General features: G+C 39.6%; 1 protein-coding gene across 1 annotated transcript; it reads right to left on the reverse strand.

Moving 5' to 3' along the window:
• Positions 1-3193: 3193 nt before the first annotated feature.
• UGT8 (UDP glycosyltransferase 8) lies at positions 3194-30982 on the reverse strand. Its single transcript, XM_074155064.1, has 6 exons — positions 30943-30982; positions 26033-26856; positions 8770-8912; positions 6932-7008; positions 5246-5465; positions 3194-3557 (listed from the first exon to the last, which is right to left on the reverse strand). The coding sequence occupies exons 1-6, from the start codon at positions 30965-30967 to the stop codon at positions 3194-3196; spliced, it is 1653 nt and encodes a 550-aa protein (XP_074011165.1). The 5' UTR covers positions 30968-30982.
• Between the last annotated feature and the right edge of the window lie 41107 nt (positions 30983-72089).

Here is a 72089-nt window from a genome sequence, read left to right on the forward strand (position 1 = left end):
AAGTCAGCTTCAGAAGGAATCAAACAGCCACCTTCTGTTTCTTACTAATACAGATGCACATATTAGGTTTCACATACAGATAAACCGACTTATAGGTACCTACACAAATTAAGGGGGGAAACGTAGCACCCTGGAAATAACAGGGATAAAATTTTGCTTAAATGTATGCATTAAAATACATACACAGCATTTTAATTGTGTCTTTTCACTACTGGTGTACGGATCAGACTAACTACAGCAAATACCACATATTTACCATGCCATAGAATAAAATCAGAACACACTTCATGAAAAGTGGTATCTTTCAAGAACATCAAAAATACACTAACACCGAATAGTATTAAAAAAATAATTTTCCAAGTGATCTGGGGAGTAAGAAAAAACTGTTAGCACATTTATTGATTTCCTTAAAATGTGAATACTTGATAACCATCTCCAGAAGCTATTTCTGCAGATGATAACTAAACTGTCTTGTTCTTATGGCTGCTTTCTTCTTGAATCATTGAGCTATTCAAAGGAAATCAGAAAGCAAAATACCAAAACCTATGGCAAGAGTTAACTTTGCACCAATTTTACTCCCCTCCTGTCAGGCATGTTTTGTGGAAACATTCCCTTCACACCGTGCTATCCACCCACTTTGTCTAATACAGGTTCCTCTATCACTGCAGGGGGATGAAGTTAATAAAAAAAAAAAAAAAGCAACCACCCCAATATCAGATCATATTCAAACTTACAAGAAAGTAAGTTTGAACACAAGAGGTATTTCTATAGATTAGGTGGATCAGCCCCATCCAGAAGTTTGATAATACAATTAATAATCCAGCAGCTTTCTCTTTTTACAACTGAATTGCAGCTTGTTTGTATCTACAGAGACTATTCAGAAATCAACTGTCTAATATCACTGTGAAAAAACTTTTAGTTTTGCTTTCTAAGAAATGGGTGTAACTTAACACATACAGAAAAAACACACTTTACCAGGAATGTTCACATGAACTTCAAAAAAATTTAAACTGCCTTAAAAAAGAAATCTGGTTAAGCATTCGTTTTTTCAATTGATTCAACGCTCCTACAGCAAATAGATCTACATTCACAAAATGTAGTAATTTTTCATTTCAAAGACATATCATGCATCGCTGTACATACCAAGAAGAAAGAATTTCTGTATCCTAATAAACATCCACACTGGGTACTTTAAAATAAACAGCATTCATTTGAACAAAAATATACTTCCAACAACAGAATTTCTCTATTAAATCCATGTTTATTGCTTAAGTTTTATCACAGTGGAGATTAAATTATGCTTAATCATCCGGTCAGTGCTTTTGTACCTTCTTCAATGCCAAAAAAAACCCCATTTAAACCAAGTCATTCATACACTCGAAGTCTTATTACCATCCCACCATTCATCGCCTCTGTGTGCTCCTTTAGTCGCCACAAACTGCAAGATTGTAAAAAGGTATAGCTAATAGGCTTATTTATAATACCATTTTCTTCAAGTATTCAGAAAGCAGTACAAGTAGCTGTACTGTATATTAGAAACATATCTGTACTGTTATTTATTGCTATAGGATAGAGGCTCCTGATGGAATGATAGTGAAATATTGCATCACTGTGTATGAAGATGATCTCAGCATCCTGTAATCATCGCAACTCTTCCCATGTTAGTGAACAACACTACGTAACTGGGTTTCTTTCCTTTCTCTTTCAGGCATGGGATTTCAAACTACAAATAAATAAAGCATACACTCACAACATGTGTAGTGCAAATTCCAAGTAAACAGAATGACATGGAAATAAACTCATAGTTGCCAACTCTGGTTCTGCAGGGCGGTTGTGATTTTTACGCCCAACGCCCTGCATCCCCGCCCTCGGTGCACAAACCACCGCCAGCGTCCCATGTCGGCGACAATGATTGAAAGAGATTGTTGCAGGGAGGGACAATAGCAGGGGAAGGAGGAGACGACCACCTCTCCAAAACTCCCACTCGGGTGGCCAGGCTTCACCCCACACCTCCCATCGGACCTGGGAAGGAAGGCTTGTCCCCCATCCGGAGAACAGCCTCCCGTCCCGCATCCGAGAATTCGTATTGGCAACTATGTGAAACATGGATTGCGTGGCCCAGACTAAGAGAAGGTAATATTTTTTTTCCAGATACAACCATTGAAAGAGAACATCTACAACACTGCGATTTAGAAAGAACTTAATAAGAATTAATAGGAAAGACATTCAACCTTGGGGTGGTGGTGGGGTGTTTGTTGTTTGTTTTTTAAGCAAACCCCAAATAGTGGTTTGATTCTGCACAGCTCTGGGCCATTACAAAACCTTCTGCATTAAGCACAGGGCTAGATTTTCTTTTTTGTTGTTGTTGTTTCATTTATTTTTCTTAGTTATGCAAATCTACTTCCCACACAGCCATATTTTAAACTGAAATAGAAGTCCCTAATATTTTCACGGTATAAATTATATATGCAGAGAAAGGCAACAAATGAAATTTTGTATAAATTAAAAATTAAGACATATTGTAGACTTGCTCAAGACCCTTTTCTCCAAAGTACTGGTAGTGAGCAGAAGAGTCATGCAGCTTATCAGTAAAACGAGTATATATTTTTGCCATTTTTCTTCAGTGCTTAAGATATTTTTTTTTTTAGTATCTGTGTTCTCAGTCCACAACTTGCTATTTCTTGCATAAAGACTGGGAAAAATTATATTCTTTTTAAACAGCATTTCTTACAAAACACATTGAACCTTCAACAAAGGAAACACAGAACTAGCACTAAAGTTCTCTCAGCTAAAAGATGGATATATTAAAATAATAAAAAAATAAAAGGAAAAAACCTCTGCAAATAAAAAGAAACCTCTCCTCGTTTGGGACACACACATTTAGCTTTTAAAAAACTGAAAATTCATAAATATGGTCATTGAATAACTTTAGAGAATTAAGGCTTCTAAAAACTTCAGTGCCAAAATAACCTCTCTGCATCAGTATTAAGAATAAAATATTTTCCATTTTAGGTTGTGCTTGCTTTTTTTTAAGACTTTTCTTAGTTCTGTAGAATTTTGTCACATAATATTACATACTGCAGGGGAGTGTTAGAACTGCTTATTGAGGTTTTAAGTAGTTGTTAGACTAAGTTACAGAGATAAAATTCGATTACTGATCTGATTCATTACTACTTTACATGGGGTGGTTGGCTCATTTCACCTTTTTTTCATGCTTAATGTGGCCATTTCTTCTATACTTGCCATTCGGTATCCCATTCTGGTAATGTCCATTAACAGCGCTATGTTCATCACTTGCCCAAAGATGTTTGCTTTGTTTGCGGATAAATTTTGTTATCCTGGCCAAAATATAATAAAGTAAGGCAGCACCTACTAGTACAACAAAGGCAATATCCAGTAAGAAATACTGATAAAAAGAGATGCTGTAAACAGCGGCACGTAGATGTTGGGCTCCGTTGTGACGGAGGATGTAATTAATCCAGTATACAGTCCGATTAACAGGATGACCAGGTTGGTCTTTGTGAATCTCAGACAGCCTCTGGGCACGCTGCCGGTAGCTGCAGGGAAGAAAAAGAAAGAAAAAAGAAGAAGGGGAAAAAATCACCATCAGTACTCTGAGCAATGCCAAGCCTGCAAACATAAATATACTTAAGCCTCTTCAGATCAAACAGCATATTACTGCAGGACTCTTGCAAGCACCGGCATACAGAGGGCTAGGCAGGGCAGACAATCTGTCTTTACATCAGCCCTTACAGCTCATTGATAAAGAGTGACTAGAAAAGCAGACCCAAGTGTGACTAAAGGCAGAAATCCACCCTCCAGCAAAGCGATGAGGAGCCAAGCTGACCTGCTGCCAGAGGCGAAACTTACCTAATCCAAAACGAACCCTATTGAGAGAGACGGATTTGCCCTTCCTGCTGTAAAGCAGTGACATACCCTAACACACCACTCATTTATGTTATTGTGCAACTGAATTACTAGAGAAACACAGAACAAAGTGAGAAACTCGTTTTTGACTGTGCAATAGACTATTTCCGCTTAGGTCCAGAGCTCAGCCTAAAACTTCTCATTTTTCTCAAAGGGCTGTCCCCCCAGCAGCTGATCATGTCAAATTCCTTCTCTCCCCCTCACCACAGCTGCAGGGTCAACGGGTTATTTATGCAGGACTTGCCTTTCTACTAAGGGTAATTGCACAAGGGAAAGGTGATGCAACTGATGTTATCGATATCTCTTTAGCGACATTCCTCTTCGCTGCGGTTCTGCTGCTCGCTCCTTACAGGTTTCTCCTTTCCCAAGGCAAGCACCGCTGAAAGATTTTGTTCCCATGAACGCACGAAGCATTCTCGGCACCCTTCTCCAAAACTACAGTTAGACCAATATAATAAACCACCAGCTAATGTGTCATTATTTTTAAATCTGGAGATGGTCTGAACATCATAGATGTTTGAAACATTCAGAATAAACTTGTAAATTGACTCTCCTCACACTTTAATATCCCTGAGCAATTTGTTTGCTGAAGCTAAAAGGTTATGAAACCCAGTTCATGGGCTTTTTTACTTATTCCACCTGAGTAACAACAACAAAAAAAAATTTCCAAAGAACAGACTGGAGTCCTCACACTCCAGTTTAGTAACTCCAGTTACTAAAAAATAGTAATTTTTTAGAATACTGTCATTGCAACAAAAACAAATGACTTTCCTGACCCTAAGGGAGGTATTATTGGTCAGAACAGGAAAATAATTATTTTTTATTTTTAGTTTTTACATCAAATCATGAGACTTTAGAAAAGAACCACTCTTTTTGAATACATCCATACTTCTAGCAATCCAGATATGACAATTGTATAGATGTACAATTGTATATATGTACTCTGCTCCAGGCCCCTTAAGCAGCACAACAGGCAGACTGCTAAATATGGAGTAATCAAGACACACAAAAAGAGATATTGGTCTGCAACAAGGAATAAGTCAGGACAGGTTTGTTCCTATGACCTTTCTGCCCTTCATGTGGCAACTGTCACAAAAAGCAAATGAGACAGCTGAGTTTTGGTACACTGAGCAACAATCCTAGCACCTACACAGAAACCTGATCGATTGAGTAACTTTGTGAAATGGGATAACCATCCAAAGACTTGCCCCAACTGCACATACAAATAAATCCCAACATGCGCTTTCTTCCCTTGCACGAACGTTCTCTTACCTCATAAAAATAAAATAAAAGCAAGAAGTAATCACTTATTCCATACCTGGGATCATTAATAACTTTTACTAGGGCTTCATACAATTCGCTCTCGGTGACAGTCTTCCAGTTCAACAATATTCCCATGCCTTTGGCCTGCACACGAGTCATAGTATCATAATGGTCTCCAAAAAGGGGAATCCCCACCACCGGGACTCCATGGTACATGGTTTCAAAAATGCTGTTCAAACCTCCGTGACTAAGAAAAGCTTTAATGTTAGAGTGACCTGAAAAGCAGAAGAGGCATGAAGATTGAAAAAAAATAAATTCACATTTCTTTAATGTAAAGTTATTGAAGCAACTGGGTACAACACATTTGTGTCCATGTTTCTACGGCTGCAACTCAGGAAGACAAAAGTGAATACAATTTGTTCTGAAGTTCTCCTCCTTACACCCACTCTGCTGAAATTTTGCATGCATTAGGTTGTTTCCTTAGATGCTGAGAGGGAACAGCCAATGCAAAGAAAATTCTCATGCATCTGAGTTGTGTAAAATTATTAATAGAGTAATTAATATACATTGTTTACTCCTGAGTAGCTGCAGGTGGTGACTCCAACCAGTTTAGCAGTACAAATGAGCCAGGGAGAGATGATTTTTCCTCATTATTCATGTGAAATACAAGCTATTTAATGACAGGACAACTGAGGTTACATTCTCTCTAAAGCTTCACGTGCCTTACTTCAGGGCTAGCAAGATCTGACAATAATGATAACTACCTTATGTAATGGAAAAATGAGACTGCCTCAGAGCAATTTAGTAACCAAAACAAATCTACCTGCTTTAAGAGTCATTTGCCTAATCACTACATTATGTGGTGCCGACATGCGCACACAAGACGCACACGCACGCTTAGCGCATTCACCAGCGCCTGTCGTAGCACTGGAGCTGTTTTGCCAGCACAACCACCCAGGTAGTCCAGAGACAGCCAGAAATATTCTGTGGCCCCCTCAGACCTGCAATGCATTCAGCTACCCTTCGACAAGGAAGGAAGGGGAACAAAGTAAAATATGTAGACTCTAACACAGTCTTTACCAAAAGATGGAAGACTAACAAGTTTCATCTCTGCACCCGAGAACCCTGAATATCTCAGGTTAGTTAAACAAAGTTTATTATCAGCTTGTAACACATGCCCAAGCTCTGTTAGAACTTTCTTTGGAGAACAATAAACATGTATCTATACAGCAGTATGTACAGTAGTTTTGATACAACGTGAACAAATTTTGTATGCTCAGTTTCATGACTCTTCCATGAAGAGAACAGTGAACACCATACCATGCTTTTTCATAACAAAGAAATTAACAGTTACAGTCATCAGTTCATCAGTAGATTCAAGAAAATTCTGGCTTATTTGTCTAACTATTACTTTTTCCTCAAACTTTATAGCTCCTGTGGTATACAAGACACTTGTCAAAAAAATTTCCCATTTATTGATAGCCTTTGGAACAATTATGTCCTTCTCCACACAACTGATTTAGGGAAAAAACAGTTAGTACCAGAGTAAGACAATTAACATCAGAAAGGTGTTGGATTTCATCATCTTGAAATTCTGATGAATTTTATATTCTTGTTCTATGACTTCTACTACAGAAGTTATCCTAGATTTATAATGACTGCTAATTCAGTAGAATATTGTTGGAAGAGCAACCTGAATTCAAGTTAGAATAAGCGATGTATGATCAAAATAGATACTCACCGAGGAGGTCATTTTGTGGTAACCATTCTATAAGCTTTGTATTATTGCCTAAATTCCTTGGTTTGTTTCCTGAAAACCTAAAACAGTAAAATCAAATTGAAGCTTAGTTATCAAGACCTCCAAAATGGATAAACTCAAACCAGAAAATCAAAGCAAACGATCCATGAGCCCTAAAGAAATCTGCAGTTGCACGGGGATCCTGTTTACTCACTATTACAAGAAAACAAAATAGGCTCAACCAAAACACTGTCAATATCTAATAACTTCCAACTTTGTGGTTTTATCATTCAGTTTCCTTGCAATGTGGCTTGAAATGCAATGTTTTCTATCAACGTTAAGGCAACATAGTCCCTTCTCAAAGCATGAATAACTCTTCCCACTGTGACTGGCAGGAGGTTTTATAACCTCTCTATGGCTCTCAGTTCATTGCTTTACTGAAACCTCTGGCTGGTTCTAGATAAATAACTCCACCGAGAACATCCCATCAACACACAAATAATAATGCCTACCATCAACCCTTTCAGTTGGCCAGTTTCCTGTAGCTCTTGACAATTGACACTGTCTTAATTTAAAGAGAGTTACTAATACCAGGAAGGGAAAGGCTGACAGCTCAGCTTATGAGGCAAGAAGCTATTGATGAAAAGTTTGGGATCAGACTGTGAGACAACAGGTGTTTTTATTTCTTACTTGCTCAACTGCCTGAAACCAAACAGCAATGTCTTGCTCACCTGGGGTTGCTGGAAATGTTTAGCCCATAAAGTACGGGCTCAAAGTACAAATTGATTTACACATTAGCTTTATATGCAGTTAATATAGAAAGTTAAATATATTCTAAACTGAAAAGAAAGAGGGAAAAAGTTAGCAGTGACTACTAGAGGATAGAACTGTTTTGTGACCAAGCAACTTAAATTTTCTGGTTATTAAAGAGAATTAGAACTATAACTCCATAAAGAATCGCTTACATATTCCCAATTAAGTGAGCCATACATCTTTACAACTACCAAAGGTTCTGTGCCATGGCTGGAAGAATCTGCATTTTCCTGTTTATTAGTGGGGTTCACTATTCCAACTACACACAGCAATGAAAACACTCCCTAAGAGATGGCAGGGAATGGGATGCTAAACAACCTGTTGACACAACTCCGAAAGTGCAGAAAGGGCAGCAGTCATAAATTGTTAAGGCACTGATTAGTTGGAAACCAATGGTTCACATGAACTCCTCTGAATTATATTCAAGAGCGACTCTCCACGTGAAGCAGAGTTGACTAAACAGCTCTTGGATTTTTACAGTAAGTTGCAAGCGCCACTCAAGATGGTTTTAGAGCTGAGAAAGCTTATTACTAATTTTTAGTCCTGCAGATTTTTCTTCCTCCAATTTCTCACAGAAAAAGACAAGAAGAGCAATTACGAAAGTCTATGTTTACAGATAAAAAAGGAGAAGCAGACTAAAAAGAGGAAAAAGAAGAAAGAAAAAGAAAGAAAACCTAGAATTAAATCAGCAGAATGTCATTCTTGCTCCCCAAGGTGGCTTCTTTATCAGAAACGATGACAGTATGTCACAAGTGTTATAACCTCAGACTCTTTTCACTGTCCCCAATCCTTCTAGGATATAAACTCAGCACAGGAGTATAACCTATGCCTTATTCTGCCACAAAATCATTGCTCCTCCTTATTGCCAGGGGACTGTGACATTTCCACAGAGAGCATCTTTCAAGAGTCAGGTCCTCCCTGCCACCCAGACTGTCTCAATTTCAGCTTCTGCAACTCCAGACAAAGATGGCACAACAGGAAATGAGCATGCTTCAAATCACCCCGAGTACATTTATCATTGCACTTACCTCCAAATAACTCTCTGAGGCAGCCTCGCCAGAGCATGTGCTAACTTATTTGCTATGTCTTCTGAAAGGTATTTCACTCCAGCTCCAAACGAGACAAGGACAAAGCCATTTTCGTTAGCACCATTCACCCATGTTTGGAGATCCTGTTAAAGTGAAAATTTACACTGAGCACTGTAGAAGTGTAGGCAAACCACAGAAACAGATTAAATAAATGCTGCTTAGAAAGAACAGTTGTTGGTCCCTCTGTTACTTCACAAGCCAAGTTTCCAAAGTCATAAGCATTTTAGAAATCACTGAATACAATGACTTGATGAATCAAAATCCACGGTACAGGATGTGAACAGCAAAATTCTTCTGGGTTTGGTTTAGCTTCCATATTAACAACCAGTTTCATAAGACAATTTGTCCTTTCTTAATTAATCAGTTGACACTCATTCATGAGTTAACACATTACATTTAACTCAGCAAAATATAAATAGATCTACCTCATAGTATCAGCCTGGAAGTACAGCACAGGAAATACATAAATGAAGTCTGGGACTTAACTGTGTGATTTCTAGCCTTAAAAAAAGTGAGAGTACTTCAAAAGGGTTGGTTTTCTTTCATTTTAATGAAAATAATAAACACAACTTGAAAGGACAGAGCTTCAGAAAACACCTTCATTTTCCACTGCTCAAATATTTTAAGGAGCAAGGAACAATATTGCATCCATATGGCAAGTACAGGGTGGATCTTACTCTCTTGGACGTATATATACTTTATCTTAGACCTAACTGTGTACCTTTTCTGTGGCAAGTTACTAGTATTACATTAAATATACGGAAGCATAACAAAGGCCAAAGCCCTTTACATCCTTAAGCTCATCCTCCTCCTGTAATTATTCTGATATTACTCTAATTATTTCTAATGCAGTTGGCCGTGGAAACTAAAAAATTATCTTACTGACATACAGATATGCCAGTCTGCCAAAGAATAACTTTATTTCCCGGCATATGGTTTGATTCTGGTCTCACCAAATTTAAGCATGAGCTTGTTCAACACCAGCACAGCAATAGGAAATGAGTAAAAGGAAAATTAAGAGCCCTGTCCACAATGTGCGTCTTGTCCTGGTGATAAGTAACAGGCCAGACAATAATAGAGTAATGCTGTGCTATCCTACCTGAGCACAAAACCACAAAGGCTACCACAAAAACCAGAAGGCATAACGAAAACCTGCACATTACACTGAGGCTTGTACACTCGCTTCTGCTATGCAGTGAACAAGGGATCTCCATCTTCTCTAGACAGAATCCACTTTTGCATTTTTCTTCATCCTTTTTCAGTGCACTTTCTTTTCCTTTTTTCCCCCACATCTGTAGAGGAAGGGGGGCAGGGGGGAAGGGAAAGGACGAGAAGTGTCTGCGACCTGCCTTGAAGCTGAGTCATTTATTATGGGCTGAACTTTTGACACAGAAGTTTCCAAGTGGTTTTGTGATTTATTTAAAGTTTGTCCTTGAATTTTACTTAAGGACCTAAGGCATGCTGCAAATGTAATTATATTATAGTCACTTTTACTTAGTGGTTCAACTAGTTACATCTTGAACCATTTACTATCTGTTCTTTAAAGCAAAATAGAAAATAACCTTTTGTGGGCTCTAGGACAAACCATTCTGAAAAGCAATCAAGTACCATGCGGTAAAAGACAGCTCTCTACCCATTTGTGACATTCGATCAAGTTATATTCTGAGAGCTGAAGTCACCTGTTACAAGGTGGTTTTCTTCTGACAGCTGGGAGAAGCCCAGCATTCACAGGCTCTGGTCTTCATAGTGCACTCACCCACCCTGGTATCTGCTGGAGGAGCACATACCCAGAGCTTTCTGGAATGCCTTCTTAATGACAACTCCATGACACAGGTGCTCAAGAAGCCAACAAGGGGAGACACTCTGCTGGACCTCATACATACAAACAAGAAAGACGTTGTCTGGGATGCAAAGCTCAGGGGCGGCCTTGGCTGCAGTGACCATGAGATGGAGGAGTTCAGGATACTGAGAGGACAAGGAAGACAACAGCGGCATCTCCTGAACTTTATGAGAACTGAATCTGTCCTCTTCAGAGGCCTGCTTGGAAGAATCCCAGGGGATACAACCCTGGAGAGAAGAGGGGTTCAGAAGAGCTGACTGATATTCAAGTATCATCTCCTCCAAACTCAAGCATGGTCCAAGCTGATGAGCAGGAAGTTAAGCAAAGGTGGCAGGAAGATGAACAAAGGACTCCTGGCAAGACTCAGATGCAAAAAGGAAGCATAATTGAGTCTGAAACAGGGAAAGGTGGCCTGGGGGGAATACACAGGCACTACCTGAGTTTGCAGGGATGGGGTTTGGAAAGCCAAAGCCCATTTGCAGCTGAACCTGGTAAGGGACATGAAAGGTAGCAAGGTACCAGAGCAGCAAAAGGAAAACCAGGGGAAACATGGGCCCACTGCTGAGTGGGACGGGGGACTTGGTGACAAAAAAACACCAAACAAACCCAACAGTAAAGGCTGACACACTTAATGGTTTCTTCATCTCAGCCTTTTCTGATAAGGCTGGCCTTCAGCAATCCCAGGTCCCTCAGACCAGAGGTAAGGTCTGGAGCAAGGAAGACCTACCCTCAGTGGAAGATCAAGCTAGGCTACTTCTAAATCAACTGGACATACACAAGTATATGGGACCCGATAGGAGGCACTCAGAAGTGCCAGTAAGCCACCAGGAGCTGACCAATGTCACTGCAAGGCCACTCCTGATTATCTTTGAAAGGTCAAGGCAATTGAAGAGATTCTTGTGGACAGGGGAAAAAAAAAGGAAAAAAACAAGTGTCACTTTCATTTTCACGAAGGAAGATCCAGGGAATGGGCTGCTCAGTCTCACCTTGATCCCTGGGGGAAGGTGACAGAGCAAATAATCCTGAAGATCATTTCCAAACATATTAAGGACAACACAAACAGAGCAGTTAGCACTGACTTATGGAGGAAAAATCAGCTTGATCAACCTGATAGCCTTCTACAATGAGAAATCTGGCTCAGTGAATGAGGTGAGGGCAGTAGTTACCTTCCCCTAAAGCTTTCAGTACTGCCTCCCACCACAGCCTCACAAACAAACTGATGAAGTACTGGCTACACAAATGGACAGTGAGGTGGGGCTGAAAACTGGCTAAAATGCAAGGGGTTAAACTGTTGTTATCAGTGGCACAAAGTCCAGCTGGAGGCATGTTTGCTTTTTAATAGGGACAAAAACAGGATAGCTGGCACTACTGCTCAAATATTTCTCATTCAGCATCAGGAAGTCCTACCTGTGATTACTTATGCTTGGTCAGACACATGGTTTCTGCTGCTAGAGATAAGTCTGTTCCAGCTGAAGAATGTCTCCCAAGGCTACTGCTCCTCTGTGCTTAATTAGAAATTCTGTGAGACTTCACAACTCTGATGTATTCACACAAAAGAATTAACTATCACTATGTGTACATAGAGCAGGTATAAAATATTTCCTTAGAATGGAATTTCTAACATAGTATTCAAAAATCCCCATGTATAATATCAAAGAGCTATTAAGTACTTTGAATTTTACATAGGGGAAAAAAAGAAAGAAAACTGACTATGTACCATGGAATTAGTCACCCTACAAACAGGCTTTTGCATTTCACTGTTGTGCAATAGCAAAGCAACCTGCTTCGCGTTATTATGGCTGATTTCATAGCCAAACCTTTGTAACCCTTCCCTTTTAAGGTAGTTCCACTGCTTCAGTGGAACATGACATGTACAAAGGGGAACTTAAAATCTCGACAGGCAAGACAAGATGCTGCCATCAGGATCAAAAGATAGAATTTGTTTGCCACATTAAATTGGATTACATAAAAATATAACAATCAACAGAATACAAAAGGATTCATTTTGTATAAACTGAAGTGTGTTATCTAAGTGCTCCCCCTCCTGACCCACCTTTTAATTATGGAAACATACAAATATACACTCGCAAGCCCTCATACTGGGATCCAAGCAACAGAAGTTTGCATGGAAAGATTTTAATTAACTTCAGAAATCAGGCATGCTTCCCCTACAGATAGGTTCACACAAGGAAGAGACAAGTGAAATGAGGTTTGCCATGCCCTGAGTTGGTAAAGTGCAAATCAACTCTGATCCAACAGGTACATAACGATTAACACGAGTGCAAGAGGTAGGCACTTGGCTCAGACAGAACAGCTGCCTACATATCTACCGTGGGCTTCCAGACCAGAGCTGGATGATGCCTGATCAACCCAAATAGGAAGGAAAGGAACTTGAAGTTGTCCTTGGGGTTTCTTTCAGGATGCTAAATTAGAAAGAGTATGATTTTGATTCCTCACACAGTCACCTCAACAAATCAAAAAAAGCTTCAACTCAGCTTATCATATTTTGACATCAACTGGAAGGTTCTTACCCCCGCCCCCCTCAAATTAGTCCTATTTTTACTTAAGCTTTGTATCATGCTGGTAGTAAAAGGAATTGCCTGCGTGTCTTCTGATCTGCAGCCCCTTTCCAATCTGCTTCCCTAGAGGGGTGCTAGAGATCAGTACAGCGCATAGGCTGCAGAAAATAAACTATAGACTTGTCAAGACAAGGGTTCTCCTTGCATACATCTGTGTAATTCCTGGCACAACACAGCCTTAATTAAATGGAATCACTAAGCATTGCTAAAAATGCAAGAGTTGGGTAAAAATCAGGATATGAAGAATGTAGGACTTACACTGCCTCCTTGTAGAGCTCCCCGAGTTTGTGACCTGGAAAAGTCCATTATTCTCAGGTTCCTTTAACACCTTATAATTATTTCTCCTTACTTTAGTACAGATTTCCTAAACTGAAGATCTAGTGAAACTCAATCCAAGTGAGTGGTGTTCATAGGTCTTTGGTTGCAAGACAGATCTGAACGTCCTGGTACAATCAGTTGGGCCACAGCACAAAGGCTCAGCATTTTCTTGTACTTTACCTGTTCTTTACATGGCATACAAGGTATAGAAGTAATACAGTAGATAAAAAGCAGGCTATGATCTTGGCACATGACAGAAACTAAATACTTCATCAGCATTATTACTACGGCTATGTACATCACTTAATTTGTGCATATACATTCCTAATGTGTACTTTAGGAAGCGCACGGCAGTGACTGTGATGCAGGACGAGCAGTGCAAAATACAAGCTTTGAGCAATTCTCGCAAAACCTGAATCATGGAAGAGAACACACTGATGCCACAGGACAATTTTGTTTGCCTACAATTTCAGCATATCTAGCCAGTACAGCCTCTAGTCACCTTCCTACCTTTCCATTCATTAAGGTCATATTAGCCCTAACACCCCAAGTACCAGTCTCAATGAAACCACCACTTCAACACTCTACGCTAAAAGAGTTTCACCGTCACCTAGGCTCATCCCCTATAAATTCACCCCTTTCTTTTTCTCAAATCCACTTACACTTTTGACCTCCAGCACATTTTGCTTTCCTGATCTAACTACGCACCCTATGAAAACACATGGAGTCAGGATGAGTCACTAGAGCTGCCTTCATTAAAAGTGGTGTTCCCTGTTCGGGCAGCATTTTACAGCTCCTTACTTGCAGCAGGAAAGCGATCTCCTTTTGCCTGATTTAAACGGTGTTCAGGTTCACTGTAAATTCAGTGTAATTTTTTTTAGTGTAAGGAAAGGATACTTAATATGAAGTTACCACTGTTGAGGTTTAAACCTACAGTAAAATTTGGGGATGGAGGGTTATTACATGATAAGCTGCATTATTGAGCCTTCCTCAAACCCTTCTTCACACTTCAACTGAACACACAAGTCAGAAGTAAACACCTGTGACTTTTGCAGTTAATTCAAACTTTACATATACATCTGAAGACAAGCACTTACTTAAACAGTCACCTCTTTCCATGACTGCAACAGAACAACTGATCACTTTTTTTTCCACAAATGAAAGTATTTTCAGGTTTTGCTGTGTAGAAGAAAAAAAACAAACCCTGCCTCAATTACTTGAAGTCCTAGCATAGCCAGCAGACAACAGTGCTTTGCTGAGGCTACCCCCTGCAAACTTGACACTGACCAGCAGCTTAGAAACAGAGACCTGGCTCACCAAGTCTCAGAGGAGGTACCAATTCATCTTCGACCATATTCTACATCAGATTTGCTTCTAAACCCTTTTAATAAGCGACAATTAAACACACTTAGAGGTCTCACAGAGAGGTACGGCACTTGCACAGAGAGGCAGAGGTGGTCAGACGGCTACTATCCCCTTCCTTCCCTCAGCAGGGAGCTTTCACGTGGAAGGGGACTGGCCTTGTGGCCATTTCACCCCTCCCAGAAGTTGCATGCTTGCTTTTAGAATGCTGCCCTGAGTTTGTCACATCCACTGTTCACAGGCCGCCTAAGCAGGCTTCTCCTTTGTCAACATGGGTAATACTGCAGTCACTTTGCACAGGAGCAGACCCTACAACCTTGCCTTCTTCTCTTTTCCCAGTTTGGTCCTATGAGTGACGATTTCTGTGTGACACTAGGGTACTGAAGAGCGAAGGTTTTTGAGCATCTACTGGTCTTTTACTGAGGTTCGCCCTGGGCTTGCATAGGGAGAAAAAGCACTTATTGATTTATGCTGTACTATAGGCACGGGGGGGGAAGGGGGAGGAATAAAAATAAAATAAATCTTTTTACCATTCTCAGACAGGAATGCTATTGTGCCGACCCTACTATGTGAGCTTTGTTCCGTTTGATTTTCTAATTAGCTATTCTTAGCAGGCTTAGATGCTAAATGCACAGCTGTGACTATAGAGTGAGGACCCAGCTGGCAGTAACCAGTGGTGCCTAATACTGAGCTTTGTTTCAGATAAACAAAGTACACAAATACAAACATAACTGGGTTTAATATCCGAAGCTTTCCCTGTTCAGCTGCTCGATTCAAATGTGTAATAGCACAAATGTCTGTTCTTTGAATATGGTTGCAAACCACCATTCCCCAATGGAGAGCACAGGCATACTATGCAACTTCTACGACAAAATGCTGCTTAGAGTAGACAAAACCAGATCTATTTCAAAATAAATAAATAAGCCACATGAAGTGATCTTTAGAAAGGAGATACTCACTGATAAATAAACAGAAAGGTACAGACCATTTTGATTTGTATCCTAACTTTTCTGGCATCTTCTACATAGCACTTGTCTCATGAAATATTTAAATGATATATTAATACATTTTTAACCTCATTTCAAATTTTACTAAAAACCAATGTTTCTGCACAGGCAGTTAAAGGTCACATAGCTGCCATTATATGACCTTTATTACCACTGAACAAACAAGGTCCCATCACATAATCTGAAAGTTATATAAAAATAACGTTAGTCTACAGCAAACCCAGAGAAACGCCATCGCTTTAGGCAAAGTATGCTGTTTCAATTTACTTGCCTTGAATTTGTAAATCCATTTACATAAATAGAGGGGTTTTTTATTTGCTCTAACAAGCAAAGGACATAGGACATCAGCCGACCGCTCTGAGCGGAGGCTGGCTCTCACCTCCCTGACTCGACACATCCCACTGCCTTCTGCTGGCTCAGCCAAACATCCCTGCATCGGCTACCGCATATGTCACACTCTGAAGGTTATTTTTCCACTAAATTCCTGCCTTTTAAAAGTGAGGGCCACCAGGCAAATGTGCTTGTCCCATTTTATCAGGGTTTGTTCCTTTTCACATCATCAGGCTCAGTCAGTTCAATTAACAGCAGCCAAGTTGCTCCCAAACAGGACAAGATCCTTCCCCACCATTTCCCTCTGGATTAACTGCAAGTTATTTGTTCTCTTTCCTCGGGTACAAGCTGCTGTCAGCCACCAATCCCCTCTGTTGTGCACGTGTAACTCAACGTATTTTTTCTGGTCTCTCTCCTCTTCATTTATTGTCATCTGAAGTCAAACCAAAACTTCCAAAAATTAAACAGAGAAGGTGGGGTATTTGTAAAGTCTCAGTAAGTTTACATCTTGTCTTCCCTAGGTATACTGATGTTGGCTGACCTGCATCATGTACTATTAAGACACTAATAAATCTCATTCTATTAGTGAGATCTATATACGCAAAGTCCATACAGCTAATATTAACATTTTTTTTTCATATTCTGTAGTTCATATTAGCATAGAGTAAGATAATTCCAAAACCAATACTTTGTAGACATTAAAAAAGCGTACTCAGATTATGGCATTAAATTCCTCTAATTTCTTGCTGGTTAAAGCCACGCTAACACTGTCAGAACTGTAAGACCTGAACCGTTTTCTATTGGGACCCCAAGCACTACTAAGTACACTGTTGTCACGTACCAGTCTAACAAAGCTGTTGATAACGTGCTGCTTCAATAATATTAGACATAGACTCGGCCTTGTTGAAATACAGACTTTTTGATCTTATGTTTCTCACTAATTATTTGGTAGATATGCTGCATATTTGGCTTATAAAAATGCATTGGGGAAAAAAAATATGTCTTTAAAGCCTTATAAAAATTCTCGATGTCTAAAATTTTGCATTTTTTGTCCATGACCTCCACTGTCTTTTCCCATTTAACATCCAATACCAACAGAATGTTTAAGTCCATTTAACTTTAAAGAGGAATGAAATACAGACTCAAAAACACAGGCAAGAAATACAGTACCAGAAGCTTTTGTCTTTTCTCCCATGTCCCAGCCCTCTCTAGAGTTACAGGCGTATCCAATGAAGGCTCCGAGAACACAGTCTACCTAAAACTAGAGGTCAACCAGAAAACTGCTGCGCAAGAGCTTCCCTGATGCAACACTCTCTGTCAAAAATCCATTACTCACTGGACCTTTGGCAAGCACCCTGGGAAAGCAACCTTGCCCTTCAAATGAATGGAAGGTAGCCGAGAATAAGAAGCTTGCCCTTCAGGGGAGGTGATTAAAATCACTGCATAGAGTAGCAGGTGCAGCAGAGGTAGCCTCAAATCCAGGATTCAAATTAAAAAACCTTGTTGATGTTATCCTAGAGGCGATATTCTGTTAAAAAACCACAAAAAAAAACCCCAAAATATTCACAAAATACCAAAAAAACAAGCACAAAGCCCCATTGTATAACTTGCAAGCATATACAGAAAAGTTTATGATTATTAAAAGTAAATGCAAACCAAGGTTTTACCACACACACCCCCAGTTTCAGTAGCTGCATATGTAGTTGAAAAGCTGTGCAAGTAACAGTTAAAAAAAAGACAGTTTTAAGTATGGAGACTGTTTTTACTTATTCTACCTATAGAACATGAAGTCACATTAAACTGCAGCAAACACACTAAGAAGAAAATTAATAAGCAGCAGAATTTTAAATCCATACCTCTGCATTACAGATACAGACATATAGCCCCATCCACAAATTCAGATTATAAACTAATTCAGGTGGGAAATTTTGTCTTTTATTGTTCCAGTATGACACCATGCTCTGTGGACAGTATGAGATATAATTCTAACCTGCAGCTCTAATTTAATAACAGCGAGTTCTTCATTTCCTTTTCAGATCAAATAGCTTTTCTTTCTCCCTTCTTTTTTTAATATTTATAAATATATACATATACATACACACATATGTATCTATGTGTCTATATACACACACAGATATACACACATAATATTTACGTATTTTTATATAATATTTATGTATTTTAAACAGGCCATGAGTCATCACCCCTTCTTTAACAAGCTTAGGATCAGCTGGCTTCTGAGCCTGTGTTTAAGCGGTAAGATCTCACATGCTTCAATCAGACCTCCCTAATCTCCTCTTCTGCTCCTCCACTTGTTTGGGGTGACCAGGATTGCACTCAGAAACTCTTAGGAGAGCCCCATCTACATGTGTGTGTGTCCACTCACCTTTTGCAAAAAGCATGAAGAACGAACAAGCACTGCAGCAGCACCCGCTGAGCAATCCCCTATTTTCACCTCTTATGGGTGGCTTCAAAAAAAATTACTGTACACCAAGTTTCGGCCAAAGATGAATTGAGTCCCCAAAAGTGTGATTCCCTTGAAGGCCAGCTTTTAATAAGAACAGCATTATTTGGAAGACAGGATGCTTTTTTAGGCAGAGAAGCTGAAGATATATTACTGATTTTCCCTGCACTCTTCAGGTTAGGTAAGACATGCTTGAAGCCACACCACAGAAGAGGTTATGTTCCACCTGCTCTCAGCCACTAATGCCAGGGCAGGGAGCCAGGCGTGGGACCGTCCCTTGTCCTCCCCCTCTGTCACATTCTGTTCGTCCTCAGAAGCCTCCATCCTCTCCTGGAGAAGCCCGCCACAGGCACCTCACCACCCCAAACAACGGGTGCTGGCCACACTAACCCAGCCACAGCATATATAAATGCCCAAGCATTAGCCAAACACCAGTTATCCACTTCACTTAAATAACCTTTAAGCAACTAGGACATCCGAAAAGAAAAGTTGGCTTGATTACAAAGATTATTTTTTTAAAATCAGTAATATTAATAATTAGGCTTGCTGCTCTTAAGTGTCAGCTTTGACAATGTGCCACTGTCCAAAACTATACAAACATGGTGTTCAAACTCAAGCACGTTCCAAATACTACAGAACAAAAAGTATGCCTTTGGAAGTCAGTTCCCATCTTCTGTTTCTCTACGTGACGTTAGAAATTATCCCACAGTACGCTAGAGAAGCAGAACATGGAAAAACACTAGCTCATTAGTTGTCCTACATGCAGGTCAGTCTTCAAAACTTGCAAGTGACACAGCTAAAGCACTGCACGTTACTGAAGTAAACCTTGGGTTGATCTGTGTTTCAACACAAAAATGATGAATTCGAATACTTAAAATCTGTCTAGAAAGCATGTTTATAACGTCTAAACGTGTCTGCAAAACATGTTTATAATAGCTTAACCTGTTTGATTTTTTGTAAATAAAAAAAACAGAGTAAAATAACTTCTATTGCTTTTAACTTTCATTATTTGACCTATGCAATATCCAAGGTTGGAACCTTGCATTTCCTATTCCCAATACATACAATCATTTGAGCTGGAGGGATAACCACCTCATACTACTATCCCTGAACCAAGTAAACTTGCTTTTTGACAGACAGCACAGGCTTGCTGAAGAGCTTTGGTGTCCATTCATCAGATCACTGGATGCCAGCTTACACATGGCATGCATACTTGGAGGGCCCACCTTCCCAACCAAGTTTTACTGGAGATACTTAACTGACTTCTGAGATCAGCCCTGCATCCTTTGCGCTGTATTACAGTATACAGGTAGACACTGGATCATATGTCTTCCCAAATTTAAAATGCAGCAGTACAGCCAGAATAGACGTGGTTTGCCAACCTTGCCATACTGGAGCACCTGAGAGTGGAGATGACAGCAGTTTTATGACTGCCAACACCTGAAGAGCTCAGGCTCTTGTGTAGCAAAAGATCAATTACTGGAGGGGGGGGAAGAAGCTTTATGTGGAAACATATTTCATAGCCAAAATACATGATCATATGGTTCAGGGCTGAACTTACACAGTGCCCCAAAATCTCCCTCATCCCTAGAAGACTTTTTGCCTCCCCAGCTGACAATCACATGCATTTTAAAATAGCTCTAGAATTGCTTCATATTGCCAGAAATTTACTGTCAAAAGTAGCTCTGCAAAAACTATTCCCCAGACTTCAAAAAAAAAAAATAAAATGGTGTTATGCCATGCACAAAAAACTACTGCTACAGTCTGCAAGAGCTTATAGACACTGTCCTTGAATTTGAATGAAGGAGAAAAATCTGACCTATGGAATAAAACATCTCTTTATTCTTCCACCTAACTTTAAAGATAATAAAGATCAGCTAACACATGCCTAGTAAACATACAACTGCCAGCAAGACTCCAGAAAAAGAAAACCCACTTTTTAGTGAAGATATTTCAAAGCCACCAATTTGTTGCCTAGATCTATATAATAACAATATTAGACAAGAGATCTTCAGGGAGGAGCAAGTAGGTTACTGTAATTACTATTTGTTGACATTTAGGGCTGAAAGGACAGCTTCTACTTCTGAAACGTGAACGCCCTCCTTTTGCAGCATGAATTTAGTTTGCTCAGGTATGGAAGAATTAAAAAAAAAAAAAAAAAGAAGAAAAAGAACTATCATTTGTTTCTCTTTTCCTATCAAGGACAAGTGGCATTCAGTCCAAAGTGCCACCTCAAGATCAGCATTGAAAAAAAAAAAAAAACCCAAACCGTTGTGTTACACAGAAGTAGCTACGAAACTTTAAAAACTGTGTAGATGCAGGAAAAAAAAAGCATCATCATTTTAGTTTGTGGTTTGGGTTTGTTGTGGTGTTTTGTTTTTTGGGGTTTTTTTGTTTGGTTTTTTTTTTGGTTTTTTTGTAAGCACTGACACAGATTCTCTCAAGTACAACTGTATCCAAACTGCAGGATCCAACCTAAGCCCAAACACACCTTACACCATCAACCAGCTGATGGAAAGGAGTCCGTTCAAACACTGGTCAGCTGCTTTTCTTGCAGGGAAGATGCCTGACCATTTCCAGTGTCCTCTGCCCCCTCCTCACCAGTGACCAGGCATTTCCCAAGACAGCTGCTTGTAGCACCCATCACATTTCTACTCTGATTCAAGGACGTATCTTATCAGCCTGATTAATACCTAACTACGTACCAACCTAGTCACAAGATATAAATGCCGTAGCAGAGGTTTCCCCATTGTTCCTTAAAATGTGTGTTACTTTTAACAGCCAGCTTTGTTCAGCTTCGCAAGATCCCCCTGGAGAACTGTAATATGAAAGAGCCAGAGGAGCCTTTTACTTTTCTAATGGCTGCTGCCAGTTATCTGGAAAATACTGCCAGCTAACACCATACACTTAACAGTTTAAGTCAGCAACGACCTTAAAAGACTTGATATTCAGTCTGTCTCTAGCTTTTCATCTTTTAAGGCTAATTCTGCTTGCACTGTCCTCTATTCAAATCAAAATACACTCTTTTTGGAGTTAACTATAGAAACCCTGGAATCTTTCCCATGTGCGTGTAAGATTTTATTCACTTATGCATAATGGGTGCAGTCACATTAACCATCTCCTTGCCTTTCAAAGGGCACACTATTCATGCAAGGAGCACCTTCTAAATCCACACACTTTAACCATAAAGTGAAAATAGCATGTTAGCTGCCACAGAAGGCAACTCTTAACTGTGCGGTGTCTATTGCCAACGTTGAGCTTTGCGAAGCGATGACCACCACAATGAAACACAGTGACACAAGTTCTGCTCAGCTTCATCCACCTGCAGCAGGGAACAGAAGAGCTATCCTTGGGAATTTTAGTCACTGACCGACGTATTGCCTCTTGGTAAAGGGCAAGACTAACCCTGCTATGCCGAGGAGAAAGCTCCCAGCTGCCTGTGCCATGCCGCAAGGTGCTGCAGGGAGCCGGGCAGAGCGGTGACCTCCAAAGGACCTGCTGCTCTCCTAGCTGGCTCTTGGCTTCCGCTCCTCCGCACACTGATCACTGTGACCGCACCGAGGGACACTGCACCACGCGCAGACTGACATCAGGGCACTGCCTTAGAGGGACAGACAAAAAGGGGAAAAAAAAAGGAAGATCGGAGCCTGGCAAAGGCTTCCCAAGGCATCTGGGCAGGCTGCATCCCAAAGACATTTGCAGTTTGTGTACCACAGCCGTGTGCTGCGCGCTGCAGCTATAATTGCTATAGAGCTCAGCAGCAGCTAAAAATCATGCCCATCACACAAACTTACTGCACAATCAGCTATGCTGGTTTCTGATCTTACTGGGATACGCCTCGGTAAGGCCAGTTCCCTTCACGGGTGACGCACGAGATGCACAGCTAACATACGGTCCCTGCAGGGACTGCACTCTCCCCCTGCCCGAGCACCCTGCCAGCGTGGCAGAGGCTCTGCAGACACTGTGCACGCTCCGCAGCTTGACTTTGGCTACATTCATTGTGGTCGCGGACCTGAGCATCCCCCCACGAAGCACATCACTGCAAGGCCAAACGCTGCTACAGACCCTTATGCCTCTGATCAGACACCAGCAAGCGTTTGGTTCGCAGGTGAAAGCAAGCTTCCAGCTTAACATCCTCCAAAATAAACCTAGTTTACCTGCACCAAAAATACTCTACCCGCACGCAGTAAGTGGGGATGACTGGGGGATTTACAAAACCCTTCCACTGCCCTGAACCAAAGCATTAATGTAGATGGGACAGAGCAAAGCAAGAGCAAAGTTTGCTTCCCTTCACACACGCAGTGTTACTACATGGATGTTCAGCACCCTCTGCTACCCACTACCTTTAAAGCTGTGTTTTTCTAAGTTTTCTCTAAAGAAAGTTTAAGGAAAACACAGGTGCAGACTCTGAGCAACCACAAAACAGACCTACCAAATCTTCTAGAACTAAACAGCCATCCTGTAACAGTTTAAAAGACCTTGACCTTCGTCTCCTCTTCAATTTATTACTCTCTGCCTTTTCTTTTCTTGAAGATGTTAATTATTAGCAGAAAACCAGAGCTTTTCAGTCATGTGTAGGAATTCTGATTTGATTAAATAACCTACTTTCTTCCTTTTTCACCCCCTCCCAAAAAAATAACAAACTCTGCTGGCGAGGCTGCCGTGCCACTGCTGAGGTGTCTGCGTAATTTATGTTGAGCAGGTATTTTGGACTTGAAAAAACAACACAGATTTTTTTCCTAGAAGTCTCTAACAGAAAAAGTAGACAAGGCTACTCATAAGCAGTTTTAGAGAATGTAGGAGACTGAATGGCTTGTAATAGTAGCTTAAATTTGCTTGCTAAAGCTATTATGTCCAACCACATGCCCCTCTCCTCTGACGATCATCTCTGGGCAGGAACATCGCTTTTGTTTACGAGACAGCTCCTGAAGCATCACCATTTCCAGCCCAGAAACATGAACCAGCCCCGCGTCAGGCTTACCTTAATGCACCAGGCTAAAAGCTGCAGAAAATAAATTAGCAAAGGCTCCTGCCTTGGATGCAGCAATAGCTGAAAGCAGTCACAGCATTAGCTATCTGATTTTCATCTGCCAGAATAAAGTGACAGTTAGGAATTTTATCTAACTGTTCAGTAAAAACAAACTGATTGCCCAATAATTTAGCTACAATACATTCCACAGTGGATTATGCGTAACAGTTTAGGCATGGACAAATTATGTGATAAGAGATGAACACACTCACTTTGTCTCTCTCACATTCAATCAAATCCCATGCTTAGAACATTGTAAGAATGAATTGCCTAATAAAATTGAAAAGAATGTAAATAATGTCTCAGTTCACAAATAATTACAGGGTGGTTTTTTCCCCTCACGGTAATAAGTATTTACCAGCATGTACTCTACTTACAGGTCTATTTCAAGGTCACTGTCAGTCTGGTTATATCAAACATTTTACTTATTGTTTCACCTTCTTTCATCACAGGATATATTAACAGGTTAAAATCTGTAGTTCCAGAGTAAATTTAGAAAATATACAGCAATATATTCTCAAAAGGCTCCAAATATATATGTGAGTATAAATATATATCTCTATATCTATACACATGCACGCAACCTTATAGCAAAACATTGACAAAAAATTGCTGCTTTTATTTTCTTCCACTCTATTTTATAGCAAAGAAAGTATCTCCTTTTGAGGAGAGTTAATTTTTTACCCTAAAGACCAATCTACAGAAGTGAAAAATAGACAATGCTGACATAGTGCCCAAATTTATCAACAAAGACATTTTGCTTCTTACAGAACGAGAAAATATTGGTTTGGAAAATGAAGCGCTGAAACTCAATCCAGCCAGAAAGTTTTCCCTGGAGAGAATAGGGCTGGAATTTGTTTTGGAGAGCACAGGGCTACCGTTAGTCTGCTTTCTCAGGATATCTGTGCAGCCTGACAGTTTCTATACACAAACGGCCAGATAGAAGCAGCACTATTATGGTCATCTCTGATGACATGTTGGAGAACGGACAACAGTATGCATTGTGATATAACCACTAGCGTCTTCAGAGTGCAATGCAAGTGCCTGCTCTCATTCACCTCAGACACATTTAACACTGAGCAGGGGAAGAAAAAAAAAAAAAAAAAAAAAGGTGAGGGAATTGGCTCAGTGCTCCACATCCTGCAGCCCAAATCAGAGAATTATCTGGTGTTTTCCGAGTTGGTGAAAAAGGTACTCTGAAGTCAAGACACATCAACAGTGCAAAGAATTAAAACAAAACAAAAAAAAAAAAACCACACCACAAAGGAAAAAAATCCCTTAGCTGTCCACGACCAATTTTCAGGGTAAAACAGATGAAAAGTGGGCCTGGCAGTTTTTATGCAAAAAGCAAAGGCTGAAAGAGGCACTTTTAGAAGGAAATTGTTGAGCCCTGCAGGCCTACCTATTTATCACCCAGTAAGAAGCGTCCATTAATAATCATCTCCAATTCAAGATCTATTTGTTGACACATACATAAATAGAAGTGTAAATGACACGGTTTTCTGTGAAATTTTGCTCTGTCACTCACCATTGTGTTGCTGAACAGAGGCATTGTGGATATCAGGTGTTAAAGATCACATGGTAAACTGTGATCAGTTTATCAAATCAAACTTAATTATTTATCTGTGCAGCCAGGATTTCTGGAATCAATCCAGTCACTGTCACTATTTCAGTATGGTGCCCAGTACCTGACAGCCAGTAAGTGTACAGTAAAAATTCATATCCGAGTGCAGTAGTGGTGCCATTTATGTCAACTCACATCATCTCCGTTTCTTGGCCTATACACAGTTTCTTTGTGCCTATATACATACAATTTTAAAGACATTTTTACCTATCGAGCCAAGGTAAGCAAACTCTCCATAAAAACACTAATTTCGAGAAATTAGGTAGTACAACCTACCAGTGGGCATCTTGAAACTTAAGCAGTATTCACCTGTTCTCCGTTCTTCCCATTTTAATACACACTTGGTTAGAAGCTACAGATGTAATTTCCAAGATAGTAAGCACTGGATTTTCCTCTACTGTACCTTAAGCAGCTTACTCAAAAGAAAATTACGTCCTGCAACCACAAAAGACTCCTTTTTATGAGTCTGCGTCTGCTAGTTCCCCTCACCACCACCCCAAGCTACTTCTAGTGACTTCAAAGGTATATTTCACCAAGAAACAACAAAAGACACTGGATCCCATTTGGAATTCACTGCTGAAAAACTGCCACTCATCATATGAGGTCAACCAGATACCACAGAAATTACCGTAAAGCTCAGCAAACCTTACTTCTGGCAGAGGGCTGGCCGGTTTGGTGAGGATTCCTCCCACATAAACAACATTGGGTAGTGTGGGTCTTGGAAACTCCAGTGCTACATCAGTACAAAGCATCCACAGGCTGGATCCATGAACCAAGTCGTACATAGACCGTTCCGGCAGAACCTTGTGTTTCTGCATTATCCTTTCATATTTTGGCAGAACCAAAAAACTGACTCCAAATCTTGAAATAAGATAAACAACAGTATTTTTAATCCTCTCAAATAGGTTCATGTGATCTGTGAGCAGCGAGTTAAATTCTGGAACGTAAGACAGAGGAGCTGGAGCGCCCACTTCAGCTGGATACCAGAGGCCAGTGGAAAAGACAGCGTATTTAACCCCTAAAAGATGAGCTATAACAAATCCACACATTTCATTGGGATCTACCAGGAGCAGGTCAAATTTTTCCTGTTTCAGGGCACGCATGAGGTTTCGGTTGCCAACAATCATGTCGCAGTTCTTGGAATAGTGGTCCAGGATATCAAACAGTTCAAGGGCTGTCAGTCTCCCAGAGAAGATACTCCTCATCTTGGACTGAAGAAAATCATCCGAGGTGCTGCTGTTAAAGATCCCTGGGTAGCGCTGAAGTCTATAGTGATTAGATGGAGGAATCTCTCTGCCCTCAGAGAGGAGAAACACTGTCTGGTGACCTTGGTCATGCAAGGCTGAGGCCAGAGTCTTGAAAATATAAAGATGGCTTTCAAACATAATTGGCGGCACAACAACAATTTTGGCAGCCCTTGCTATCCCGACAGCACTCCACAGGAGAATGAAAGCTGGAGCGTACGGCTTCATAGCTGGAATGAGAAATAAAAGCATTACATCAACAGGAAACAAGTTTGTATGCTACCTGGGAATTTTAAAAAGTTACTATGTGGCTGTCCCATGAAAGCTAATCACATCTCCCTATTTCAAAGAGGTCTTTGCAGTTGTCACAAGGAACAAGAGAGCCACTTGGCTTCAGAGTGCATATGGTAGTGCTCTGTTTCCAGTGAGATCTGCCTGGTCTTTTCCCCTCCCCTCCCATTGGGCATTAAGGGCAGACAAGAAACTTCTTCCAACACAGATACGGCACCTGCATTAAAACCAACTGAGACAATGAGGTTGGTAGCCTCCATGGAGATACCATGTGCACCGCTTCCAAATTACATATGCCATGCAACAGCTGTAAGTCAGCTCTGAAAGCTAGATCCTGCTACATTTGGGATTATATTAAAAAGCACAGCTGCATTATTTTCATTATAATATATTAAGTAAATAAGAAAGATACTAAGTTCAAAGACACAAAGGCTAAGAGCCTGTATTTATTCACACAAGACCTAAAGGATGCACTAGTGATTTGCAGTGCGTGGGATATAAGATGACTCATAAACACAATTAGTCTTGCCCTCTCAATTGGAACTTCTAATATGTCCATCTTAATTTTGTAGTTTGAGCGTATCACACTTCACACTGCCGCTAACATGGTTAGGAGCGTTGCTACTGCAAGGTCTTGACAGCTTGTGACCCACAGCTTTCAAGCTGTCCTCCTTCAAACTACTACTCTCTGTTCTCATTTAAGAGTAACATTTTCTGCCATTTTGTTTTCATATAAGCCAATGGGAATGGAGAAGACTCTTTTTTTTCTTCCTAAAACAACACACAAATTCATGCAATGCTTTTCTTTAGTATCAACACTGATCAGACATATGAGGATGAGAAGTCAAGATCTGGCAGGAAGATGCTACCAGCAAGTAAAAACCAATTTAACTTCTTTGAGCTTTCAAAAATTACACTTTATGTATGAGAACAAGTGAAATAACAGGAATTAGTACTACATATGCGAATATCTCAACTTCCACTGAAGCACTTTTAGAAGTACTTGATACTGAACCTACTTAAATCAGCACTTGAGCAGGCACTCAAGCATGAACTCTAACTGATGCTGAAAACCCCACCGTAAATACACAGCTCTGACAGTAGCAGACTGCCAGGGAAAGGGAAAACACTTCTCCCCCACCACGTCTTGGTGAGTAAAGCCTGTAAAGCGTTGTACGCACCAGATGAACGCAAAGTGCATTAGAAGCACAGACAGGGCACATCAGAAAGCTCTCAGTCACTTTAACCCTCCTAGGACAGAGAAACAAATGCAAGCCAAACCAAACAATCTGCTCTTTCCCCATGCCAAACCAATCCACGTGGAAACGCAGGTCTGTTGCACTGTCCTTTATAAATAAGCACAACAGAAACAGGTAACACTGCTCCTCAGTCCTTATCTCCTTACAGCATAGTCTTATAACCCTCCTACAACAGATTGCTCAGGACATTTTTTTTAATATTTTTTTTTATGTTACATGGGTTACCAGCTCACCAACAGAGCATCTCATATTTGTATTGCTAACATAATATTGAACCTTCTGAAAGATGCCTCAAATTTCTCCTACTCCAGCTTCTGCAAGTAGCTTGACTTTGAAACATTTATAAGCATGCACCAAGCCCAAGTAAAGTTGGAAAATCAACAAAAGTCACATTGGCTATTTAAATCAAGTTTCCCATGAGAAGTTTTCTTACTGGATTTGAAGCCTCCTCCACACTTGTCTCCACACTTGCCTAGGAGGTTACCAACTATCACTTAGAGAACTTTACCTATTTTAAATTAATTATCACCAGCAGTAGTGTGTGCACAAAAAATTTCATTCAGGTAGAGACATGGTTTTTGTCAGTTTTGTTTTTTCTTTCCCAAGACAAAGCCCACAGCACAAATATGCACAGCATAACCTGGTAGCATCCATGGGCAAGTAGCGAGGAACTGAAATATGGAGAATTTATTGAGATCTCCACACCACCACTGCATTCACAGGCTGACAGATCACCCTGGGAAGTACTCGGAGGCTTCACTGTTTCTAGGCACAAAGCTCAATTTTAAAGAGAGAACATTTGAGGGGAAGAAATTACTTGCTGCAAATATTGCCCAGTAGCATATGAAATCTTCACTATACACCACTGTCATTGACATCGGGAGAGACAGATATGATTTTTAAGCTGCTTCAATCAGTATGTTGGAGACTACCCTGAAATATCTCCTCCTCGGCAAATCAAGTTACATCAAACTAAACAGCAGTACTATCCCTCTCCAATGAATTTGGTAAAAGCACTCTTTCTACACAAGAAACAGATTACCTCTCAGCGTGAAGGCCTGACCTACCGGAGAGCTGAAGGTATTAAATCACATTTTTAGTTTAGGCCTGTGCTTTCACTGGGGCTTTCTAGAAAACCACAGCACCCCAGAGAGCCCAGCTGCCCTCTCAGGAGCTCCCGTTCCAAGGGCGGGCCAGCAGCAAGCTCCACTCACCAACACACTTCGCTCCTGTCCATAAAACTTGCAGGTGTCAGGCCCGCAGTAGAGGGCTGTGCAAATGCAGAAGTACCTAGGCTTGGCATAACATTCAATATTGGTGAAGCAGCACCAACAAGCTGTGCTCAGCTATCTTCAACAGGGCCCCACTGGAGGGTAACACTTGTTAGGCAAGTGTGTTTTTAAAAAATAATTAAGTAACAGTTCATCAACGAAATATCCAAAAGAAAAATGACCGAACTTGGAAAAAACCCATTATTGATTACATTGCCCCATTCTATAAGCATTTCCTTAAGTTACTGCTCCTGTCAACAACAGCAGTATTACAAAACCATGAATAGAGGTAAAGGATTGGGAAACTCAGGAACAGTTAATGTTTCTATCAGCAGTATAAATCAAAGGTTCGTGAAGCCTAAGGGCTAGTCACAATCCAACAGGTTGCCAGATACAGGCATGCCGGCCGTACTTTGATTTCCTGACCCGATACAGCCCTGGAGTACAGCACAGGAAAATACAACCCTTAGCCCTAAGGCGTATTTTCCACAGCCGGGGTTACGCATTTGCCAACAAAAGCCATGGGAACTACAGCTGTCCTTCCCTGAGACGGTGACAGCACCTCCCCACCGCTTCCTATCCCCACTCTCACCCAGCAGCAACATTTGAAATGGGAAATGCACTGGACATTTTACTCTTTACGAAGGGATTATAAAGCTCTACCTACCTAACACAAAAATCTGTCAATATAACTACAAGCAATTTACCAAACATTAGTTTTTCTCCTTTGAGGTGTATCAGAGTCAAAAGATGATACGACATGCTTCCCTAGGAGTCTGTAGCTTGCAGTATCTTCAGAAATGATACAAAAAAATAACCAGTTCTCAAAAATTTATTATGCAACTCCCCTTCTCAATGCAAGCATCTTCCACAGGGACAGGAAAATATATGTACTGGACCTGCCAAGCTATAGAGATATCAAACACACAACGCTATTAGAGAAATGTCAATTAAGTGACATTTTTACTGGGAAAAATGGCATTGACCTTCTACTGAACTTCTGGCAGGAACCCGCAGGATGAAGCCTCATAATTTCATCTCCTGGCCAGACAGGAGCAGGGAACTTGCAAGGTTTGTATATAGCAGGAACAAGGGCAATATGTAAGAGCACTTTGCCATCACAAGCATAATTCCCATTTGGCAGACTCGGAGGGGGAAGAAGAGGTGCTCGGTGCCATCAGCAGGGCAACAGCACGCGACTACACAAGCTCAGTTCCGGATGCCCCTTCACTCTGACCATCCTCAGCAATGAGCTCCTCCAGCACATCAGGTACGTGTACCAAGACAGGCAGAGCTGTGGAGGCTTGGGAATTTCCGATTCGGCTCATCTCCAAAATTAGTGAGCAGCACCAAAGCACAGGGGGCTTTCCAGGGGTTAGGAAAATTATAAGTGGTGCTCAGTTGGAAGCCAGCTAATTAAAACCAGAGCACAGGGACTATTCCCACTAACTTCCAGTCATACTCCAGCAGCCAATTACCAGAATAACTTATTGGCCAAAATAAATAAAAAGGATCAACATCCAAGGCAACTGCTTTCTGTTTCTGAACACCAGGGGCATGAAACAGAATTGTCAAGTGTCCTGAAAGAAGAGAGGAAAGAAAACCCAAAGCCAGAGGGCGACACATTTATCCGAGGTAGAAAATTCTTATGTTGTTAACTACCTCTATCCTAAGCCCTGTTTAGGATTTGCCTCCGTTAAATACGACGGGTTCAGTGTTTGAGCTGGTATATAACATCCTTTTGTAATAGAGGGTGAAAAATCCAACATTTCAAAATATATATTTAAAAAAAAAAAACTGAACAAAAACCAGCCAACAATTATCACTGGATTGAAGCCATTACTACCTTCAGCCAAAAAGCCCTAAAACCAAGAACAGGTATGGACGACAAAAGACATGTGCAGTGGCTTTATGAGAGTTAAACAAACTGCCATCTATAAAGTGTTCACCTATTGGAGCACAGCAAGAAAAAGTTAAAGATTAAAGAAATGCCAAGAGGTTAAACATTAAACCTATTCCAATGGCTTCTCATAAAGTTAATGACCTACATGTGAGGCTTTTTTCAAATGAAAGAGAAAGTACAAGTTTTAAAGTGTTACAGAAAACCAAGCACATCCACAGAAGACTGCTGTGGAGGGATGTTTTCAGCTGACCAAAACAGTTCTAAACCCTGATTAATTTTTTTTTTTTTTTTAGAAGTATTTTTCCATTCACCCAGAAAGACCACAGAATATCTAGAACAAGAAGTGTGACTATACAGAAATTGGTGACTTTCAGAGGGAAAAATAAGGGGGAGGACCCTTCCCCCAATTGCTTACAAAGGCTCAATACTTGAAAATTGGGCAATGTGGAAAGAACAGCATGACATTTATGTTTATATAAATTACATTCAAGAAGTCTTAGGTTTTAAATTAATATTATAAAACTGAACTAATATTACAGTTATATTTCAATCTTAAAAATGTTTTTTAAGTAATTTCCATTAATAATTTATGTAACACGTCAGTTACAGTACTGGAATACATACTGGAGATTAGATTTACTGCCAATCCTTAATAATCTGCTAATCACACTGCAATTAAAATTTACAGTCATGTTTGGGGTTTTTCTGCTTTATATCACTGGCTGCCTACCTGCTATTTCCAAATCTCACATAATTAACCATTTTCAAGCCAGCAATACCGTTGTCAGCGTTTTCCTCCATTGTAGCGAGATCTAGGTGCAAAAGAGGCTCTCGAGTATCACCGTACACAGCACAGCTTGAATTCAAACTGCACAAATATTTATCACTACTCCAAAAAAACTGAACAGCTCTTATGCACTTACACATACCGTAATGATTTATAAAGACTCCTTTTTATTCACTAGAAATACATAATACTGCTGACTTCTAGAGCAGAAAATGAGGTTTCACAGAGGTTGAGTTCAGTGACACTGTTAGGTTTTTCCAGTTCTTCCCTTACTTTCAGCATTTCTTCAGATTTGCTCAGTTTTGTTGAGTTTACCTGGGCAGTTTGGTCAGAGGATGGGGACCTCTGCCTAGAAAGGTGCCCTTCATACTAAAGAGCAGGGCTGTACTGACAGCAACAGAGCAATCTCTCTAGCTGCTGATCACTCTCACCTTACCCAAAGAGCTCAAATTACTCATTACAATTTAACAGATACCAGTACACATTAAAAAGAGCAGGCTTACCAACTAGACCTCCATCTCTGCAAACCCAAGTGTGGGTGCTGATCAGCACTGAAAGGACTATGCCCAAACAGAAAGCTGATGATGTGCACCACAGGAGTATAATTATGAAAAAAAGGGGGAAATTTGAGACTTGTATGCATTTCAGCAAACCGTGCTTACAGCAAACTTCCACCAGAGTTCTGATAACGTGCAGATTTATTACTTAATCTTACTCACAGTATTGTCCTCTCTCTTTACTATCAGTTCATTATACAAAACTCAGTATTTTAGAAAGGAGAATACAAACACTGCTGTTAGAGCTGTAAACTCTCCCAAGTTTCACATCAGTGATCTGAGCCAATTGAAACAAAACGAAGAAAAACAGAAAACTTTTTTGGACAAAAAAAAAATAAAAAAGGTGTATTTTATCAGCAATAATAACTTTTAATAAAAATTGCAAATCTGATGCAGTTTCTGCACCAGGAGAGTGGACCCTGACCAGTTACCAGTTACTTACTGCAACTGCCTGCAGCAGGTTCCAGACCAGGCTGCCGCAGAGCTGGTTGCTTTGCTTTTACCATGTCAAACTTGACAGCAGTTATCCCACCTGCTCCTGTCTCTGTCCGGGGCCAAAAAACAGAGCCACAAGCAGGATAGTGTCATCTCAGGAGCCAATCCCACCTTACCATGCCCAACGGCAGCATTTACCACAGGTAAACATATATAGTGTATTTATTTCTTTTATTGTAGCTGTGGTTGAAAGTACAGTAAGAAAAATGCTGAGCTAGGCTGTGACTGAAAGACAACTAGTTACTGAGAGCACTAAAAACCCCCTCTGAAAATCACATAAGCAGCTACTGGCTACGGTTTACTACCACTCTTAATAAAAAGGAAGCATTAAAGAGGAGAAAGAAATAAGCACGGACCTCACATTGCTACCTGATGTGTTACCTGATTTATTGAAGCCCCAGTTCTGCCCTGCCTACTCAAAATCCCATTGACATTAACTTATTTTATGTGAAAATCTGTTTGCTTTAGCTGTTATTAAACACAGTTTTACAGATAAAGCATGGTATCCAACCTTCACAGGCTTGTAAACATTTCAGTTTGTTAACAAATACAGAACCAAGCCCTACAACCCTAGTTGCATGACCAAAGGCCTTGTAAGCAAAGGATTTTATCAAGCGTAAGATAGCAAGGAATGGCTAACAAAAAGCACTTGCAGGTAAGTATGAAAGCTGAAAGAGGAAGAAAATATTCCAAGACAAATAAAACGTTCTCTAACACGGGTTACAGGGTAATTCAGTGATAAAAATACATGCACCCAAACCACATCTTAGCTGTATCAGCCACATGCAAGCAGCTGATATCATAGACAAAAATATATACATACACACAAGCATGAATGCATTGATTCAAAACTGTGGAAGAGTGAACAGAGAAAAGAAAAGGTGGCTTCTTCTATTTGTGACATCCTCCAAGTGATCTCTTGAAACAATCGAAGTAATTTTTCAAGTCCCCCTCAAAACATTTTCTTTAAATAAGCAGTCCCTATCATTTTTTTTTTGTCAAGCACCAGAGTAAGGAAATTCCACTTATGTGAGGAAAAGCGCTGACCAAATTATGTATAACAGCAAATCTCAGAAGACAATCAAATTTTGAGATGCAGGAAGACTTTAGTTAGTGGCATAACAGAGGACAGTAAGAAAGACCGTATTCTTCAAGCTAGAAGTACAACTTGACTCCTAAATCCTTTTAGCTCGCAATTGTAAAATATGTTCTTAACCTGTAATACTGCTTGCTGTACTGTGTATGTTCCGCAGGTAATAGGAAACACTACTCCATACTCCTTTAGAAGCATTAAAGTAAATCAGGCTCATAAGCTGACTTCAGGCAGCAAGTTGCAGTTTGACATTAGGAAGAGGTTGCTACTAAGCACATGCTGTAAAACAGATGAAAGTATCAGAAATGTGTGAATGCACAGAGCCTTGGACCAGCAAACCATATCATTACATTACCTAGGAAGAGACTCTGATAACAGGTATTGCACAACCTTTGGATTTATATTCTGAAGTTTTCCTATCACACATCTTGTTACTAATTGCTGAGGTAGCACATGCTGTAATTGCTATTTTGTGTTGCAATGTTTTAGATAAGTGGTAAGATTTAGCTTGTAACTACAGGCTCCTATTTCAACCAAATGAATAAATTAAGAAATTATTAGTAAGAAATTATATGTGCATAAAGAAGGGCAGGCTTTTGCATTTACTTTGCACAGTTTCTCGAATAACTACATCCTTCTGTCCTGACTGAGGCATTTCAATGAGTACAAGAATGACATGTCTACAGATAAAATAGAGAGGAAGATTTACAGGCATTGCGATGTCGCTGTAATCATCTGTTAGAGACTTACTGTCTGTCTCAGTTACGCAAACAGACAAGGAGTTATTAAGAGGGAGTCAAAAGGATGTGCAATTTATGAAACCTCTTTTAATACCAACTTCTTTTGTAACAGGTTTTATCAAACACTGAAGGATTTTACCTAAGCTTTTGTACTCAAAAGTTGTGGAAAAGTAATTTTAAAAATCCTTGCTCAAAAGGTAGCAAGGTAAAAGAGACAAGGTACTTTTCTTTCAAAATACAGGCTTTACAGTTAGTACACAAAATATTTTCAATAGACATGCTAGCAGATAGATCTTCAGGAAAGTTACGTGCAAATAGAACTCTTACGCAAGGCATAATGTCCTATTAAGATGAATTTATAGCAAGTGACCGAGGTATAACATTTTTTTATGAGTTTAAATGAGGTTATGGGAAACAATCCTAAACTTCTGAAAAGATAGATCACATCTACAAAGATTAAAGACTTAGATGATCTTTATTCTATGAACAAATTCTAAACTTATACAAGACTTCTAAAGTTACTAACAGCAAGACATTCAATCTTTTAACAAGGCCACTTCTAAACCATAGCAAAGCCTGCATGCTTTGGGATTATAATACTGCAGTACTGACAGCATCAGTCAAGAAGAGATTTACCTGATAGTAAAGGATTAAAGTCTAATTAAACATTTTCATAACATGAAGTATGTTACAACAGAGCAAAGGCACATTCCCCTTCATACAACTTAACATTTCTTGACACTCTATGCACTAGCACTGAGAAAACAGTATTCAGTTAAAAATACATACTTTATTGAATATCATTATTGCACCAGTATCCATTTTCAAGATTTAGTCCAACTAACTGCATCAAAGTGAGTTTCATAAATATTTTACACCCCATGAAACACTAACGTTCACACACCTACCAGAGAGGCTAGTTAAAACAATTCAACATACCTAAAAGAATATATTCTAATAACCCAAATAAAAGTAAAGAGAGGAAAAAGAGCAAGTTCTCTTTTCCCCTGCTGTGTGCTGGGCAATTCAAATGTGGTGTTTTAAGATGCTGATAATCTGTAAGTCTTTCACCTTATGCAGTGAGGATAAGCATTTACTAACACTAGTCCACCCGTCAGTATTTTGGTAAACCTGAGTGCTACTGCAAGTTCTTCTGCAAGCCTTAGGCCTAGAAGCACTGCATGAAGAAAAACCCTATCCCTCTGTCCAAACCAGTATGGAAAGACCAGAAGAGGGTCCTGGTCCCAGCACCTCGGCAGCTGCACTGGTATCCCAAAACTGGGAGGAGGGGGGAAGACAGCGCAGAGACACATCAGCAGGACAGGCTGTGCTTATCACTTCAGGCTCTGCGCCAGAGCAAAGCTGACCACCTTACACACACGGTGCTGCAACAGAGCTGATGTGCTGTCCTGGACCTCAGGACAGAAAAGGAAGCACAGTGCAGAAACCTGAGACACTAAAAGCCTGCTCCAAAACCTACCTACCTTCAACTGAATGGAACGTGACTCAGTGGGCAAGCGACTCAGATTTCTCTGCATTGGCGCGCTCTGTTATGTGGGTCTTCTCCTTGCTGCCCATGGTTACCCCACCCCCAGCACCCTGGAAAGAGAAATGCTGACTAGATGTAATGAGAAAGCCATCTGTTTGAAAGTGAGACACATTCCTTTTGGAAAGATTTGTGTAGTTCATCTAAAACAACATGAGAATTATACATCTTCCTCACAGCTACCCTGGATTCACAGAAGATGCAGTATTTTGGCACCAACATACAAGTCCCTTGACAGGGTCCCCTCAATGTCTGGAGACTTTTCCTCCAAGTTCGGAGAACTGAAAGCAACGTTTCTCAACCCACTGTAGCCATTTTGCACCAGACAGCAGCAACCAGAAATAATGTTGTGACATCAAGGGGTGGGGGGCATTAAAGAGAAGTCAACAGGTTACTCCACATTTCCTAGAGACACCAGTGCTGTTTAAGATATTATTTAGCAGCTCACAAACTCCTGCTGTGTGACACTGCGCTGCCCAGTAGAGCCCAGTAACATGTTTCATGCTGCACAGTCAAGAGCTAGAGGGAGCAAGTGCAGAAAGAAAAAGAAGAAAACCTTTTATCTGCAGAGAGCAGGAGGCACGAGTGCCACAGCAGCTGATGGAGACAAAGATGGCTCCACCGAGGGGTCGAAGCTGCCCAGGAAGCCTTCTCTTTCACACTGGCATCAAAATACTGGCTGCATCAAAAAGAAAAAAGAAAAAACCTGACTCCACCTGACTTTAAACACTTTCATCAGTGACATTCTCCTCTGATGAAACGACTCTCCGAAGAAGGGGCTGGAAGGAACTGCAGAGCACAACTTTGTAGTAAGCTTAATTTGTTGGTGCAACAAACAGCCTATAGTTATAGGCTACCATCACACAAGCACGAATTTTGCCTCATGAATGAGCCTCAGGATCTGAAACAACACTAGTTTTAAACACATTTTACTGTGACTTTATTTTAACTTTAATAATTGTTGGGGTGGGGGGATGCTTCATTTTCCACTACAGCTAGCTTCAGCTTGGTACAAGCTCTCCCTGGTCACGCCATCACATGACACCTAGAAGCACTGAATGCATTTCTTTGTCTGATTTCTGACTTCATCCTATAGCAAATGACTACATTTTAACAAGCCACACAAACAGAATCATAAGGGTAACTACAGCAGGTTTGATGGGATGGGAATGGGAAATCCTAAAATACTTGAAGAATGTTTTGCACTTATTCAGCTCAATTAAAGTAATTGCTCAAGACTGTATGCAGCAACAACACACACTCTAATACCATACAGCTTGTTCAGTCCATTCATCAACATCTTCTGTTTTGAAATTGACAGGTAATTTTTTTAAAGCAAATTACTGTCTTTTGCTTTCACATTTGTGTTTTGTAGGGTCTGCTTTAAATTACCTCCTAGTAGAATTTGGTTGTTAGAATAAGGACAAAAGTACTGGGTGGAACAGCTTTTCTCTCTATGTAATTTAATCCTTAGACTCTGATTTTAAGAGCAAGAACGGACCACTTAGCAGAGGAAGAGGGGACAGAAATCAACTCGGGAACCTTCTAAAAGGTGCAGACTACACTCCAGTAAGGGGTAAGAAAAGACTCAGGTTTTTTTGCAGTAGCTGTATATAGATTTTTAAATACACGGAAACTTCCTACCAATGCCCAGTATCAGTAGTTGACTACGACTGGATTGTAACTTCAGAAAGGAAAGGATCTAAAGAGACAGTCTGTGGATTTTCAAAGACAGTCTGACTTAAGTATAATCTGTTAATTTACAAACACTAAGAAAAAAAAAAGAGACACAGATCCAAAAGTTGCAGAGGGTCAAGATAAAGTTGATTCACAACTCTAAGACTACGATTCACAGACGACGATCTGGGTGTAAAACCAAAACAAGCCAGCAATGAAACAGCCAGATGCACATCCAGTGCTTCTACGTGTGCACGTGTCTGTTCCTACCCACTGAAATTACACTTTCTGGGAGACGAGAAGGTTCTCCTCCACTTATGGAAAGCAATTAAAGCTTTTTGAACACTACCGCTATATAGTAACAAGTATCTGATGGGGGTTTAAGACAGAAACACGTTCTCTTAACTACAGGCCTGCTATAGGCTACCAAGTTATTTCACTAGTAAATAGTTTAATGCAAGATTGACTGTTTAATAAAAGTGTAGTCTGAGATTAATTTATTTGGAATACTCCCATCTTCTTGAGTGTACTTTCACGAAAATAAAGCTAATTGATAAATAAGCAAAACAATTACCACAGTATCACAAAGCAGAGTAATTATAGATTGATCATTATGAAGAAATATGGCAGCTTTAGGTTACACTTAAATTTGACACACTGCACACCAGACTCCGATCTATTTTACAAGATTCTCAACTTTGAAATATTTGGATATCTATTAACTGTCCTCGGGCAAGTTCCAATGCAAGTCCTCACAAGATTTACACCAACACCTCACACTTACACTTTCAGGCCACGCAAGCCATGGATGCCCCAAACACTGCAATTCTGTAGCCAAGAGGAGAGAAGTACAACCGCAGTCAGAAGAGCACGTTCCCTCTCCAGGTGCTGCACATTGCAGAAAGCACATTCCACCAGGCTGACGGGTTTGAGAGCTGCAGTGGGCACCTCAGCCATACTTCCCACTTCACCACAAAAGCAAGCTGTGCATCTACGTGCCATTTAAATTATTCTCATGTTTACAGTAGTGTTCTGGCAAAAATTTCTGTTCCTAACCAGACTTCATTCAGAGACATATACTTCTTTGATTCCATTCACGGTGTAAGCTAGGAAATACCTGACTTTTCTCTGAATTTGAGAATTTTAAATTTTGAACAATACATTGGGAGAACAGCAATGATGTCCTGAAAATAAACTTAAGGGCAAGTAACAACACATGAGTACTGGCCATGTTTGGCGTTTGTTTTGATTTGGTTTTTTTAATGCTAGTACTTTACTTTTGTGGAAAGTTTTTTATGATTCTTTTTAATACTTTTCTTTTATGAATTGGTGTTCTTGGCATTAAATTACAATGCCTTATTCATTTGACTTAAGTCAAATAACTTCCAAGTGGTGAGGTAGGAGGGGTCATCAAATTCAGCATATGTAATGGCATTTTAACCAAAATCTTCACAATCGAGGCCTCAGAATGCGTTGTCTGAAGGTTGTGCTACAGTTATGCACTCAATCCTCATGTGTAACTAATGTATGAAATAACTTTAAGACTTGCGTTCATGTATGGGTGAAAACAATTTCTCTAATGGAATACAGTGTCTTAAGTTAAGGAACTCAGAAGGTCCTCCACCTCTTATGTTCACACCACTACCTCCCCTTAAATACACCAAGAGACAGCCTTCACAATTTTTTAGTTTGTTTTTTAAAAAGCACAGTGTTTCACCAGGGCATCAAGGCTCATTTCCAACTCTGTTCAGAAGCTGACACAAGATTTCCCATTAACTCTCCCTTCAGTTATTGAGTAGGAAGGGAAAACAGACTTAAGTTACTTTTCTCATGAAGCTGAACCATCCATTCATAGCAGGAAAGAACAGCATAGAGCAAAGAAAGCTATACTTGTTCCCCTATACAAATAAGATTATGTGCATGATTATGTGATGATGAATGATTATGTGTGCTACTTAAGGGAAACTGTCATAAAAAAATCAGGTTGTAACTACTTTTTGCATCTCTGAACTGTATAACTTAGAAAACAATTATCTAGACCATGTTTCAAACTCCTTAAATTATGTTACATTTACAGTCTGTAAAAATGCAAAGTCTGGTGGTATTTTTTCCATTTACCATCACTTCTTCCCATATAGAAACACCTTTTTGAACTGGGCTAGCAGCTATTCTTTACAGAAAAAGTGATCTACTGATCAAAGAGTTCAAGATTTAGCAAGGGTATAATAAGCGTCCAGGTATAGTCAATTAGGTGTACTGTTGCTAACAGCTAAACAATGAAGTTATTCCATAAAAACACAGGTAACGTCAACTCTTCCCATATTTAGGAATTAAGAATAATTCTATGTTAGAAACTAAAAATTTCAAAAGTTTCCAATAGAAATGGAACACACTGTCTCCAAGTCAGGAACTGTAGCACAAAATCTTTCATGTAATTAGCAAAATAAAAAATAATTCAAGAACAGCATGGTGCAATCATGTTAACAGTAAAAAGGAGAGGTGAAAATTCTTCTCCTATTGGATGATTAAACATTATGAAGAAAGATATTTTAATGCACTTGCAATGAAAAATAGTGCTGATTAATTCCTAGGAGTTTTTCTTTACAAAGCTACACACAATTTAAATACTATTAGCAGGGTCTCACACACTAAGCATTTAAGATATATACATCTCAAGTGTCATAAAACAGTAGAAGTATTTTTTCAAAGGGTTCAAGAAATTTTACGTCACAGGTCTTGGAAATTTACAATCATAGCTGTCCTGGGGAAAAATGGAAAAACCACCACACATTTCAGGACAGAGAATTATATTAAATGGTTCTAGTGTATTTTACTTCCTGGAAAACAGGAAGAGCTCTCTACAATGCCTATTCACAAACACTTTGAGCTGTATCACAACTTCAGTTTTCAGCCCAAAGATACTTTCTAAAACAACAAAAAAAGATAAATCCATGCTGAAAATTTTTTGAAGAATAAAAATCTCAACAAAAGGAGGCTAATTATTTCAACTGCTTGTAATGCAACACTGTTTCTCAAACACAATCCTATTCTCTTCTTAAATATCACTCTCTAATACTGAAACAGAAATAAAATTATTTCTGTTAAGAGTTAGGATCTGAAGCGAAAAGTAAGCATCTCTTGAATACTCTTGAATATGATCGTACAACAAAGGTCTCAATAGCTTTTAATACTGTGGTGTGACTTTTCTAGTAACAAACTGACAAGGGACTCACTCAAGATGGAGTAAACAGAGACAAATTCTTGGGACTATTTAAAGGAAGCAAACTGACTAAAACAGTGATGTGGAAAGAAGCGCTTGAAAGTACCCAAAGTGGAACACACAAAGGAAAGCAGGTGTGGGCAATAAAATACTCAGCAGTTGAAGTCAGAAATAATGTAGTTCATGTTCAGGAAGGTTGGTCAGAAAATAGTCAAGTCACTATAGCCATTGTTGTTACAGTTAGTATAATTAATCACAGAACACTTTTGAAGTCGTAGGAGGAGCGTTGCAGCAAAACACATCCTCTGTACAAGTCCCAACAGGTAGAGAAAAGGTCATACACAAAGCTACACTCAGTGGTATTGTTTTATGGGTGATGAGGCTTACCACAATACCTTCTGAACCAATGTCTGCAGATGTAGTAAGACACCTATGACACAGAGACGACTCGGAAAAATTTGAATTTTTTTCCATTCCTGGAAATAAAACATATCACTAGAAATCAACCAAGTCCATCTGTAGCGAATTATATACAGCAGAGAATTATGGCAGGTTATCTTACTTTTTCTTTACAAACTAATTACACCATGCTGTCATGATCTGCAGCAGCCCTGGCATTCATTTACTTACCCAATATGGTTCCTCCAAGTGAACTAACACAGTTATCATTCCAAAGGGTTGATTTGGATAACACCTCTGAAGTGTTTTAGATATGATAAACATGGCATTAAAAAAATTAATTAACATGCTAGTTCTGAGTACCTTCAATTCTCTGAATAATAACTAGAACAGCTAAGTTAATCATAAGCTACCGATCTGGAGTTATGACCGAGTCCTGCCTTGATCACAGGCCAAGGCCAAGCCCAAGCTGTAGCTGCAGTAACAGCCCAACAAACTACAACACCTAGTAGCCATTCACTAAGTTGAAGCTGCCACCAGTACATAAAACCACTCCCACTGCTCCATTACCACTTCATTAGCAAGTCCTTCCCTCCACTTGCATAGGCAAGAAGACTCTTCCAGAGCTCAGGTGACACCACCCTGGGCGGAATCAGGATGCGGAGACTGTCTCAGATGCCCTCTCCTCAAGCCCTGGTTAGTCCCACAGGTTTCTCCATCCAAATCCTGCTTCAGAACAACCTAACTGCTTACAGCACTCTAAGAATATAGAATGTAAGGGACACTTACAAAGTGCTCTAACATGATCCTCACCTTAAAGTCTATATAACTTAATAGACACATGACAAAATAAATAATTTCCTTCTCGTGTTTCCTGCAATGAGCTGCTGTTGGTGGCAAGTGTTGCGCAAAAGTCAAAAATAAAATGGAACAATTTCAGGTCAAGCACTCATTTCCTTGTATTTCAACAAATATTTTCACAACATCAAGAAAGCCTCCCAAAAGAATATAAGACTCTAGCACACATTAGTCAGTAGTTTGGAAACAAAAAACAAACAAACAAACCCCCAAACAAACAAAACCAGCCACTGCAGTATCTGATACTCAACTGGGATCAATGACCAAAACAAAAGAACAGAAACAAGGAAATGTGAAGTAAAGGTTAATTGCATACTATGGTGGGTTGGTGCTATAAAACAAGCTCAGCTAAAATATATACGTGACCTTGTGTGACAACTGCTTGGAAAATCAGGCTGGCAGCTTCAGACACAAAACGCAACCAAAACAATTTTTAGAATAAACGTCTAAGAAACCAGTGATATATGTGAATTATTCTGAAAACGAAGTCACCTACTCATAACATGAAAACCAAAAGTACTACTTTCAAGGTGTTTGTGTTGCAGGGCGAAGACCTTCAAGGATCTCTGCTATTAAAGTTACCAGCTGCTGTTCACCCCCAGGCAATTCTGATGAGCATGCAAAACAGGCTGCGTATTTCTTAATGATTTCCTATTGTTCCACAGTCCTAAAACAAGTATATAAACAAGTCATAAAAGACAAGATACCATTTAATATGTTTAAATACCACAACTTTATTGACATGTTCTCTGAGAAGTCTACGCTTTATCGTTTTCCCTCTGTTTAAATCCAGACGGGAGGCAGAGCGGCAATTATGCAATGTTCTTCCTCCAAAGGCAAGGCAGCTCGGATCGAAACTCACAGTTCACATTCACGAACAGGGCAAACACTCACAGAGCGCTCCCTCACCTTGCCGCTGCAAGTCTGCAGCCGGGTTAAGAAAAAAAAAAAAATATATATATATTTACTAGGCACACATAAGCAAGCGTGCCTGCCCGACTTTGGGATGGCTGTGGGTGACAGCCCCTCACGGCGATACCAAGGGCCGAGTGACCCCTCCGATTAGTGCATGGAGAAGGAACAGAGTGAAACGGCAAAGCGGGTGCCCGAAAGGCAGTGCCCCCCCCGCTCCAGCACCCCCTCCCGTCAGGGCTTGCTTCATCCCCCGAACTTCTACCAAGCGCTGAGGAAGACGGTGAGTTCACCTCAGCGCTGCGGCCCCCTTCCTGCCTCCTCCTCCTCCTCCCTTCTCCTCACACGGCCGCTCAACTTCCTCAAGGCGCAAGGGCGGGCACCTGCCGGGCGCGGCGGCGGCCGGGCCTCCAGCCCTGGCGGGCGGGGGCGACCCGGCGCCGCTCCCCGCTGCGGCACCTCAGGAGGCCGGCCAAGGGTGAGAGGCTGCCCGCCCGCCCCCCTCCGTCCCACCCCGCACAGGTGCCGTGCCCGGCCGGGTCGCGCCCCTCGCCGCGCCGCAACCCCTCCTCTTTGCCGAGCTCACCTCAGGGGAAGGGTGGGCGTGTGCCCTTTTTCCGCCCCTCAGCACCCCCGCAAGGACGCGGCGCTTCCCGCCACACGCTCCTAGGTCACCCCGTCCCCTCGCTCAGGGGACACCGCATCGCCACGGCCTCCCCTGCGGCTTCTTTCTAGTCAGCCCACGGCTCTCTTCCCCCCCCCCCCCCCCACGCCATGGCTCTCCAGCCCCACCGCACCCTCTACTTCCCCGACCCTCCGCCGCGGGGTGATGCAAGGCGCCCCGGGTTTCCTCTTGCACGAGGGGAGGAAGGGACGGAGGAAGGAAACCGAGCAGGAGAGGAGGGAAGAAACTGAAGAAAAAAGACAAAAAAGGCAGCAAGGTGAAAGGAGAACCTCCCTCCTCCTCGCCCGCGCAGGGACCCGCCGCCTCAGAGACCCTCCGACCCCCGCTGCCCCCGAGCTCCCTCACCGCTCTCCCTTCAGGGCCGTTTCTCCGCGGTCGCTGCCTCTGGTAACGAGCCAGAAGACCGGGGCTCGCCGTTCCTCGCCGCTCTTCTCCTTTCAGTAGAACCGGGGTTCGCGCGGCTCCGTGTCCGGCCCCGGCTTTCAGGCCCTGCTCCCGCGGGCGCCCCTCCGCTGCGGCGCCGGGCCCCGCCTGTCCCCTCCGCCCAGGCTCTGCTGCACCTGCGGCGGCGGCCGAGGAGAGGAGAGGGCACCCTCGCTCCGTCCCTCCCTCAACTTCTCATCACTTCCCGCTGCCCCCGCTCCGCTCCGCCGCGCTGCCGCCGGGCGCATACACCGCCGCTGCCCTCGAACCCCCGGGCGGGTCCTTGGGCTAAACGGGGGAAGGCCGCCCTCACCCCTTTTCTCCCCCCTTGGCCGGCGCGGAGAAGCTGCCGTCCGGGTGGCCGGGCGCCCTCCCGCCCCATGCACTACCCCAGTTCCCAGGGCAGCGGGCAGCTCCACGGCGGGGCAGGTCCCCTGTGCCCGCCTCTGGCGGGTGGGACCGGGGCCGCCCTCCGTCAATCAGCCCGGGAGCGGCTGCGGGAGGCAGCGTCCCGGGGGAAGCGGGGGGGGCGGCCGGGGTGCTCCCTGCCCACGGGCTCCGCTCCTCTCATGGTCGCTGAGCACGCTGCCCTGCGTGGGCTCGAAGCGCGGGGGGATCGACGAGGCATAAGGCCGGCGCCCCCGCGGGGATCGGAACCTCCAGGTGTCCCCAAGGGAATAGGGGAATGGCGGGGACCTCTGGACATCATCTCCTCCACCCCCCCTGCTAAAGCAGGTTCACCTAGACCAGGTTGGACAGGAATGCATCCAGGCGGGTGTTGAAGATTTCTGGAGAAGGAGACTCCACAACCTCTGGGCAGCCTGTTCCAGTGCTCCGTCAGCCTCAGGAAGTTTTTCCTCATGTTCAGATGGAATTTCCAGTGTTCTGGCTTGTGCCCCTTGTCCTGTTGCTGGGCTCCACTGGAAAGAGCCTGACCCTATCTTCTTGACACCTGCCCTTTAGATACTAATAAGCGTTTATGAGATCCCCTCTCAGTCTTCTCTTCTCCAGGCTAAACAGACCAGGTCTCTCAGCCTTTCCTCATGAGAGAGATACTCCATTCCCTTGATCCTTTTCATACCCCCGCACTGGACTTTCTCCAGTAGTTCCTTGACTTTCTTGAACTGGGGATCCCAGAACTGGACACAGTACTCCAGATGTAGCCTTACCAGTGCCAAGTAGAGGGGGAGGATGACTTCCATTGACCTACTGGTCACACTCTTTTTAATGCACGCCAGGAGACCACTGGCTGCCTTGGCTGGCTCATAATCAACCATGAGGCGCATTTTGGTGGAGCTGTTCCCTAATGCCCATCTTCCTTCTTCATTACCAGCTGGCTTTGGTTAAAAACCAAAATGCACAAAAATGCTCAAAAACTCCTAAGCCTTTTCTGCCACACCCCTCCTTCATTAGAGCTAAGTGTAGTTGCCCCACATTGGGCACTTCACTCAGCTACCTCAGTTGGTAGAGCATCTATCATTCATTTAAGTTAGGACATCAATCCTAACTAGTGAAGTGATACATGGTCCTTTATCCTCTCCTTCTGCAGGAAAGGGCGCTCAGCTCCCCACTGCTTTGGTCCCTGCTTGGGGAAGGCTGGATATAAGCAATGTAACTCTCACATCCTCCATCATCCTGAGGAAGACCTACCAGCAAACTTCCAAGCCATCACCTGACAAAGTTTAAATACTAACGGTAATTCTCCAATTGTTTTCTTGTGTGTGGTTTGGGGGCGTGGGGGTTCTTTTTTTTTTTTTTTTTTTCCTGTTATTCACTTATTATATAATAAAAGTGTAGTTTCACAACTGACAGACAACAACATTCTTTGAAAGAACAAGATTTGACCTCTGCCTGCCACACACTTTTTAAAATCCAAACTTTCTCCTTGCTTGCTTTAAATTAGAAGTTCAAAAGTTTTATGGACCTACCAAGGCAAATGCTTCTTTTGTTGAAGTTGTAATGAACTTTAAAGGAAAGAAGTTTCAGACAGTCTTTCTGATTTGACAAACCAAGTTACTCCTTTAATAAAAGTGAAGGTTTAAGTTTCATCAGGCAAAAAAAGAAAGTTAATGACATTTGAATGATAAGTTAATGAAAGCACAATAAGAAAACTGAATATAAACTTTAAATTGATCTCCATTCTAGTAAAGATGGCTTGCAAAAGAAAATGAAACTTTCTTTTCATTCAAATTAATCCAATTTATTTCAGACATAGAACTTCTCATGATATTCATTATAGAGCCTTTTAAAATCTCTTCCGTTTCTCACATACAAAACAAAGAATTAAAGTTTCTCAAATCTCATGCCCCATTTGACATCTAGTTAACATTAAATTAGGTGCTATTGTGTTTAAAGTTTTAGTTACTTTTAGGCAAAATAAATTTCAAACTGTAATGCCAGCTGAAGACAATGGGTAATAGTTGAATAAATTCAGCTCCTCTGCATATCTAAGCTACCTTCTTATTCCAGCGGTAACCAATTTAGTTAAATCCAAATAAAGCAGAACAGTTAACAGTTAGGTTAACAGTGGACTTAAGTTTAGATTTGAACCAAGTGTAAATTTTGTTCAGACCTCCCTGAGGTGTGTTGGTCTCTCCTGCATGTTTATGAGTATTCTCTTTGTTTCTTGGGTAGCAGCTTTAATAAAGCTGTTCTTGCTGTAGGAGTAACAATTCTGAAAAGTAGCACTTGGTGATATTACCCGGGGATTGTTATAATTACTTATCGGACCTTGCTAAAAAATTGATTTTGGAGTCTTTTCATGGAATGTTGTACTGAAAATGTCTCACAGTGATGGTAGTGTTTTGAATTAGTGTGTACTATTTAATACTAACTCGAGAGAGAACGTTACTTCTAGGAGCTTTTTCATTCATCCCCACACCACCTACCTTTCCTGTCAGCAAGTCAGAGTTGTGTGATTTTATCAATGTTCTGCCTTTCTGCTTTCCTATCTTCAGCAGACTGGCATAGGTCAGATAAAATATTTTGTTGAAAATTAATGTGTTCAGAGTTAATGATTTTCTCATAACATTGTACATTTATTGTAATGAGATGTAGGGATCTTTCCATGGTGCAAATATTTCAACTCTAATTTAACAAATACAAATAATTTTGTATTTAACAATTTTGTATTTCTTTCAAATATGACCTTTTCTTCATTGGAGGGAAGTACTGCAATATGTGGTACCTTAACATTACATTATTACCTCCTCTCAGAGAGACTGACTTTTGGATTGGAAGAGTATCTTCAAACTTGAGCACTCGGTATAATCTCAGTTTACTGTTTTCTAGACAGCTAATCCTATAATGTTGGTTTTTTCTTTGACTAGTCCAGGAAAAGCAACTTCAAATAGTGACTGTAGTTGGATTTCTTTTCAATGGTTTCCTGGTATAGAAGACTCCAGATGTACTAAATGTTGACTGTCTTGCCTTCAATGTAGGTTTTAAGTACAGAGATACAGTGCAATTTGGGGTGAAATCTTCTAAAGTTCCATATCACAATAATTTTCCAAAGTAATTGAAACCAGAATTATTAATATGTAATACCAAGTTTCATTTTGTCACAATTTAATCTCTCTTGGAAATGCTGGGCACTGCTGGAGACTCAAATTATGGGGTCTTGGCAGACAAAGTAGTATTTTACTCTGGAATATCAATGTCTTGTACATGACAGCTCCAGTCTTTTACTGTCTGACTTGTTATTTTGATAAACAATATAGTGATGTTCATATATTTCTTTTATCATTAAAGAGATGCAAGTGAACTGTAGATTGTTTTCAGAACAAAAAGAGTGCCTAATGCAAAGTAGTTGGGTTTTTTTCTGTGTTTAACTAATTGTTGTGGTTTTACTTGCTGCATACTTATAGCAACCCAGCTGTGGAGACAGTAAATATAAGGTAAAAATTACTAATTAAGCTATTATTATAAATCTAAGGTATATAAGGTACACAGCCCAATACTGAAACATGGAATTTTTGTTCTCCAGTAAATTCCAGAACATAACACAGAAATTCTGTGTTGCAAAAATTTTGGAATCTTGGAATTCCAAATTGTGATAAGGAAATCGTATTCAAATAAAATAATGAAAAGTCACAAAATGCTATAAATATGAAGCATTTTTAATTTTCATGAAAGTTTTACAGGGCTAATAAACACAAGTGGTTTTGAATAACCAAGCTATCCAAAGGGACACCTTCATATTATTTTTCAAGAGAGAAATTTATTTCATTTGCTTTTACATTGGACACTGATGTCGTTAAAGTTATTTTTACTAATTGAGGAACAAGAAATGCATCTTGTTTTTCTGAAGGGCTTTAGAACTAGATTCTGTTGGATGAATTCAAGAGCGCAGCAGCTGCAGAGCACTGTTTCCTGTTGCATTTTCTTCCCACTGGAGTTTTTACCATATTCATAAGAATATAGAAATATTAAACTGTTAATTCCAGATATGTGTTTCTTCGAATCTGGTTGATTGGACAATGTATGTAAATTAAATTTAAGATTATATCTCTTGTGCTTTTCTCCTGATTTGCATTGGTCTCTTGGCAAAAGAGAGAATAATTTCTCCAGTAGATTTCTGGATCATGCTGATTCATGTACAGTTCTTTAAGTGCTTTTTTCCTAGTGCCTTGATTGTTTTGACTATACATGCACATACTTCAAGAGTTTCTACAGAGCAAAGTAGAAGTATAACCTTGCTTGTAACTTATCTAAGATAGTGTTAGCTAATTTTGCTTGTTAATTGGTATGAGATCGTAAGCAACCAAACTAATTTATTTAAATAAGGTTTTTATTGCCTTACCTGTTTTGCAGATGGAACTAATAATCTGTAATTTACATTACATCATTTAACTGCAGTGTTACCAGACAACCATCTCTTCGAGATCTGCTTGCCACTTCTTGTGACCTCATTCATAGATCGCCATAAACACCATAAAGGTGTACAGAAGAGTCTGCCTTTGCTGTAGGCAACTGTTGGCCTTATTAACTCACATAATTGAGACTAACACAAAAGTGGTGTTTATCCTACCTATATAGGTGACTCCCATAACTGTATGTTACAGCTATGAATGGTGGTTCCCAGCAGAAAATAACTAGCCTGTGATCAGGCTATGTTTTGTGGCTCTCGTAAGTGTGAAATGGTAATTTCTAGTTAACTGATGTGTATCTGGGTAGCAGCAGAACATGGGGCGTCTCAGTAAGATTTTTACTTAGAGGAGAAATCTGTGATGCACCTGCAGTTGTTCCCTCAGTGCAGCCCGTCTCTTTACAAAACATAATATTCTGTTTCCTTGAGTGGAAATTTTAACAAAGGAAGAAGGAATAATTGAAAAACAAACCTAAGTGAGATCTCATCTCTTATTATTCCTTGTCTGACTGTACGGTAACTTTCTTAGGAGGGTTTTGTCCTGGGTGTTTGACCACAGGCTCAGAACAATTTTATGTAGAAAAGTGTTAAAACTATTAATTTTACTGCACTGTGCCTTGTTTTAAAAGACATACTGTGGTTAGAGAAGGTACAGGGAAGAGCTTTTAAAGTGTTTAAGGGGATTGAGCAGCTGCCTTAGAGCTGGAACTCTTCTGTGTGGAAAGGAAAATGCTGGGGGAGGGTATGGTCAAGATTAGCAAAACCCTAAAGGGAGTAGAGATGATAGATACACAGCTGTTATTCACTAGATCATGAAATCCAAGAACCAGGTGATTCTAACTGCAGCAAGTATCAAAACAGCTTAAAGGAAGCTTTTCTGGAACAGCAGCTGACCTTGATTTCTTTTTTTACTGCAGGAAGTTATGGTGGCAGGCTGTTTCAGCAGGTTCAGAAGGGGAGTAAGTAGCTTCATGGGCAGCAACTCTATAAAAAATCATTAAAGGTAGGGTTTTACACTCTAACTGTCCAAATACAATAACTGAATATCCTAGGTGAGCAATAGGGGATTTGATTATAGGAAGTGGCTGTGCTCTCTCCGAGGGGTATTTGTTTTTAACTCACTGTCGGAAACTGAATAGTGGCGTAGAGGGACTTTGTTCACCCATATGGTATTTCTTGCGTTGAGAACTCTCAACGGGAGAGCATCCAAATTTATGAACTGAGTTCTCTTTTTCTTAGTTTTGTACCAATTTTAAAAGAGTTCTGTATATGAGACTGTAGTTGGAAAATCTAAAGAATCGTTTTGTTTTTCTTCCCATTACTAAATGGAGGTGAGTGTGTTTTCATGAAATTTGCTCTGGAAAATTAAGTTGCATTTATGTCAGAGCATTTTTAAGTCTTAAGGCAGTATAGATGTTAGTTTAAATTGTAATAAACAGGGAAGAAGTGCTAGGTGTGGTGTTTGGTGTCTATTCTGGTGAGATTTTGTTCATTTGTTTGTTCTACTTTTAGCTATGATTCATTGCAGTCAATTCAAAACCTATGCAATTCTCTGTATTATTTTCATGTTCTAATATTGCTCTTCTGACATTACACACTCAAGTTGCTTCTTGAGTTGTGTAACAACCACTTCCTCATCATGTTTGTAAAATGAAATGTAGAAATAGCAAGATGGATGTTTGTGTTTGCATTTTGACACAATTGGTTTAAATTTGATTTTGGAAGAAAAGTCATTAAGTATATAAAAAAATCTGCACATGAAAAATCATACACAAGGTTTTATTTCTTATTATTGTTCCTATCTGTAAAAGTCTCTTTTCAGTTATGATGTTTTCTTTAATTTTTGGTAGTTGAAATTAGAGCCAAAAAATGAAAAGCCATTGGTATCATTCAGATGAAGGTTGAAATGCCAGATGACTTTTACATCTCTGACCAAGCTGATTTGTATAAACTCAAAAACCGTCTGTGTGGATTTAACTTGATTATAAGATTGTATTTTTAGTTGTTATTAAAAATGTTTTATTATTGACAAACATGACTTGTTATTTTGCAGGTTTCTAAACTGTATGCAAATAATGCTATTTGTAGTCATCCTTATCCTTCTGAAAATAAGATAAGGGCTACAGTTTTATCTCTTTAAGCTTGAGGAAGGCAACACTGAACAGATACTGGTGATAGGTCTTTTGTCTTTTTAAAGTATCAAAAGGTATTCAAAGTCTATTATCTGATGGGGCTTGCTTAATCTGATTAGTTTGTTAGACGTGAAGAAACAATTACAAAATGCTGCTATAATAAAGTCTACTTTTAGAAGGAAATGAAAAAGAACTCTTAAATACTTAGCAAAGCTTGGAGGTAGTACTACTTTTATACCTAACCAATGCAAGTTCCTGGTCTGTGTTATCTACGTATTGTAACAAGTCTTGAGTTCAAAATCTGCAGAGAGAGTAAATCAATCCAGCAAGATGCCCGAATGTACTTTGTTTTTATGTTTCCTTGGTAGGTGACTTCAGAAAGTACTGATTAGGCTTGCAGATAAAGTTGTAGCTTAAATCATACATGATGGTAAGCTGTGGCTTATGTAATTTTCCTGTATAAGCAGAAAAGGTTAGTAGTGTATGACCATAAATAAGATAATTAATAATGCTTGGATACTCTACTAAAACATGTTGTTGTTTGTTTGGTGCCTTTTTTTTTTTCCTCTTCTTTCAAACAAATGTATTACTCCAGCAGTCTTTTATTATATTTGGTTCTTGCAACATTTCTCATTAGTAAGAGTACAATCTTTACCACACCTACTAAAAAAACCACCGAACCCAAAAAGCTCTGTGCATCTTGTTTGTTCTTCCTTACCTCGCCTGAAAGGCAAGAGTAATGAATAGAACCTCAATAGGGACTCAAGGAAGTAGTTAATTGAACTGAGACCTGGCTGGTCATTTGATACTGGCATAATTGACAGGGGTGTGGTATGGTGTGTGTGTGTGTGTGTGTGTGTTCAGTTTTCTGTTTTATAAATGGTTGTTAAGAGAGTATTCATAGCTTTAATTGTAGAGTGGCAAAGGCTTGACAAAGCAAATAGTTATTAATCTCCTTTAAATGGAGTTCTGCATTACCTCTCTATCTCATGCAGGTGGGTAGTTTTCTTTTTTTCTCTTCTTTTTCTTACCTGTTGTTAGAGGTGAGATAAGATGAATAGGCCATATTGGGCTCAGTGTTATGTCTTTGTAGTCAAAGACACTAAGCAGTAGTCTGAAAAAATTTGCTAAGCAGTGTTAGTGTCTCCAGAAAAGAATTCAAGCCCGCCCTTCCTTAGATGTCTGAACACGTCTTTTTTCTCCTTGGACAGTGCTGTAGATGCATGCTTATAGGCTCTATTTGATAAACTAATAATGACTGTAACCTTTTGTACCTCTTCCATTTGTCATAAAAGTACTCTGCTCTTAAGATGAGCTTAATAAGTCCATGAAAGACATTGTAGGACTGAGTTCCTCCAATAGTAGGGTAATAGTCTCAACTGAGGAGGTCCATTTCAATTCTTAATTGCTGATAAGACACTAACACTTGAGAGAAAAAAGCAACAACAAAATGGTACACTTCAACCTTCTTATTAGGAGAGTTGAGAGAATTATAGGGCAAAGATCCTGAGTTAAAGCTCCAGTACCAGGTGATTATTTAATATAAATACACTGTCTTATTTACATACAAAGCTAGGAGAGGTAGGGGACAGTGATTTCCAGCAACTGATATGAGAGTAAATAATCCAACAGCATGATTAATCAAAACTGCTAAAGTAGTAAAGTATGGCCACTGATGCAACTCCACAGAGCGTGGACAGATTATGGTGTTGAGCCGTGAGCACATCTCAGCAGCTCTGCAGTACTTTGTAAGTCAGTACTTCTAGTATTAAAGTCCTTGAGATAGCTATGGGCCTTCCCTAGCAATGCCTGTTAATCTTGTTATAACTCTCACATTGGGTGTGATGGGAAGTGTGCCAAAATCACTCTATGTACCTACCACATAACAAGAAGTCGTTTCCCAGTGTTTGGGTAGCCACTACCACATCCTCATGCCAGCTATTCCAAACAAATTCCTCACTTCTGTATCCGTGTATTTCATTCTACAAACATTATGGTACTTTCTTAGAGTCTCATACTGAAATTGCCACTATTTTAAAAATCATTGGACATACTCGTGATTCATCTAGAGAGGTAGTCTTTCAGAAAGTTATTCCTTTTTGTTCTTCAGTTTCTACAGTAACAGGCACCTTCACAGAATTTCCTTGTCCCTATTTCATCTCTGTGCATTCGTATACATCATATGAACTATTTGCTGTCTTCCTTGCTTTTAAGCAGCCCTGGTAATAAAAGCATTCTGTCAAGCTCTCTTCCCAGTGCTGCAGGAGCCTTTTTTCACCTTGCACCAAATATCAGTCCCTCTTTTTTCATCACATCTACATTGTCTAGGCATCATAGCGGGTGTCACTTCTTCCACTCACATTTAAGAAATGCATCCATACTCTACAATTCCACCATCAAAATTTTTTTTTAGAGACCACAACCATTTGCAACTAAGGCTGTCTCTTTGTTTTTATAACTATCCCTTTTGGAATATCTGCTGTATACGCTTACATTGCCCCTTCTGTACAATTGGCTTTACAATTTGCAACAATTACAGTGTGCAATCATTCAAATATTAATTCTGTACTGCTTTATCTGTTTTTAAGCATGTATCTGGTACCACTTCCTAAAATGATAGGTTTTTCCCTGTTCCTCTTCTCCCTATTTTATGCTGTCCCTGGGCTTAAAGCAAGCAGAAAGCTTGTAGGCCTGAATGTATAGAATGATTCGTTTAGGGCAGGGGATCTGCTTGGGAGCAGAATGCAAATTAAAAGTCCTTTTCTCTCCAAACTGCTCTCATTAATTCAGTTTTCAGTGTAGCCACCTTTCCTTATATTTAGGAGGTGCACTAAATACCAGGAGAAGCATGGGAAAGAAACTTCAAAGAAGATCAAGAATCTATTTCCATTTCTCTCAAACCTAGAGGAAAAAGAATAGTCTTAGCTAATTAGAACTCCAAAAAGCTATAAAGAGAATTAATTTATTTTTTAATTATATATCTAACATATGTATAGATACTGGAAATCTGTTGGGACTTTCTTTCTCTGCTTTTGGCGTACTTAGTATTTTTCTTTCAGGCCAAAGGTCTCAAATCAGTAACGTGTATATTTGTCCATGTTTTTTTATGAATATCCCATACAGTAACCTTTGAACTCATTTCATACATTTAATAGTTTTGATGTAATTCTGAACAGCATAATGTCAAAAGGCTGTATTAAAATAAGTGTTAAATAGAACAAGGAAATTATTTTTAAACAAGTAGAATGTATGTATCACTGATGCTGATATTCTATACAAACTAACTCTAGAAAATTGGTTTTACACAGTTGCAAAAAATAACTAATATTTTGCATTATTGAAATGTGTTATCCCTCCTTTTCAAATAAGCATATTGTCTGCATTTATTTTCCAGGTATTTTTTTTCTTCCTTACTCCTCCTAGAGGAGAAATTTGTCATGTATTAATCCTCTATTTTCTTTCCATTAATACATTCTCAAATGTAGTTGTCCAGACGTGGAACTATTTAGCTTGTATCTTGCTTGTATCTATGACCTATGGAGAATTTCATTAATCACTTCTAATAAGCATGAATCTACATCTCCTACACTGATTAATATTTAAGGTTTTCTTGAAACTGTGGTTGTTTTCCTATAACTTTAAAGTTAAACATTGTTGTAATCACACAATCAAGAATCGTAGCCAGATGCTGTGTCGAAGTTAGCTCAGTTTCCTTTTTAGTAAACCTGCTAGAGCAATGCAGTTTGTATCTTCTTTTTTCTTCTGAAGAAATCAGAAGCGTACATTTTCTGTTCCTTAGAGAATGAGATGAGCTATATGTATTCATTTGCATGCAGTGAAGGCTTAACGTTTTAAATCTGAAGTCCTTTAAGATCTAGAACCAGGAAATCTGAGCTCTGTTTTGCTTTGCTTCAAATTAAATAAGGAACGAGAGGAGACTTATTTTCTACCCAACATTGGAATCTCAGCTTAGAAACATTCAATGTAACCCCATCTGTGCTTATGAACTACCGGGGGAACTAAAATTGGACAGGAATAGTAGCATGAATAGCTAATTGCTGACAGAGACATGTTGGCCCTAATTTGTGATGGAGGGGAGAGCAGATGCACCATTTCTTGGTAGAGAAATCTTGTAGCTCCTTTGCAGTGTTGTGTTGATGCTCTCATACAATGATACGTTCCCTGTGTTTTCCTCCTAATATGAATGCTCCTCTTCTGCAGGGCCTTGTCCTTTACTGAACCTTCAGTGATTAAATTGAAGCTATTAAGTGTCTCTCACTGTGTACATTTATATTAAAGCCCTCTTGGGAACCTTGAATAATATATTGAATGTTTTTCTAAGGGAAATTGAGTCTTCTTAGTTTCATTCTAAGACAATGTAAAATATATGGAAGAGGATCAAGATGTTCAGAGCAGTGACCTGTTACGCTTCCATTTTCCTCATTATCCTATTAATCTAGTAGGAATGACTGAACATCAGCCAATCAAAAAGTGTATGTTGAAGGAAGAAAATCTGTCATTTAATGAATAATCTCTCTTTCTACACTGTAGTTCTACCAGCAGTTTTGGAAGGTGGTTTTGTTTGGTTTTTTTTTTCATCAGTGAGGCATAGTAAAGCTCGATCAGTTTGCAGTTAATGTAATTTTTCCTTTTTCTGTGGTGGGAGGATTTTTTTTTTTCCCCCATGCATGATTATCAACTGATATTTTGGGGTCTGTGTCCTATGAAGAGAGAAGTGTACCAACATCCATTAGAGAACTGTCACATCTAATTTTCAATGTTTGGAAGCCTTAATGAATCTTCCTTCTGCAGAAGAGGGATCTGATGCTTAATGTTGCCCTTATTTTGTAAATCTGGGTGCAGAGAGGCTTCTGTGGAATAGAAATAGTGATTCCCAGAAGGACAGTGTTTGGAGACTGAATTTAAATCCTATGTTCTTGACTCAGATCAGATCTTGAAATCTGCAAAGGCTGGAGGGAAGATGGAAGTGGTTCATCCCTTTGATTTATTCCATATCTGTGAAATAGCTGAGAAAGCACTCTTGAAGGGACTCGTTGCAGAGAAGGAAGTTTGAGGGATGGAATAAAAACGAAAAAAGAAGAGACAGTGAAAATGAAGGCACTGGTAGTAGCAGGGCAGGACCAAAAGTTAAGTACAGATGATGCAAATGCAAAGAGCAAACGAACTACTGTGTGGTGGGCAAATGGTCACAGAAATCGCTGTATACGTCTTAACAGGCTCATAGCTTTTCAGGCTATGATGGATTGGAGTCATAGAGGAGCAGGAAACTACTTTTTTTTTTTTTTTAACTTCACAGTAATTTATTTGTGGATGGGATAAGACTAAAAAAATACTACAGATATTGCAAGAGAGGAGCCATGGAAACATTGAGTTGCATTTCCCTAGAACTGTGGGGGAAGATTATTGGTAGAAGGGGGAGGAGTCGTTTGCTTTTCAGCCACTGCTTTGAATAATGAAATATTTATTCTCTGGGAGAAGAAAAGCTGAAACAATAGAGCTGTGTTTGTAGAAAAATGGTCATTTGTCCAGACTCTGATTTCTGGTTCATCAATACCTCTTTGTGAGAGGTGCTTCCCTGAAATATGTCTTTGTTTCAAATGGAATGCAACCAGGGGCGTATAGTGCAAGGAGTCTCAGTTGGACAGGCTTAAACAAACAATAAGACAGTGCAAAGGCTGAAACTAAAATGTATATTTTTCTGTGCCATGTTCTATTCATTACCTGATTAAAGCACAAGGCGAAACAATACGATTTGAAGCTTCCAACCAGGTAAATTGTATGTCTGTACAGCAATCTTAGATTTTTTTAAAACAAAATGCAACATAATTCAAAAGGCAATTGCCAAGCTTTTAATACTGTTTGATGAGATTCTAAATGATAGAAATAACAAGCAAAGTTCTCTTAATTTGTCTCTGTTCACAAGGACAAACACCAACTTTTTCCCTCTTTTCCCAGACCACTGAGCCCAGTGATCCAGTGTTATACTTGAAGGGACTATGACAGGTGGTAACTGTGATGGCTTTAGGTCACTTTCAGTGTAATACATCTATGGTCTCAAAATGACATCTGCTTGCCCAGAGGCTGTACTACTTTATATTTTATTCTCTCCATGCCCCAGTATTGTTTGTTAGAAGCAATTAAGAGCCAGGAATATTTATTAATGCATTGTTGTTGGTCACGTTGTCTGTGTTGTGATGATGGTGTGTTAAGGCTTCCTTTCTCTGTCACAGAACCACAGTGTGACCTAGTCGTAACAGAACTTTGGGACTGGCAGTTTAATGGCGTACAGGATATGCTTTTAGTTTGATTTGTTGTACTTTTTTCTTTCTGTATGGGCATGTTGACCTTGGCTGGTATTTTGACTTTAGTTTCTTTTTGAAAGCACCATCTAGTGGTAAGAACTCACAAGGAGATTTAGGAATAGGGTTCTGTTGCTCCTTCAATGCTTTCTTTCTGTGGTAAACCTGCCTCTCTTGTTTTTCCCTTGGTGAAAAATAAGGTTCAAGAGAATTTGCCCAGGTTACTAACCAGCCTAGTTGACATTTGGGATGTGGTTTAGTGGTGGTTTTGGCAGTGTTAGGTTGATGGTTGGACTCAATCTTAAAGGTCCCTTCCGACCTAGACAATTCTGATTTGGAAACGAATTGGCAGCATCCCACCTCTGTGTTGCTCATTTTTGCCAGAAGCTTAAGTCAAATGGAACAATCACCAGGAAGTGATCTATTATTCTATAACTATAAAAGATGATTGCTGTATTATAGCCAGATAAACAGGTGGTACTGTATCAATGGAACTATGTATCTGCTCTAGAGGCAGCTTAGTCTGCAGCAGAGCTAGATAGAGAGCTTCTGTTCTGTCAACTCTTTGGATTTTTTTGATTAAAGTGATGTATGTATATTTTTGATATAACAAAGTAGTAAATAAGATGCAAGGGTATCACGTTCTCCCCAGCAAAAAGACATGTACCAGAAGGGTGACTTCCAAGGACCAGTGTGAGGACAGTTGAGAAGTAGGATGTGAAATAAGGACAAGGATAGCAGTGTCAGGGGAAGAGACAGCTTCTGCCACCTATTATAAAAAGAAGTGCCACAGGATAGAGGGATAGAAATAACCAAGAACCAGAAAATAAGGAACTACGTGAATGATAAATCATGGAGAATATGAATGTGAAAGCAGTGATTTAAAAGCAGCTGAATACAACTGAGCTGATGCATGGAGAGTTCATTGAGAAGTCAGGATAAACCATCAAAGAATTTGTGAAATGACTTGTTCATGACAAGGTTGGCAGTAGTTGCTTTATTGTATTCATATGACAGTCTGGTTTCAACAGTATGAGTATCATTATGTCCGCACAAATAATTGATTTGTTCTGGTCACTGAACTAAACATAAATGTGTTCAGCCCAAAGAAGTGAACAATATTTTATTTTGACTACTTAAACAAAAACTTAAAATTTTTCTAAAAAAAAAAAACCAAAAGAAATGTTTATGAATAGCTAAATGTCATTATCATTGACAACCACAGTGATGAACAGATGGTGTCACACCTTGCTGTCTTGCCTGGATCAAACACTTCCTCTGACTAATGGGTCATTGAAAATCTATCTCTCCCTCCCAGAATAACACTACCTTTCCTTCTCATTATCACCATATTAAAGAGTACGAGGGGTGTCTTTCAATTTCATTAAAAAAATCAAGGAAAAAATGTTTTCTGATGATCAGTGAGTACGTAAATATGCAAGTGCAACATCTTAACAGATAAATCATGAAACACTTGTCCTACAGTATGGTATGACCTGGTTTTTTTGAGCATTTTGGCAGAAAAATATGAGCTTCTTTAAGTAGGAAGGCATTTGAAATCCTGGGGTTTTGTGGTTTGTTTTTTTTTGTTTTTTTTTTTGACCCAGGAAAATCACATTTAATTACTAAGTTTAAAATAAGAGCTTTAACATTGTTCACTCTAGAAATATTTTCAGCCTAACCTGGATTCAGTTTTGAAGCAACTGATAGCATGCTTCTGATATAATCAAGAATCAAAAATGAAAGAAAAAAGTTGCTGTGTTCTAATTATTGTGCTGCATACAATATGTCTAAACTGTAGGGAGCCAAAACATTCTTCAGTTTTATACTTCTCTATCACAGCTATTTGTTGCAACACAGGTATAAAACAAAGGTAGATATATATGTTAATCTAGACAGGATTCATTGTTAGCATAAAGACTTTGCTGAGTTCTGCCATAATACTGTAAAATTTTGTTGTCATGTATCTTCCAGGCAAAAATGTGAAAAAGAAGGAAAGACAGCTGCAGGTACCTCCTTCAGTTTGAGTAAGGTGCAGTTACTCGTCTCTAAAATAAATAGCAAGAGGAGCATAACTAACAGGCCAGTTTGCATCTGCTGTGGGATAAAAAAAGTTTTCTTAAATCATAAAAGAGGGTATCTCCTCGCAGCATGAAACTTTAAGTTATCACCAGATCTTAATTCTTGGCTTAGCCATCAGAAAGGATTGCTCCTCTCTTGCCAGAGCAGATGGGACAGAGGCAAAAGGTGCTTGAATAAGTCAGGTCAAGTCAGCAAAGCAGATAATGAAACAGTATCTTGACAGTATGTGACGAGTAAGGACATGATACTGATAGTGACTCAGAAATTCTTTTGCAACCCATGATACACTGGAAGTGTTGATTAGAAATAACCCTCAAAAACTTGCCTCTAAATTACAATCAGGTATGAATTATCACACAAACCTTAAGGCATGTGTGAAACTGTGCAAGTGTGATGATTAACGTGGTGATTGTGTACTGAACTGCCGCTGTGAATTGTAGATAGGAGTTGCTGAAATGCTTTTAAGGTGCATAGTAAATGTATATGAAATTAGGGTTGAAAATGTAATTAACATGAAATAGCCATGCAATGGGAAGGAGAAGGCTTCATTATGGATTTGGAAATGAGTTCTGTCTGGTACAGAGGATTTGTCACTTCCAACTATGGACTGACAATAGCATCACAATTGTTTCACAAGAAGGGTATTAAAGCTTTTCACTTCTGGTGTAGCTCTGATGAGGAAAAAAAAGTGACTGTAAAGCTCTGAAATTTTGGAAAATTTATATTGTATACTTATTGTGCATATTGTAGAGAGGAACTGTACAACATAACACATTTTCTTTTCCAGTGGATTTGGGCAACAAAATTTAGCCAGACTACATTTATGTTGGTTCTCGTGTCCTTTCAGTAATGGTCTGCCAAGCACAGACCTCAGAGGGTGGTTCTTTATCATTAACATACAGTTGCCAGAAAGTACAGCTATCCAGGAAATTTACTTTGGCTCAGAAAACAACAAACTCTGTTTCTTGGTGCTGTAGGTGATGTGATTTACTCTTCAGGAAAACATTCCACTCAGCAGAGCCAAGATGTTTTTAAACAGACAACTTATTTTCAAAGACTCTGAAACAAGCAAGAGGGACCAACTGTTTTGACTACACAGAGAGGACAGGATTGATAATAAAGATGAAAGACGCTTTTTTTAAAAAAAAAAAAAAATTTGTTTAGGGTTTTTTGTGTATGCAATGCATAGCACCACCACCATCTGACTGATGGCATTAGCAGCATAAATTACATCCCATTACATCTGGTATAGTGACAGTATATGCCATGAAAGGAAATGCAGAATGAAAATCTACTGACTGAAATGGGGAAATAAAAAGCACCGTAAGCAAAGCCCCTTGTGGAAATGCATTGTTCCTGCTGCAGCAGTGTTCTAAGTATAAAGCAAGTAAAATGTAAGTACATAAACCTTGAAAAAAAAAAAAAAAAAAAAAAAAACACAAACAAAACACTAACCCAAAGAAATTCTGTTCCAAAATTTAAGCATCTTAGTAGATGAAGCCTTTAGTATATAGTCACACCATTAGAAAAAATAAATAGTAGTGGTTGAAAGATACAATATGATACTGTTTTTTAAATTTGTATCTAAAGGCCAGTGTTACGTAGCGTTGCAATGTGAAAAATTGTCCTAGAAAAGTAATTAGTTTATATAGCAGCTATATGAGGTGGGAAGCTACAGTTAATGCTCTGACATTCCTGTTGTAGTCTAATCCCTTGGGTTTTAGAAGGTATATTTACCTGCTCAAATTTGAGCTCATTTGGGGCCTGCAGCAATGCAGACTAGCCCTGAAAATCAAGGAACTGGTATTCTGCTCTTCATACACCAAAAAAAAAAAATAAAATAAATAAAAAAATACAAAACAAAACAACAAACAACCCAAAACTCCATACCATAACTCACACCCCACCCCCACCCCAAAAAAATGCCACCAGACAAAAAACCTGCTCTGTAGAGCACAATCATTTGTTCTCGCTATTTTCATATACTTGCAGATTCTGATCAGGTTAAAGACTAAATAAAAGCAAGTTATTTATTTAAGGCCTTGCATATCAACAAGGTGGAGGTGGAGTAATGACTGTTGCTCTCTTCAGTTCTGTATGTTTGCAAGTCGGTCAATTAATTTTGTGCAATTTTTTATTTTGGCTGGGTTGATTTTCATCTCTGAGGTAGTTTGCAATACCTGATGCTTGTGCCATAGTGTGGTGGTTGATGAATAACCCAATTTCCCAATCACGGTTGTATCAGTGCTTTCTTTTTGTTTATTCTTTCCTGGATTGTTCTGTGTAATGGCTGCCAGATTAAGTTATTTTCTTTATTTTCCATAATGCTGCCAATCTTTCATTAGAAGGGAAGGATATGACACATTCCCATAAGCCCGATTCTACCATTACGCAGCTAAAGAAATGTTGACAGTCTGCTGATCTGTCAGCTGACAGATAACTGATCTGATACCTAAGCTGATAGCTTTTAGAAGAGCGGGCTTATTGGCAAAGATCTTCCCAAGTGTGATTTTTAGTGATAGTTTAGTTCAGACTGATACAAAAAATACCAATAATGATATTTAAGAGAGAAAGGGTTGCTATGCAATGTATCTACACATTTCCATTCAAAAATGGATGAATCTGCAGAAATACCAGAATTAGCTGCTGTATAATGCACTGAAAACATTTATGTATCAAGCAAGAAAGCAGGATGTTTGCTGGAAGAAATGATATGGGAACAAAAATGTCTTGCTTCTCGTTTTAAGCTCTTGCAGTAGTTTCGGTTTCTGCTTCTGTACCCGAATACCTCAGCAAATAGGTGAGATTTTGCATGTGTATTATTGTATGCAAATTGCTTAATTCTCTAACTTACAAAACATTTACATATAGTAGTCTGTAAATTTATTCTAAGGAAGATGAGACATATCCTAGGTAGATTAATATTCCTCTTCACATACAGGGCAGAACTCTAATGGGGCCCCATTATAAAGCTTCACATTAGCACAGAGATTTTTGCAATGTGCAGTCATCTTATTCTGGTATTTTCCAGTCTCTGTGAAGTCACACAGGTGATAGGATTGCCTGATAGAAGACTTTACCTCTTCCTATGAGCCTTACTTCTCTTATATCCTTAGCTTATCACAGCAACAAAATTACTATCTTAATTTATTGTGAAAAATCTTTGGCATAGCTCTTTGGGAAAGTATCTGCTTATCTTGCTCCAAAGAGCCTATTAGCCATATGAGGCACTGCCTCAGAAGTGCACAGCAATATTTAGGGAGTATACAAATGTTATTTTAGAAGTTTTACTAGATTTGATTAGATTTAGGGCAGGATGAACTGAGTAAGTTCTTGGGAATGCACTTCTCTCCTTGCAGTAATTTCAGGAACAGAGCACTGAAATGGATTTGTTGATGTAAGAGTGTACATTACACAGTGTTTTCAGCATGGAAATCTCTGATAAGCTGTAGGTCCATGGTCATTATGTCTTTGGCGTGAGATGCTTGCATGTGTTTATATATCTATATGCACATATGCAAGTGGGTTTTTTTATAATTTTTCAGTTTTTTTTCAGAATCACTTTAGCCAGAGTTCTTGATAGTATCTTGGTATAAATGAGGAAAGTATCTTCATCTGTTCTTCAAGGCAGATTAGGTCTAAGGGAAACACTGTGAAATGTGCTTACAGAAACCTATCAAGTAGGACTCTAAAATGCCAAGCATTGTCCATGGGTGGGGTTTTTTTTCAATCCTGTGCAATTTTTCTATTTGTTATACTCAAGATATCTCTGTGCCATGTGCTTTTTACTTGGTTTGTTTTTTCTTTACCCTTCCAGTTCCACCCATCTTGCTTTTTTTTGCTTCCATTTTAACCTGTTTTATTTATGATTCCTCTGTCAGTTGCAAGTTATAAATATATATTAATACTTACTTATATGATATATTTAAGAAGATAGCCTTAACTGAGAGCTGGATCTGGACCCAAATCTTTCTCCCCTTCACTCTGAAACGTTCTGGTGAAATTAGGGTGAGAATTTAAGCACAGAACCATGAAATTGATAGTGACCTTTTCTTTGTGAGATACTGAAAAGACTTAAGTGAGGATTAAATACAGGCTTAATTCTGTCTCTCTGCACAGCGGCAAGCTTTCTATAGTTTTGAACATTACCTTTCTGACTTGGCAGGGGAAGGAAAGGGTTGTTGATATGTGATACCGTGTAAGGAATCTTGCATTAACAAGCTCATGTGATGTGAGCCATGCTGAGCATTTAGATTTCCTGTACAATATTCAAGGGCATCAGGCACTGGGTACCACACAACTTTATCTGGGTTTTAAATAACCCTCCAAGTCTTTTAGTCTGCCGGTCATCTGTACAGAGAAATTAATTTTGAATCCTAAGGAAGAACTGAACAAATACTTCAATTTTCTTTATTAATGGTATAATAACAAATGCTTGATAAAGACAATTCTCTTATTAATCTTCATGCTTGACATTCTTGCTCTTAGGCAAAAAAATCACTGGATCATGTCATAGCCTGATATTTGCCTTGGCAATCAATGCCACCCTACTGTAATTACAGTGGCGAGGTTGCAGGGTTGAATTCTTCCCCAGACAGGCCTGTAAACATCAGTGCATTGATATGCATCTATGCTAGATGCATATCTCACTAAAGTATCATTAGTTTAAGAGTTATTAGCTTTTGCTTACTTATGAACCACTGGATTCATGAATCTTTAGAAGTCATTTTTGTATGTGACAAACTATTGTGAGGGCTTGGAGAGCTGAAGTCAAAGATTCACTATTTATTCTTTGAATGAATACTTGCAGGGCAGGCAGGGGGAAGCTTATCGCATACCTAATTTCTTTCCAGCAAAGAGTGGTTTTCTGGGGAGTGGGAGGCAGGTATAGATTATGCATCAACATGAAAATACAAATGCCACAGGCCATCATGGCTGCACCACAGTAGTCTAATCTATACAAAGTTATGGGAAGCTTTCAAAAAATATTATTTCCTAGGAAGTTTTCTCTGGGAAGACTAGCTACTTCCTCACCTTCCTTGGCACAGGAAGTTGGCTGCTGTCTGTCTCTTGAGATACATCTTGCAAAGATGGAAGAGGTGAACTGAGGACATCTGACAAAGCAGTGTTCCAAAAGCAATGTATTAGAAGAGAGCACTGTATAAATTCTGGCACTGTCCTCATATTGTATAACTCTACAAACTTTTAGTTGGATAAAGTTACTCTTGGGCTTTATTTCAATGTGTGTACTAGGTCCAACTCTGTTAAATCTGTGCTAGTCCACTGATAGATAAGTTAGGGATCTTCCTGCTTATCGAATATCTGTAAATGCAAAATAAAGCTCAGACGCATGCTAAGGCTTATCGCGGGATGAGTATGAATCATCATTAAGTCATATCTTACCTGTTAATAAGTGAATGTATTTCAATAATGCTACATGTTGAACATAAATATATAATAAAAACATTACAGAACAAAATACTGTGAGAGGGGGCACTTTAAATCCTGTTGGGAAATGTGGTATCCTTAACATTTTATATCAAATGGAGCTTCAGAAAGAACTTCACTGATAACAAATGTGATAAAATCAGGACAAATGAACTCATTCTGTCCACCTGTTGTCTTTCATTCTTGTGAACCACAGGTGTTACAGATCCACCTTAACCAGGTAGAGAAGTCAGGTAAAAGGCTGCTTTGCCTCACCAAAGAGCTTAGAACCGCTGAATGAATGCGGTTCTGTAAATAGAAGTAAAACAATAGTTGAGCACACTGTCCAAATTATTGGGCTACAAGGAAGTCAATGAACAAAGGTTTTAGTTACTGGGATTGTTGTAGAATTCAGTCTGTAAATATTTTTTGCTCTTACTGATTTAGGAGAAATATGAAAATGGTTGTTTGCAAGAATCATATAGAACTTCTGTAAGGCAAAGTTGTTTGATTCATAAAAAATTAGTATGAATACTCATATGAGTGAGAATCCCTACCATTACATATTCACAGTGTATATCCATTGATGATGTGCTTTACTACAAATGTTTTTAAAAAGCATTAGACTTGGAAGTTTAATTATGTATAGAGTTAGTGCTCACATACTTATTAAAGTCTGCCAAGCTGGAGGTTACCTGAAGTTTCCACAACAGAAAAGTGATCCTAACAATGAGTAAGTCAAGGTAATTAGAGTAACGTGATAAATCAGGCTAGCTGTAGCAGGGACTGTCTTTCCAGCATGCTGCCATTTGCTTAGTCATTGCAATCTTTTGTGAGAGAAGTATATGATCCGTATCAGGATTTCTCAAGTGAAACTGAAATCTTGTGTCATAAGTACCTTGTTCACAATGCTGAATTAGCCTTACTTTTTTTATTGGCTTTTTGATTTGTCTCTCTGCAAAACTGTACCCTATGGAATAATTTTAGAAACTGCTCCAGCAATATATTTTTGAAAGTATTTCACATAAGAATTGTACTTACTTATTCTGCCTGCCTCCCGCCTTCCCTACCCCTCCCCCCCCAAAAAATAGTGTTACAGCAATGCAATCATTATGAAAGTCTTAATGAATTTCTGATAGAAGCTACATTATCTTGCATAATCTGTAATGCTAACTCTGTGTGCTTTTGTGTACATTGCCTTTGTGTATGTAAATGGCGAGCAAAATCAACAAATTCGTAGCTTAAGTTCAAAAGGCTACAGGTTAGAACTCAGGAGATATAGTTCCAGTTCCTTCCTTTGCCATTTTTTTGTGACTTCATTCATATTACGTGATCTTTTGCTATCTCAACTTTGTGCCTTTTGAAATCACCATAAACCCACTTATTTCTTTCCTAAATTTTATCCACTCATCTTTGAGGCATAAAAGATAACTACTAATTTTGAATGTTCTCCTTAGCGGAGTCAGAAAGTAGTGCCATCATCTTTGCAGTTTCATTCAGAAAAGCTATTGAGGAGAAAAATGCAAAGGCTTCAGTTCAAAAGTAGAGATTGTATCATCATCTGCACATTGAATAGTGATTCTTGTCACCGTGCGACATCAAGAAGAGATTCCTAGACAATCCAAGTCTATGTAAACTTTATTGAATTTACCGTTTCAATATCTACTTTCAACATTAGAAGGTAGTTCTAGATATGCAGCTACTTCATATTCTGACTACTAAATAGCATTTGTTTGCTTAAAATATCAAGTGACTAAAAATCCAGGGGTTTAGAAGTTTTTATTGGGAAGAAACTTTATGCTGTAATGTTATATCTCAGACTTTCTCAGTTTAACTATAAAGTTAAGGAGCAATTTCTTTTAACTATATTTAAAATCTGGGTTGGGAATGTGGTAAAAGATCTTTTTTTAAGTCAGACAATGGTCATCTTCTGTGGTATTGGAAAACTCTTTGTGCTGGAATGCTATAAGAAAAGTTGACTTTGTTTTACATGTGTTCACAGAGCCACTACTGACCTTGTAGCGGCTTTTTCCAACATGTTGAGCACTGGTGAGGCCACACCTGGTGTACTGCATCCAGCTGTGGGCTCTTCAGCACAAGAGAGACAGGGATATACTGGAGAGAGTGCAGCAAAGGGCCATGAAGATGGTTAAGAACCTGCACCATCTTTCCTGGAAGGAAAAGCTCAGAGCACTATGGCTGAGATCCCAGTGCCAGGACTAGAGGCAGTGGGAACAAACAGGAACACGGGGTCAGGGAGTATAGTGATAGGACATGGGGTAATGGTTTTAAACTTAGAGGGGAGATTTAGATTAGATACTAGGAAGAACGCTGGGGGTGGTGAGGCAGTGGAAAAGGTTGCTCAGAGAAGTTGTGGATGCCCCGTCCCTGGAGGTGTTCAAGGCCAGGTTGGATGGGGCTTTGAGCAACTTGATCTGGTGGAAGATGTCCCTGCCTGTGGCGGGGGGAGTCGGAACTAGATAAGCTTTGAGGTCCTTTCAACCCAAAGCATTCTATGATTTTATGAACAGCAGGAAACACTTTTTTTTTTTTTTTTTTTTTTTGCTGTGAGGTTGACTGAGCACTGACAGAGGTTGGCCATAGAGGCTGTGAAGTCTACTATGTCAGTGTCACATCTGTGAGAGCCTGGGACACTATCAAAGTACCCTCAAAAGGCATCAGAGCATAACTTGGAGATCCATTCCAACCTCGGCTGTTCTGTGACACTGTTAATGATTCATGAACTGTAACATTGCAGGACCAAATTAGTTATGCTTTAATGCTTTAAGATCTGACTCTCTGACATAGCTATACTAAATTGATGCATTAGCGCAGGGAAGTGTGACTTAGCCATTATGCGTAGTTAAAATAGTACTAGGATTAAGAACTTGTAGTTAAATTATCTCAGCTTTCTGAATCCGTGTGTAAGTCAATGGTTTGTCCAGCTGTATAGTTTGGCCCTTAATCTTTAAAGGGCAGAATCATGAGTTTCTGAGCACATGCTGTGACAGCAGAGAAACCTGGGACCGTATTCAACCAGTCTGACCATAGAGGCATGCTCTGGCCATGTCCATGTGAACTTCAGGACAGGCTCAGAGGGCACAACAGCCCTGTGTAACACCCTGCTTGCTCCCTGTTGAAAGAAAATCAAGGCACAGGAACAGGGAGGCAGGTCTAGAGGATACAGCTGAATGATGAGGACAGCAGAACTGCAAAGTTTGTCCAGAGTCATGAACAACCTCCGCTGTTCAGATGCATCCCAAGACAGCTGGGATGTATGGAAGACCTGGCTGTTCATTGTGTTGACTACATGAGACCTTTAAAGAGCTGCTTAGAAAATCTAATTCTAATCTAGTTCAAAATCAAGGTATAGCTTTGTTTCACTTTTTTATAAGTTTTGTATTTTAATCATTGCCTGGTGATTTTTTTCAAGGTTACTTTTTATATTTACAGGGAAACACTTTTTTGTGATGCTTATCGCATGAACAAATGATGTTGCTTTTTTGATGAAGAGGTCTCATGCCAAGGTAACACAAGTAACTTCATAGTTGTTTTTGTCTGTGGAGCTCTGTGAGCTTTCTCTTTTATTAACTTAAAATGAGAATTCTAATTGTTCTTCCTGTTGCTATAAACTGTATTCATTGTCTTGGCCTCTAAAGAATAATCATAAGAATCTAATAATCCAGTGTGTAATTGAAATCTAAACCCACGCACATTTTATACTTATTTATATTTTTCTATTTTAATGGGATTTATTAGATTAGTTTAAAAGCCTCTTGTTGTATCTCCACCTTGGCTCTGACTTCACTGTCATTGAACACTGTGCACTCCATATTAGACACCAGGAAGTTACACTTTTCAAGGTTTTACAAAGAGCAGACTTATTGTAGTGTCACTCATTAACCAGTCATATGAGCTATTAAAAGCCCACTTTCCATTTACACAGTACTGTTCCTCCCAACCAGGACTTCGAGAAGCCTTGACTTTACCCTAGCTATGGCTGTATAGAATAAGTATGTCGTGTTTATGCCTGTTCAATTAAACGTTATTAAGTAAAGAACACGACTCTAGGTATATTTATGAACATAAACCAAATATTGACATTTCTATCATTGAGGTCTTAAAGATGTGGCTGTAAGATCACTAAGTAAGAGTGCTATGAAACAACAAAAAATTGGTTGTATACATCTCTAATTCCTTGGCATTGTATTATAGAATCATAGAATGGTTTGGGTTGGAAGGGACCTTAAATCTCACCTAGTTCCAACCCCCCTGTCATGGTCAGGGGCACCACCCACTAGACCAGGTTGCTCAAAGCCCCATCCCTCCCTGACCTTGAATGCCTCCAGAGATGAGGTATCCACAGCTTCTCTGGGCAACCTGTTCCAGTGTCTCACCACCCTCACAGTAAAGAATTTCTTCATGATACCTAACTAAATCTCCCCTCTTTCAGTTTAAAACCATTACCCCTTGACCTATTACTCCACTCCCTCATGAAGGGTCCCTCCCCATCTCTCTTATAGTCCCCCCTGTAGTTATATACTTGCTGCTCTGATTTGGGACAGCATCCAAACAACATATATAGGTAACATAACAATATAATAGGTAACATACTGATTTTTAGCACAAGTTATAAGCGTGCACTCCTAGGATACCCTTAACCTTTCCTTTAAAGTCAGAGTCTATACAAACTTCGTCCCTTTCAAGAGAATGCTTTCAACCTTTCTTCTGAATTCAGAGTCTAGTCAGATTTCTTTTATTTTTCAAATGCATCTTTTGCAGCTTTGACTATATTGTTGTTATTTCATTAGAATGGTCATGCAGAGAATTGCAGTGGGTTTTCTGGGTTGCTTTTGTCAATTTTTATAATTTTTTTTAATATTGGTTCTTTCAAATCTATTTTGTGGTGGTTGCAATAGTACTAAATATGAAAACATTCTGTTAAACTTATTAATAATTGACGGAAAGGGGAAGTTTCATTCATATCCATAGGAAATAATAGGTATTATTGTTATGATTAGGAAAACCCCAGAAAGCACTATTTAGTCAGGCTGTTTGTAGATAATGAAGACTATTGTTTAGTTTACATTGTTTGTATAAAGACTATTGTGGTACTGCTGCCTTGGGTGCCTGGTTTCATGATTTCATGCTCACATTGCTGCTTATGCAGTAGACTTCTCTTACATGCAACAAATTTGGGAAGTTCAAAGAATTGATTTTGCGCGTTCATTAAAGGAAGCACTTCATACACAGATCCCAAACTGATGGTGTTTCTGTCTCCTCTGAGAAAGAAGAGAAGGATATATAGAAGTATCTCATTGCGATATTATGGGAGAAAGGGTTTGTTTTTTTTTTAACCTTAGAAAAGTGTTAATGTGATCTCATTCAGCTGGTCTAATAAAATTGTTCCATGGAACAGCTGTGAACTAGCAACCCCTGAAGACTTCCAAATGAATGTGAGTATGGACAAGATCTTTAGCAGCTTCCTCAAAATCTGTTCGTTTTGAAAGGTACACTTAGATAGTGAGAGGATGAACAATCACAACAATGAGATAAAATACTTTACATTATTAGAAATTCTTGTTTCTCAGAGCTCAGCAGGGAGACTCCAGTGTAAGCTAAAGTAAATGACAGGGGTGGGAATGGAGCAACTTAAACCATTGGCTGCTTTGGTAGTGGTGGCCTCTTAGCTACACTATGAAGAATTTTGTTTATGAAGAGATTTTATGACAGCACAGCTTGGGTCCTGATACTCGCAGTCCCTTTTTGTTTTTTCCTTATTACAACTAATTCCCCTTAACTAGATTCCCCCTGACTAGATGATCTTAAAGGTCCCTTCCAACCTAGACAATTCTATGATTCTATGATAATTTCCCTTCTTGCAATGATATTTATTAGCTGCTTACCTGGTTTTACTCTAGTAGTGTTCAGCTCACAAAAAGAGCACGAGTACATTTGGTCTAGACACACAGAGAGTTGATTTCAGTAGCAAAGGATCAGAGGGAGAGGTGTTAAATAGGCTTTAAAATGTCAATTTCTCAGGCCTATGCTGTGCAAGTTACAGCTGTGTGTCTCTGGCCTTACATTAACTGTTTTTCACTTAACTCTAGTAGGAAGAAGCAGCTGAGAATATTGACACATCAACATGATCTTACATATCTGTCTATATGGAGACAGATAAAAGTCTGTCTCTTAATATATCTGGACTTGTATTCATGGGTGGGCAAGTCCAAATGATCCTCTGTGCTCCTAAGGAACAAAAAAAAAAAACGCAAGGGGCTCCCATTGCCCCACTCCTCTTTCCCTTCTCAAGGGCACTGAGTGAAGTTAGCTCTTATTCTGCTGAGAAGCTTTCTACAAGTCCATGGCACTGCAGCACCGAAGAACAGTGTATTCCATCTCAGGCCACCCACTGAACCTCCCTCCCATCACTCGCTTTAACAGGAGTGTTACGACTGTCATAAAGTTTTCTAAAAACAGATTCTAGCTCTGTAGTTTGAAATACTCTGGATGCACTAA

The sequence above is a fragment of the Numenius arquata genome, chromosome 10 (genome assembly GCF_964106895.1).
Source record: "Numenius arquata chromosome 10, bNumArq3.hap1.1, whole genome shotgun sequence".
Classification (NCBI taxonomy): domain Eukaryota; kingdom Metazoa; phylum Chordata; class Aves; order Charadriiformes; family Scolopacidae; genus Numenius; species Numenius arquata.

What these genes read in the sequence shown, in the direction of transcription:
- UGT8 (XM_074155064.1), bottom strand. Translation starts at nt 30,967, where the DNA reads ATGTTGATCCTTTTTATTTATTTTG. An exon ending in CCTCAGAGAGTTATTTGGAG is followed by an intron (nt 7,009 to 8,769) that starts GTAAGTGCAATG and finishes TTACTGTTTTAG; the next exon opens with GTTTTCAGGAAACAAACCAA. An exon ending in ACCACAAAATGACCTCCTCG is followed by an intron (nt 5,466 to 6,931) that starts GTGAGTATCTAT and finishes TCTGCTTTTCAG; the next exon opens with GTCACTCTAACATTAAAGCT.